This window comes from Chiloscyllium punctatum, chromosome 50, assembly GCF_047496795.1.
Source record: "Chiloscyllium punctatum isolate Juve2018m chromosome 50, sChiPun1.3, whole genome shotgun sequence".
Taxonomy (NCBI): Eukaryota; Metazoa; Chordata; class Chondrichthyes; order Orectolobiformes; family Hemiscylliidae; genus Chiloscyllium; species Chiloscyllium punctatum.
This window is the reverse complement of record NC_092788.1, coordinates 4,652,208-4,724,296: the sequence shown is the minus strand read 5'-3', so window position 1 is coordinate 4,724,296 and position 72,089 is coordinate 4,652,208.

Below are 72,089 nucleotides of genomic sequence, written 5' to 3'. Positions count from 1 at the left end.
AGGTCAGTGTGGAGGGAGTGCAACGTTGTCAGAAAATCAGCATGGAGGGAGTGCAGCATTGTCAGAGGGTCAGTTTGGAGGGTGTGCAGCATTGTCAGAGGGTCAGTGTGGAGGGAGTGCAGCATTGTCAGAGGGTCAGTGTGGAGGGAGTGCAGCATTGTCAGAGGGTCAGTATGGAGGGAGTACAGCATTGTCTGAGGATAGTGTGGAGAGAGTGCAGCATTGTCAGAGGGTCAGTGTGGAGGGAGTGCTGCATTGTCAGAGGATCAGTGTGGAGGGAGTGCAGCATTGTCAGAGGATCAGTGTAGAGGGAGTGCAGCATTGTCAGAGGATCAGTGAGGAGGGAGTCTAGCATTGTCAGAGGGTCAGTATGGAGGGAGTACAGCATTGTCAGAGGATAGTGTGGAGAGAGTGCAGCATTGTCAGAGGGTCAGTTTGGAGGGAGTGCAGCATTGTCAGAGGATAGTGTGGAGAGAGTGCAGCATTGTCAGAGGGTCAGTGTGGAGGGAGTGCTGCATTGTCAGAGGATCAGTGTGGAGGGAGTGCAGCATTGTCAGAGGATCAGTGTAGAGGGAGTGCAGCTTTGTCAGAGGGTCAGTGTGGAGGGAGTGCAGCATTGTCAGAGGATCAGTGTGGAGGGAGTGCAGCATTGTCAGAGGGTCAGTTTGGAGGGACTTCAGCATTGTCAGAGGGTCAGTTTGGATGGAGTGCAGCATAGTCAGAGGATCAGTGTGGAGGTATTGCAGCATTGTCAAAAGATCAGTATGGAGGGAGTGCAGCATTGTCAGAGGGTCAGTGTGGAGAGAGTGCAGCATTGTCAGAGGATCAGTGTGGAGGGAGTGTAGCATTGTCAGAGGATCAGTGTGGAGGGAGTGCAGCATTGTCAGAGGATCACTGTGGAGGGAGTGCAGCATTGTCAGAGGATCAGTGTGGAGGGAGTGCTGCATTGTCAGAGGATAGTGTGGAGAGAGTGCAGCATTGTCAGTGGGTCAGTGTGGAGGGAGTGCAGCATTGTCAGAGGGTCTGCATGGAGGGAGTGCAGCATTTTCAGAGGATCAGTGTGGAGTTAGTGCAGCATTGTCAGAGGATCAGTGTTGTTGGAATGCAGCACTGTCAGAGGATCAGTATGGAGGGAGTGCAGCATTGTCAGAGAATCAGTATGGAGGGAGTGCAGCATTGTCAGAGGGTCTGTGTGGAGGGAGTGCAGCATTGTCAGAGGATCAGTATGGATGGAGTGCCGCATTGTCAGAGGATCAGTGTGGAGACAGTGCAGCATTGTCAGAGGATCAGTGAGGAGAGAGTGCAGCATTGTCAGAGGATCAGTGTGGAGAGAGTGCAGCATTGTCAGAGGATCAGTGTGGAGCTATTGCAGCATTATCAGAGGGTCAGTGTGGAGGGAGTGCAGAATTGTCAGAGAGTCAGTGTGGACGGAGTGCAGCATTGTCAGAGGATCAGTGTGGAGGGAGTGCAGCACTGTCAGAGGATCACTGTGGAGGAAGTGCAGCATTGTCAGAGGATCAGTGTGGAGGTATTGCAGCATTGTCAGAGGATCAGTGTGGACGGAGTGCAGCATTGTAAGAGGATCACTGTGGAGGGAGTGCAGCATTGTCAGAGGATCAGTGTGGAGGGAGTGCAGCATTGTCAGAGGGTCAGAATGGAGTGGGTGCAGCATGGTCAGAGGATCAGTGTGGAGGGAGTGCAGCATTGTCACAGGATCAGTATCGGGGGAGTGCAGCATTGTCAGAGAGTCAGTGTGGAGGGGGTGCAGCATTGTCAGAGGGTCAGTGTGGAGTCGTGCAGCCTTTTCAGAGGATCAGTGTTGAGAGAGTGCAGCATTGTCAGAGGGTCAGTGTCGAGAGAGTGCAGCATTGTCAGAGGGTCATTGTGGAGGGAGTGCAGAATTGTCAGTGATTCAGTGTGGAGGTGGGGGCAGCATTGTCAGAGGATCAGTGTGGAGGGAGTGCAGCATTGTCAGAATGTCAGTGTGGAGGGAGAGCAGCATTATCAGAGGATCAGTGAGGAGGGTGTGCAGAATTGTCAGAGGGTCCGTGTCGAGAGAGTGCAGCATTGTCAGAGGGTCAGTGTGGAGGGAGTGCAGCATTGTCAGAGGATCAGTGTGGAGGGAGTGCAGAATTGTCAGAGGATCAGTACGGAGGGAGTGCAGAATTGTCAGAGGGTCACTGTGGAGAGAGTGCAGCATTGTCAGAGGGTCAGTATGGAGGGAGTGTAGTATTGTCAGAGGATCAGTGTGGAGGGAGAGCAGCATTTTCAGAGGATCAGTATGGTGGGAATGCAGAATTGTCAGAGGATCTGTATGGAGGGAGTGCAGCATTGTCAGAGGATCAGTGTAGAGGGAGTGCTGCATTGTCAGAGGATAGTGTGGAGGGAGTGCAACATTTTCAGAGGGTCAGTGTGGAGGGAGTGCAGCATTGTCAGAGGGTCAGTTTGGAGGGAGTGCAGCATTGTCAGAGGATAGTGTGGAGAGAGTGCAGCATTGTCAGAGGGTCAGTGTGGAGGGAGTGCAGCATTGTCAGAGGATCAGTATGGAGGGAGTGCAGCATTGTCAGAGGGTCAGTGTGGAGGGAGTGCAGCATTGTCAGAGGATCAGTGTTGTTGGAATGCAGCACTGTCAGAGGATCAGTATGGAGGGAGTGCAGCATTGTCAGAGAATCAGTATGGAGGGAGTGCAGCATTGTCAGAGGGTCTGTGTGGAGGGAGTGCAGCATTGTCAGAGGATCAGTATGGAGGGAGTGCAGCATTGTCAGAGGATCAGTGTGGAGAGAGTGCAGCATTGTCAGAGGATCAGTGTGGAGAGAGTGCAGCATTGTCAGAGGATCAATGTGGAGAGAGTGCAGCATTGTCAGATGATCAGTGTGGAGCTATTGCAGCATTATCAGAGGGTCAGTGTGGAGGGAGTGCAGAATTGTCAGAGGTTCACTGTGGAGGGAGTGCAGCACTGTCAGAGGATCACTGTGGAGGAAGTGCAGCATTGTCAGAGGATCAGTGTGGAGGTATTGCAGCATTGTCAGAGGATCAGTGTGGACGGAGTGCAGCATTGTAAGAGGATCACTGTGGAGGGAGTGCAGCATTGTCAGAGGATCAGTGTGGAGGGAGTGCAGCATTGTCAGAGGGTCAGTGTGGAGGTAGTGCAGCATTGTCTGAGGGTCATTGTGGAGGGAGTGCAGAATTGTCAGTGATTCAGTGTGGAGGTGGGGGCAGCATTGTCAGAGGATCAGTGTGGAGGGAGTGCAGCATTGTCAGAATGTCAGTGTGGAGGGAGAGCAGCATTATCAGAGGATCAGTGAGGAGGGTGTGCATAATTGTCAGAGGGTCCGTGTCGAGAGAGTGCAGCATTGTCAGAGGGTCAGTGTGGAGGGAGTGCAGCATTGTCAGAGGATCAGTGTGGAGGGAGTGCAGAATTGTCACAGGATCAGTATCGGGGGAGTGCAGCATTGTCAGAGAGTCAGTGTGGAGGGGGTGCAGCATTGTCAGAGGGTCAGTGTGGAGGGAGTGCAGCCTTTTCAGAGGATAGTGTGGAGAGAGTGCAGCATTGTCAGAGGGTCAGTGTGGAGGTCGTGCAGCATTGTCAGAGGGTCATTGTGGAGGGAGTGCAGAATTGTCAGTGATTCAGTGTGGACGTGGGGGCAGCATTGTCAGAGGATCAGTGTGGAGGGAGTGCAGCATTGTCAGAGGATCAGTGAGGAGGGTGTGCAGAATTGTCAGAGGTTCAGTGTCGAGAGAGTGCAGCATTGTCAGAGGATCAGTGTGGAGGGAGTGCAGAATTGTCAGAGGATCAGTATGGAGGGAGTGCAGAATTGTCAGAGGGTCAGTGTGGAGAGAGTGCAGCATTGTCAGAGGGTCAGTATGGAGGGAGTGCAGAATTGTCAGAGGGTCAGTGTGGAGAGAGTGCAGCATTTTCAGAGGATCAGTGTGGAGGGAGTGCAGCATTGTCCGAGGGTCAGTGTCGAGGAAGTGCTGCATTGTCAGAGGATCAGTATGGAGGGAATGCAGAATTGTCAGAGGATCAGTATGGAGGGAGTGCAGCATTGTCAGAGGGTCAGTGTGGAGAGAGTGCAGCATTGTCAGAGGATCAGTGTGGAGGTATTGCAGCATTGTCAGAGGATCAGTGTGGACGGAGTGCAGCATTGTCAGAGGATCACTGTGGAGGGAGTGCAGCATTGTCAGAGGATCAGTGTGGAGGGAGTGCAGTATTGTCAGAGGATCAGTGTGGAGGTATTGCAGCATTGTCAGAGGATCAGTGTGGACGGAGTGCAGCATTGTCAGAGGATCACTGTCGAGGGAGTGCAGCATTGTCAGAGGATCACTGTGGAGAAATTGCAGCATTGTCAGAGGATCAGTGTGGAGGGAGTGCAGAATTGTCAGAGGATCAGTGTGGAGGGAGTGCAGCATTGTCAGAGGATAGTGTGGAGAGAGTGCAGCATTGTCAGAGAATCAGTGTGGAGGGAGTGCAGAATTGTCAGAGGGTCAGTGTGGAGGGAGTTCAACATTGTCAGAGGGTCAGTGTGGAGGGAGTGCAGCATTGTCAGAGGGTCAGTTTGGAGGGAGTGCAGCATTGTCAGAGGATCAGTTTGGAGGGAGTGCAGCATGGTCAGAGGGTCATTTTGGTTGGAGTGCAGCAATGTCAGAGGATCAGTGTGGAGGGGGTGCAGTATTGTCAGAGGATCAGTGTGGAGGTATTGCAGCATTGTCAGAGGATCAGTGTGGAGGGAGTCCAGCATTGTCAGACGATCACTGTGGAGGGAGTGCAGCATTGTCAGAGGGTCAGTGTGGAGGGGGTGCAGCATTGTCAGAGGGTCAGTTTGGAGGGAGTGCAGCATTGTCAGAGGATCAGTGTAGAGGGAGTGCAGCATTGTCAGAGTATCAGTGTGGAGGGAGAGCAGAATTGTCAGAAGGTCAGTGTGGAGGGAGTGCAACGTTGTCAGAAAATCAGCATGGAGGGAGTGCAGCATTGTCAGAGGGTCAGTTTGGAGGGTGTGCAGCATTGTCAGAGGGTCAGTGTGGAGGGAGTGCAGCATTGTCAGAGGGTCAGTGTGGAGGGAGTGCAGCATTGTCAGAGGGTCAGTATGGAGGGAGTACAGCATTGTCTGAGGATAGTGTGGAGAGAGTGCAGCATTGTCAGAGGGTCAGTGTGGAGGGAGTGCTGCATTGTCAGAGGATCAGTGTGGAGGGAGTGCAGCATTGTCAGAGGATCAGTGTAGAGGGAGTGCAGCATTGTCAGAGGATCAGTGAGGAGGGAGTCTAGCATTGTCAGAGGGTCAGTATGGAGGGAGTACAGCATTGTCAGAGGATAGTGTGGAGAGAGTGCAGCATTGTCAGAGGGTCAGTTTGGAGGGAGTGCAGCATTGTCAGAGGATAGTGTGGAGAGAGTGCAGCATTGTCAGAGGGTCAGTGTGGAGGGAGTGCTGCATTGTCAGAGGATCAGTGTGGAGGGAATGCAGCATTGTCAGAGGATCAGTGTAGAGGGAGTGCAGCTTTGTCAGAGGGTCAGTGTGGAGGGAGTGCAGCATTGTCAGAGGATCAGTGTGGAGGGAGTGCAGCATTGTCAGAGGGTCAGTTTGGAGGGACTTCAGCATTGTCAGAGGGTCAGTTTGGTTGGAGTGCAGCATAGTCAGAGGATCAGTGTGGAGGTATTGCAGCATTGTCAGAAGATCAGTATGGAGGGAGTGCAGCATTGTCAGAGGGTCAGTGTGGAGAGAGTGCAGCATTGTCAGAGAATCAGTGTGGAGGGAGTGCAGAATTGTCAGAGGGTCAGTGTGGAGGGAGTTCAACATTGTCAGAGGGTCAGTGTGGAGGGAGTGCAGCATTGTCAGAGGGTCAGTTTGGAGGGAGTGCAGCATTGTCAGAGGATCAGTTTGGAGGGAGTGCAGCATGGTCAGAGGGTCATTTTGGTTGGAGTGCAGCAATGTCAGAGGATCAGTGTGGAGGGGGTGCAGTATTGTCAGAGGATCAGTGTGGAGGTATTGCAGCATTGTCAGAGGATCAGTGTGGAGGGAGTCCAGCATTGTCAGACGATCACTGTGGAGGGAGTGCAGCATTGTCAGAGGGTCAGTGTGGAGGGGGTGCAGCATTGTCAGAGGGTCAGTTTGGAGGGAGTGCAGCATTGTCAGAGGATCAGTGTAGAGGGAGTGCAGCATTGTCAGAGGATCAGTGTGGAGGGAGTGTAGCATTGTCAGAGGATCAGTGTGGAGGGAGTGCAGCATTGTCAGAGGATCACTGTGGAGGGAGTGCAGCATTGTCAGAGGATCAGTGTGGAGGGAGTGCTGCATTGTCAGAGGATAGTGTGGAGAGAGTGCAGCATTGTCAGTGGGTCAGTGTGGAGGGAGTGCAGCATTGTCAGAGGGTCTGCATGGCGGGAGTGCAGCATTTTCAGAGGATCAGTGTGGAGTTAGTGCAGCATTGTCAGAGGATCAGTGTTGTTGGAATGCAGCACTGTCAGAGGATCAGTATGGAGGGAGTGCAGCATTGTCAGAGAATCAGTATGGAGGGAGTGCAGCATTGTCAGAGGGTCTGTTTGGAGGGAGTGCAGCATTGTCAGAGGATCAGTATGGATGGAGTGCCGCATTGTCAGAGGATCAGTGTGGAGACAGTGCAGCATTGTCAGAGGATCAGTGTGGAGAGAGTGCAGCATTGTCAGAGGATCAGTGTGGAGCTATTGCAGCATTATCAGAGGGTCAGTGTGGAGGGAGTGCAGAATTGTCAGAGAGTCATTGTGGACGGAGTGCAGCATTGTCAGAGGATCAGTGTGGAGGGAGTGCAGCACTGTCAGAGGATCACTGTGGAGGAAGTGCAGCATTGTCAGAGGATCAGTGTGGAGGTATTGCAGCATTGTCAGAGGATCAGTGTGGACGGAGTGCAGCATTGTAAGAGGATCACTGTGGAGGGAGTGCAGCATTGTCAGAGGATCAGTGTGGAGGGAGTGCAGCATTGTCAGAGGGTCAGAATGGAGTGGGTGCAGCATGGTCAGAGGATCAGTGTGGAGGGAGTGCAGCATTGTCACAGGATCAGTATCGGGGGAGTGCAGCATTGTCAGAGAGTCAGTGTGGAGGGGGTGCAGCATTGTCAGAGGGTCAGTGTGGAGTCGTGCAGCCTTTTCAGAGGATCAGTGTTGAGAGAGTGCAGCATTGTCAGAGGGTCAGTGTCGAGAGAGTGCAGCATTGTCAGAGGGTCATTGTGGAGGGAGTGCAGAATTGTCAGTGATTCAGTGTGGAGGTGGGGGCAGCATTATCAGAGGATCAGTGAGGAGGGTGTGCAGAATTGTCAGAGGGTCCGTGTCGAGAGAGTGCAGCATTGTTAGAGGGTCAGTGTGGAGGGAGTGCAGCATTGTCAGAGGATCAGTGTGGAGGGAGTGCAGAATTGTCAGAGGATCAGTACGGAGGGAGTGCAGAATTGTCAGAGGGTCACTGTGGAGAGAGTGCAGCATTGTCAGAGGGTCAGTATGGAGGGAGTGTAGAATTGTCAGAGGATCAGTGTGGAGGGAGAGCAGCATTTTCAGAGGATCAGTATGGTGGGAATGCAGAATTGTCAGAGGATCTGTATGGAAGGAGTGCAGCATTGTCAGAGGATCAGTGTAGAGGGAGTGCTGCATTGTCAGAGGATAGTGTGGAGGGAGTGCAACATTTACAGAGGGTCAGTGTGGAGGGAGTGCCGCATTGTCAGAGGGTCAGTTTGGAGGGAGTGCAGCATTGTCAGAGGATAGTGTGGAGAGAGTGCAGCATTGTCAGAGGGTCAGTGTGGAGGGAGTGCAGCATTGTCAGAGGATCAGTATGGAGGGAGTGCAGCATTGTCAGAGGGTCAGTGTGGAGGGAGTGCAGCATTGTCAGAGGATCAGTGTTGTTGGAATGCAGCACTGTCAGAGGATCAGTATGGAGGGAGTGCAGCATTGTCAGAGAATCAGTATGGAGGGAGTGCAGCATTGTCAGAGGGTCTGTGTGGAGGGAGTGCAGCATTGTCAGAGGATCAGTATGGAGGGAGTGCAGCATTGTCAGAGGATCAGTGTGGAGAGAGTGCAGCATTGTCAGAGGATCAGTGTGGAGAGAGTGCAGCATTGTCAGAGGATCAATGTGGAGAGAGTGCAGCATTGTCAGAGGATCAGTGTGGAGCTATTGCAGCATTATCAGAGGGTCAGTGTGGAGGGAGTGCAGAATTGTCAGAGGTTCACTGTGGAGGGAGTGCAGCACTGTCAGAGGATCACTGTGGAGGAAGTGCAGCATTGTCAGAGGATCAGTGTGGAGGTATTGCAGCATTGTCAGAGGATCAGTGTGGACGGAGTGCAGCATTGTAAGAGGATCACTGTGGAGGGAGTGCAGCATTGTCATAGGATTAGTGTGGAGGGAGTGCAGCATTGTCAGAGGGTCAGTGTGGAGGTAGTGCAGCATTGTCTGAGGGTCATTGTGGAGGGAGTGCAGAATTGTCAGTGATTCAGTGTGGAGGTGGGGGCAGCATTGTCAGAGGATCAGTGTGGAGGGAGTGCAGCATTGTCTGAGGATCAGTGAGGAGGGTGTGCATAATTGTCAGAGGGTCCGTGTCGAGAGAGTGCAGCATTGTCAGAGGGTCAGTGTGGAGGGAGTGCAGCATTGTCAGATGATCAGTGTGGAGGGAGTGCAGAATTGTCAGAGGATCAGTACGGAGGGAGTGCAGAATTGTCAGAGGGTCACTGTGGAGAGAGTGCAGCATTGTCAGAGGGTCAGTATGGAGGGAGTGTAGAATTGTCAGAGGATCAGTGTGGAGGGAGAGAAGCATTTTCAGAGGATCAGTATGGTGGGAATGCAGAATTGTCAGAGGATCAGTATGGAGGGAGTGCAGCATTGTCAGAGGATCAGTGTAGAGGGAGTGCTGCATTGTCAGAGGATAGTGTGGAGGGAGTGCAACATTTTCAGTGGGTCAGTGTGGAGGGAGTGCAGCATTGTCAGAGGGTCAGTTTGGAGGGAGTGCAGCATTGTCAGAGGATAGTGTGGAGAGAGTGCAGCATTGTCAGAGGGTCAGTGTGGAGGGAGTGCAGCATTGTCAGAGGATCAGTATGGAGGGAGTGCAGCATTGTCAGAGGGTCAGTGTGGAGAGAGTGCAGCATTGTGAGAGGGTCAGTGTGGTGGGAATGAACCACTGTCAGAAGATCAGTGTGGAGGGAGTGCAGCTTTATCAGAGGGTCAGTGTGGAGGGAGTGCAGCATTGTCAGAGAATCAGTGTGGAGGGAGTGCTGCATTGTCAGAGGATAGCGTGGAGAGAGTGCAGCATTGTCAGAGGATCAGTGTGGAGATGATGCAGAATTGTCAGAGGGTCAGTGTGGAGGGAGTGCAGCATTGTCAGAGGGTCAGTGTGGAAGGAGTGCAACATTGTCAGAGGGTCAGTGTGTAGGGAGTGCAGCATTGTCAGTGGGTCAGTTTGGAGGGAGTGCAGCATTGTCAGAGGATAGTGTGGAGAGAGTGCAGCATTGTCAGAGGGTCAGTGTGGAGGGAGTGCAGCATGGTCAGTGGGTCAGTATGGAGGGAGTGCAGCATTGTCAGAGGATCAGTGTGGAGGGGGTGCAGCATTGTCAGAGGATCAGTGTGGAGGGAGTGCAGCATTTTCAGAGGGTCAGTGTGGAGGGAGTGCAGCGTTGTCAGAGTGTCAGTTTGGAGGGAGTGCAGCATAGTCAGAAGATCTGTGTGGAGAGAGTGCAGCATTGTCCTTCCGCCATCCTTCACACCCTCTACTTGCCCTTTCCTTCCCTCTCCTTCCCCCATCTCCTTACCACCCCATCTCCTTGCCCTATCTCCTTCCCCCTTCTTTACCCCCCTCTCCTTCCCCCCATCTCCTTCCTCCTTCCTTTTTCCCTTCCGCCATCTCCTTCCCCGTTACTCCCCCCATCCCCTTCCTTCCCACCCCTCTCCTTCCCCCCTCTCCTTCCCCACCCTCTCCTTCCCCATCTCCTTCCCCCATCTCCTTCCCACCTCTCCTTCAACACCCTCTCCTTCCTCCTATCTCCTTGCCCCTTCCTCCCCCCCTCCGACCCACCCTCTCCTTCCCCCCATCTCCTTCCCCACCCTCTACTACCCCCACCTCCTTCCCCCCTCTCCTTCTCCCCCTCTCTCTCCCACCTCTCCTTCACCCCCTCTCCTTACCCCCCTCTACTTCCCCCCTCTCTTGCCTCCCTCTCCTGCCCCCAATCTCCTCCCCCCTCCTCCCCATCTCCTTCCCCCCTCTCCTGCCCCCCCTCCCCATCTCCTTCCCCCCCTCTCCTACCCCCTTCTCCATCCCCCTCATCTCCTTTCCCCTTCCTTCCCCCTCTCCTTCCCCTCTATCTCCTTCCCCCTTCCTTCCCCCCACTCTCCTTCACCCCTCTCCCTACCCCCCTCGCCTTCCCCCCATCTCCTTCCCCCTATCTCCTTCCCCCCTCTCGTTCCCCCTTCCATTCCCCCCTTCCCCCATCTCCTCCCCCACCTCTCCTTCCCCCTCTCCTTCCTCCTCTCCTTCCCCCTTTCCTTCCCTCCATCTCCTTCCCCCTTCCTTCACCCCTCTCCTTCCCCCCATCTCCTCCCCCACCTCTCCTTCCCCCTCTCCTTCCCCCTCTCCTTCCCCCCTTTCCTTCTCCCCCATCTCCTTCCCCCTTCCTTCACCCCTCTCCTTCCCCTCTATATCCTTCCCCCTTCCTTGCCCCCACTCTCCTTCCACCCAATCTCCTTCTCCCCCTTGCCTTACCCAACGTCTCTTTCCCGCCACTTCTTTCACCCATCTCTTCCCCCTCTCCTTTCGCCCATATCTCCTTCCGCCCCATCTCCTTACCCATCTCCTTCCCCCCTCTTCTTCCTCCTTCCTACACCCCTCTCCTTCCACCCTTCCTTCCCCCCTTCCCCAGCTCCTTCCCCCCTCTCCTTCACCCCCTCTCTTTCCCCCCTCTCTTTCCCCCCTCTCCTTCAACCCCTCTCCTTACCCCCTCTCCTTCCCCCCTCTCCTTCCCCCCTCTCCTGCCCCTTAATCTCCTTCCACCCCCCCTTCCCCCATCTCCTTCCCCCCTCTCCTTCCCCTATCCTTCCCCCAATCTCAATTTCCCCTTCCTTCCCCCCTCCCCTTCCCCTCTATCTCCTTCTCCCTTCCTCCCCCCTCTCTCCTTCCCGCTCTCTTTCCCCCTCTCCTTCTCCCCATCTCCTTCTCCCCATCTCCTTCCCCCCATCTCCTTCTCCCCATCTCCTTCCCCCCATCTCCTTCCCCCCCTCCTTCCCCCTTCCATCCACCCCCTCTCCTTCCCCCATCTCCTTCTCCCCATCTCCTTCCCCCATTTCCTTCCCCCCCTCCTTCCCCCTTCCATCCCCGCCTTCCCCATCTCCTCCCCCTCCTCTCCTTCCCCCTCTCCTTCCCCCATCTCCCACCCCTTCCTTCACCCCATCTCCTTCCCCCTTCCTTCCCTCCGCTCCTTCCCCCTATCTCCTTCCACCCCCTCTCCTTCCACCCCCTCTCCTTCCCCACCCTCTCCTTCCCCACCCTCTCCTTCCCCTCTATCCCCTTCCCACCTCTCCTTCCCCCATCTCCTTGCCCCTTTCATCCCCCTCCTTCCCCTATCTCCTTCCCCCTTTCTTGCCCCTTCTCCTTTTCGCCATCTCCTTCCTTCCCCCTTCCTCCCCACTCCTAACCCATCCTTCCCACCACTTACCCACACTCTCCTTTGCCACAACTCCTTCCCCCCTTTCCTTCCCCACCTTTTCTCCCCACCTCCCCTAATCTCCTTCCACCATCTCCTTCCCCCATCTCCTTCCCCCATCTCCTTCCCCCCTCTCCTTCCCCCCCCTCCTTCCCCCCCTCCCCTTCCCCCCCTCTCCTTCCACCCCTCTCCTTCCCCCCTCTCCTTCCCCCCCTCTCCTCCCCCCCTCTCCTTCCCCCCCTCTCCTCCCCCCCTCTCCTTCCCACCCTCTCCTTCCCACCCTCTCCTTCCCCCATCTCCTTCCCCCTGCCTTCCCCCCTCACCTTCCCCCTCTCTCTCCTTCCCGTCTCTCCTTCCTCCTCTCTCCTTACCCCAATCTCCTTCCCCCATCTCCTTCCCCCATCTTCCCCCATCTCCTTGCCCCCCCTCTCCTTCCCCTATCTCCTCCCCCCATTTCTCTTTCCCACTACTCCTTCCCCCCTATTTCCTTCCCCCTTCCTTCCCCCCCTCTCCTTCCACCCCTCTCCTTCCCCCCTCTCCTTCCCCCCCTCTCCTTCCCCCCCTCTCCTCCCCCCCTCTCCTTCCCACCCTCTCCTTCCCACCCTCTCCTTCCCCCATCTCCTTCCCCCTGCCTTCCCCCCTCACCTTCCCCCTCTCTCTCCTTCCCCTCTCTCCTTCCTCCTCTCTCCTTACCCCAATCTCCTTCCCCCATCTCCTTCCCCCCATCTTCCCCCATCTCCTTGCCCCCCTCTCCTTCCCCATCTCCTCCCCCCATTTCTCTTTCCCACTACTCCTTCCCCCCTATTTCCTTCCCCCTTCCTTCCCCCATCTCCTTCACCCCCTCTCCTTCCCCACCCTCTCCTTCCCCATCTCCTTCCCTCTATTTCCGTCCCCCTCTCCTTCCCCCATCTCCTTGCCCCTCTTTCCCCCCTCTCGTTCACCCCCTCTCCTTATGCCCCCCTCTCCTTCTCCCCCTCTCCAGTCCCCCTCTCCTGCCCCTATCTCCTTCACCCTCTCCTTCCCCATCTCCTTCCCCCATCTCTTTCCCCCTTCCTTCACCCCTCTCCTTCCCCTCTCTCTCCTTCCCCCTTCCTTGCTCCCACTCTCCTTCCACCCGATCTCATTCTCCCCCTCTCCTTACCCCACATCTCTTTCCCCCCACCTCCTTCCCCCTCTCCTCCCGCTCTCCTTTCCCCCATATCTCCTTCCGCCCCATCTCCTTCCCCCCTCTCCTTCCACCCCTCCTTCCCCCCATCTCCTTGCCCCCCCTCCTTCCCACCGGCTGCTTCCCCCCTCTCCTCCCCCTCCTGCTCCCCCCTATTTCCCTCCCATCTCCTTACCCCCCATCTCCTTCCCCCAATCTCCTTCCGCCCTGCTCCTTCCCCCCTCTTTGCCCTCCTCCTTCACCCCCTCCTTCCCCCTTCTTTCTGCCGCTCTCCTTCCCCCCCTCCTTCCCCCTCCTTCCCCCCTCCTTCCCGCTTCCTTCCCCCCTCTCCTTCCCCCATCTCCATCCTTCCCCTTTCCTTCCCCCCTTCCCAATCCTCCTTCACCATCTCCTTCCTTCCACCTTCATTCCCCCTTCCCCTCCATCTCCTCCTTCCACCTCCTTTCCCCCTCTCCTCCCCCTCTCCTTCCCCATCTCCTTCCTTCCTCTTTCCTTTCCCCCTCTCCGCCCCCATCTCCTTCCTCCCCCTTCTTTCCCCCTCTCCTTCCACCCCTCTCCTTCCCCCATCTCCTTCCTTCTCCAACTCCTTCCTTCCCCCCTCCTCCCTCCTCTCCTTCCTACCCATCTCCTTCCTTCCCCCATCTCCTTCCCTCCATCTCTTTCCCCCATCTCCTTCCTTCCCCCCTCCTTCCCCCACTCTCCATCCCCCACTCTCCTTCCCCCCTCTCCTTCCCCCCTCTCCTTCATTCCCCTTTCCTTCCCCCCTCCTTTCCCCTTTCCTTCCCCCGTCCTTCCTTCCCCCCTCTCCTTCCTTCCCCCTCCTTCCCCCCTCTCCTTCCTTCCCCCTTCCTTCCCCCCTCTCCTTCCCCCCTCTCCTTCACCCCATCTCCTTCCTTCCCCCTCCTTCCCCACTCTCCTTCCCCCAGTCTGCTTCCCCCTCTCCTTCCTTCCCACTTCCTTCCACCCTTTCCTTCCCCATCCTTCCTTCCCCCCTCCTTCCCACCTCTCCTTCCCGCGTCTCCTTCCTTCCTCCTTCCTTCCTCCTCCCTTCCCCCTTCCCCATCTCCTTCCTCCCCCCTCTCCCTCCCCCTCTCCTTTCTTCCCTCCCTCCTTCCTCCCCCCTTCTTCCCCCTCTCCTTCCCCCCTCTCCTTCCTTTCCCCCCCTCCTTCCTACCCTCCCCTCTCCTTCACCCCCTCTCCTTCCGTCCCTCTCCTTCCCCCTCTCATTCCTTCCCCCGACTCTCCTTCCTTCCCCTCTCCTTCCTTACCCCTCTCCTTCCTTCCCCCTCTCCTTCCTTCCCCATCTCCTTCCTTCTCCCCATTTCCTTCCTTCCCCATCTCCTTCCTTCCCCCTTCCTTCCCCCCTCTCCTTCCTTCCCCCATCTCCTTCCTTCCCACCACTCTCCTTCCTTCCCCCTTTATTCCCCCCTCCTTCCCCCCTCTCTTTCCCCCCATCTCCTGCCTTCGCCCCCCTCTCCTTCCCACCATCTCCTTCCTTCCCCCATCTCCTTCCTCCCCCCTCCTTCACCCCCATCTCCTTCCTTCTCCCCATCTCCTTCCTTCCCACCTCTTTCTCCCATCTCCTATCTTCCCCCTTCCTTCCCCCTCCATCCTTCCCCCTTCCTTCCCCTCTCCTTCCTCCCATCTCCTGCCTTCACCCCCCTCTCCTTCCCCCCTCCTTCCTTACCCCCCATCCTTCACCCCCTCTCCTTCCACCCCTCTCCTTCTCCCCTCTCCTTTCTTCCCCCCACACTCCTTCCTTCCATCCCTCTCCTTCCTACCCCCCTCTCCTTCCTTACCCTCCTCCTTCCTTCCCCCTCTCCTTCCTTCCCCCATCTCCTTCTTTCCTCACATTTCCTTCCTTCCCCCATCTCCTTCCTTCCCCCTTCCTTCCCCCCTCTCCTTCCCCATCTCCTTCCTTCCCCCTTCATTCCCCCCTCTCCTTCCCCCCTCTCCTTCCTTCCCCCCACTCTCCTTCCTTCCCCCTCTCCTTTCTTCCCCCCTCCTAACTTCTCCCCTCCTTTCTTCCCCCTTCCTTCCCCTCTCCTTCCTCCCCTCGCCTTCCCCCCATCTCCTGACTTCACCCCCCTCTCCTTCCCCATCTCCTTTCTTCCCCATCTCCTTTCTTCCCCCTTCCTTCCCCCTCTCCTTCCACCATCTCCTTCCATCCCCCTCACATTCCTTCTCCCTTCCTTCTCCCCTCCATGTCCCCTCTCCTTCTGCCCATCTCCTGCCTTACCCCCTTCACCCCGATCTCCTTCCTTCCCCCATCTCCTTCCTCCCCCCTCCTTCAACCCCCTCTCCTTCCTTCTCCCCATCTCCTTCCTTCCCCCATCTCCTTCCTTCCCCCTTCCTTCCCCCTCTACGTCTTTCCCCCTTCCTTCCCCCCTCCTTCCCCTCTCTCCTTCACCCCATCTCCTTCCTTCCCCCACTCTCCTTCCCCCACTCTCCTTCCACCACTCTCCTTCCCCCCCTCTCCTTCCCCCCTCTCCTTCATTCCCCCTTCCTTCCCCCCTCCCTCCCCCCTCCTTCCCTCCCATCTCCTTCCCCCCACTTCCTTCCCCGTCCTTCCTTCCCCCTTCCTTCCCCCTTCCTTCCCCCTTCCTTCCCCCCTCTCCTTCCCCCCTCTCCTTCACCCCATCTCCTTCCTTCCCCCCTCCTTCCCCCACTCTCCTTCCCCCAGTCTGCTTCCCCACTCTCTCCTTCCCCCCTCTCCTTCCTTCCCACTTCCTTCCCCCCTCCTTCCCACTCCTTCCCTCCTCCTTCCTTCCCCCTCCCTTCCCCCATCCTTCCCCCTCTCCCCAACACCTTCTTCCCCCCTCTCCTTCACCCCTCTCCTTTCTTCCCTCCCTCCTACCTCCACCCTTCTTCCCCCTCTCCTTCCCCCTCTCCTTCCTTTCCCCCCTCCTTCCTTCCCTCCCCTCTCCTTCACCCCCTCACCTTCCGCCCCTCTCCTCCCCCCTTCCTTCCCCCCACTATCCTTCCTTCCCCCCTCCTTCATTCCCCCATCTCCTTCCTTCCCCCTTCCTTCCCCCTCTCCTTCCTTCCCCATCTCCTTCCTTCCCCCATTTCCTTCCTTCCCCCATCTCCTTCCTTCCCCATCTCCTTCCTTCCCCCTTCCTTCCCCCCTCTCCTTCCTTCCCCCTTCCTTCCCCCCTTCCTTCCCCCCTCTCCTTCCCCCCTCTTCTTCCCCCCTCTCCTTCCTTCCCCCTCTCCTTTCTTCCCCCTCCTACCTTCCCCACTCCTTTCTTCCCCCTTCCTTCCCCCTCTCCTTCCTTCCCCCTTTATTCCCCCCTCCTTCCCCCCTCTCTTCCCCCCATCTCCTGCCTTCGCCCCCCTCTCCTTCCCCCATCTCCTTCCTTCCCCCATCTCCTTCCTCCCCCCTCCTTCACCCCCATCTCCTTCCTCCTCCCCATCTACTTCCTTCCCCCCTCCTTCCCCCATCTCCTTTCTTCCCCCTTCCTTCCCCCTCCATCCTTCCCCTTCCCTTCCCCTCTCCTTCCTCCCCTCTCCTTCCCCATCTCCTGCCTTCACCCCCTCTCCTTCCCCCATCTCCTTCCTTCCCCCTTTCCTTCCCCCCTCTCCTTCCTTTCCCCCCTCCTTCCTTCCCTCCCTTCTCCTTCACCCCCTCTCCTTCCGCCCCTCTCCTTCCCTCTCCTTCCTTCCCCCCACTCTCCTTCCTTCCCCCCTCCTTCCTTCCCCCTCTCCTTCCTACCCCCCACTCTCCTTCCTTCCCCCTCTCCTTTCTTCCCCCCTCCTACCTTCCCCCCTCCTTTATTCCCCCTTCCTTCCCCTCTCCTTCCTCCCCTCGCCTTCCCCCATCTCCTGCCTTCACCCCCTCCTTCACCCCCTCTCATTCCTTCCACCCCTCCTTTCCTCCCACCCTCTCCTTCTTCCCCCCTCTCCTTCCTTCCGCCCCCCCTCCTTCCTTCCCCCCTACTTCCCCCTCCTTCCCCCATCTCCTTCATTCCCCCTCTCTCCTTCCCCCCTTCCCCCCTCCTTGCCCCCTCTCCTTCCTTCCCCCATCTCCTTGCCCCCCCACCTCTCTCCTTCCCCATTCCTTACTCCCCCTCTCCTTCCCCCATCTCCTTCCTTCCCCCTCACATTCCTTCCCCCTTCCTTCCCCCCTCAATCCCCCTCTCCTTCTGCCCATCTCCTGCCTTCCCCCCTTCACCCCGATCTCCTTCCTTCTCCCCATCTCCTTCCTTCCGCCATCTCCTTCCTTCCCCCCTCCTTCCCCCCTCTCCTTCCCCATCTTCTTCCTTCCCCCTCCTTCCCTGCCCCCTCCTTCCTCCCCCCATTCTTCCTTCCCCCCTCCTTCCTTCCCCCCTCCTACACCCCATCTCCTTCCTCCCCATCTCCTTCCTCGCCCCCCCTTACAACCCCCTCTCCTTCCTTCTCCCCCTCTCTCCTTCCCCCCTCCCCTTCTCCCCCATCGCCTTCATTCCACCCCTGCCCCCCTCCTTCCCCCATCACCTTCCTTCCCCATCTCCTTCCTTCCCCCCTCTCCTCACCGCTTCCTTCCCCCTTCCTTCCCCCCTCTCATTTCTCCATCTCTCCTTCCCCCTCTCTTTCCTCCCTCTCTCCTTCCCCCCCGCTCCTTCACCCCCGCTCCTTCACCCCCGCTCCTTCCCCTTCCTTCCCCCCTCCTTCTCGCCATCTCGTTCCTTCCCCCTTCCTTCCCCCTCTCCTTCCGTCCTCCTTCCTCCCCCCTCCTTCCCCCCTCTCCTTCCCCATCTCCTGTCTTCGCCCCCCTCTCCTTCCCCACCATCTCCTTCCTTCCCCCATCTCCTTCCTCCCCCCTCCTTCACCCCCTCTCCTTCCATCGCCCCCCCTTCACCCCATCTCCTTCCTCCCCCCTTCCTTCCCCCCTCCTTCCCTGCCCCCCTCCTTCCTCCCCCGTTCTTCCTTCCCCCCTCCTTCCTTCCCCTCCTCCTTCACCCCATCTCCTTCCTTCCCCCCACCTCCTTCCTCCCCCTCCTTCACTCCCCTCTCCTTCCTTCTCCCCCTCTCTCCTTCTCCCCCATCTCCTTCCTTCCCCCTTCCCTACCCCCTCTCCTTCCCCCTCTCTCCTTCCCCCTTCCTTGCCCCCTCTCCTTCCCCCTTCCTTCCCCCCCTCCTTCCCCCTCTCTCTTCGCCCCTCTCTCCTTCCCCCTTCCCTACCCCCTCTCCTTCCCCCTCTCTACTTCCCCCTTCCTTCCCCCCTCTCCTTTCCCCTCTCTCTTCCCCCCTCTCTCCTTCCCCCTTCCCTACCCCCCTCCTTCCCCATCTCCTCCCCCAATCTCCTTCCGCCCCATCTCCTTCACCCTTCCTTCCCCCTCTCCTTCCCCCTATTTCCTTCCCACCTCTCCTTCCCCCTATTTCCTTCCCACCTCTCCTTCCCCCTTATCTCCTGCCCCGCTTCTCCTTTCCCCTTATCTCCTTCCTCCCCTCTCCTTCCCCCATCTCCTTCCCCCTTCCTCACCCCATCTCCTTCCACCTTCCTTCCCCCTATCTCTTTCCCCCATGTACTTCCCCTTCCTTCCCCCCTCCTTCCCCCTATCTCCTTCCCCTTCCTTCCCCCATCTCCTTCCCCCATCTCCTCCCCCCTTCCTTCCCACCCTCTCCTTCCCCCCTCTCCTTCTTTCCCCCCCACTCTCCTTCCTTCCCCCTCTTCTTTCTTCCTCCCTCCTACCTTCCCCCCTCCTTTCTTGCCCCTTCCTTCCTCCTCTCCTTCCTTCCCCCTTTATTCCCCCTCCTTCACCCCCATCTCCTTCCTTCTCCCCATCTCCTTCCTTTCCCCCTCATTCCCCATCTCCTTTCTTCCCCCTTCCTTCCCCCCTCCATCCTTCCCTCTTCCTTCCCCCTCCTTCCCCCCATCTCCTTCATTCCCCCTCTCTCTTTCCCCCCTCCTTCCCCCCTCCTTGCACCCTCTCCTTCCTTCCCCCATCTCCTTCCTTCCTTCCTTCCTTCCTTCCTCCCCATCTCCTTCCTTCCCGCCCATCTCCTTGCCCCCCTCCTTCCCCCCTCCTTCCCCCCATCTGCTTCCTTCCCCTTATCCTTTCCCCCTCTCTCCTTCCCCACTCCAACCCCTCCTCTCCTTCCCCCATCTCCTGCCTTCCCCCCCTCCTTCCCCGCCATCATCTTGCTCCCCCATCTCCTTCCTCCCCCACTACTTCACTTCCCTCTCCTTCCTTTCCCCATCTCCTTTCTTCACCCTCATCTCCTTCCTTCCCCCTTCCTTACCCCCTCTCCTTCCCCCTCTCTCCTTACCCCTTCCTTCCCCCTCTCCTTCTCCCCTCTCTCCTTCCCCCTTCCTTCCCCCTCTCCTTCCCCCTCTCTCCTTCCCCTCTCCTTCACCCCTCTCCGTTCCCCTTCCTGCCCCCTCTCCTTTCCCCATCTCCTTTCCCCCACACTCCTTCCACCTTCCATCTTCCCATCCCCTTCCCCCTCTCTCTTTCCCCCTTCCTTCCCCTCTTCCCCCTTCCTTCCCACTCCTCTTTCCCCCTTACTTTCCCCCTCCTTTCCTCCCCATCTCCTTCCCCCCTTCCTTCCCCCTCCTTCCCCCATCTCCTTCCCCCATCTCATTTCCCCCCATCTCTTTCCCCCCATCTCCTTCCCCCCTCTCGTTCCCCTTATCTCATTTCCCCCCTCTCCTCCCTTATCTCCTTTTCCCCCTCTCCTTCCCCCTTCCTTCCTTCCCACCCTTCCCCCCCATCTCCTTCCATCCCACTCCGTCCCCCCATCTCCTTCCCCCTTCCTTCCCCCCTCTCCTTCCCCCATCTCCTTTCCGCTTCCTTTCCCCCATCTTCTTTCCCCTTCCTTCCCCCCTCCTTCCCCCATCTCCTTCCCCCTTCCTTCCCCCCTCTCCTTCCCCCATCTCCTTTCCGCTTCCTTTCCCCCATCTCCTTCCCCCTCCTTCTCCCCTCCTTCCCCCATCTCCTTCCCCCCCATCTCCTTCCCCCTTCCTCCCCCCATCTCCTTCCCCTTTCCTCCCCCATCTCCTTCCATCTTCCTTCCCCCATCTCCTTCCCCTCTCCTTCCCCCATCTCCTTCCCACTATCTCCTTCACCCTATCTCCTTCCCCCTTCCTTCCCCCTTCCTTCCCCCATCTCCTTCCCCTTCCTTCCCCCATCTCCTTCCCCTTCCTCCCCCCATCTCCTTCCATCTTCCTTCCCCCATCTCCTTCCCCTCTCCTTCCCCCCGTCTCCTTCCCCCATCTCCTTCCCACTATCTCCTTCCCCCTTTCTTCCCCCCTCTCCTTCCCCCTATCTCCTTCCCCCATCTCCTTCCCCCTTCCTCCCCCCCTTCCCCCCATCTCCTTCCCCCTTCCTCCCCCATCTCCTTCCCCCTTCCTCCCCCCCCTCCTTTCCCGTATCTCCTTCCCCCTTCCTTCTTCCCTCTCTCCTCCCCTCTCTCCTTCTCCCTTCCTTACCCCCTCTCCTTCACCCCTCTCTCCTTTCCCTTTCCTCCCCCCATCTCCTTCCCCCTTCCTTCCACCCTCCTTTCCCCTATCTCCTACCCCCTTCCTTCCCCCTCTCTCCTTCCCCCCCTCTCCTTCCCCTTCCTTACCCCCTCTCCCTCACCCCTCTCTCCTCCCACTTCCTTCCCCGCTCTCCTTCTGGCCTCTCTTCTGCCCCCTGCCTTCCGTCCCCTCTATCCTTCCCCCCTCTCTCCTCCCCCTTCCTTTCACACTCTCCTTCTCCCCCCTTTCCCCCTTTCGTTCTCTACTCTCTCATTCCCCCTTCCTTCCCCTCTCTCCTTCTCCCCTGTCTCCTTTCCCCTTCCTTTACCCCCCCGTCCTTCTCCCCTCTCTCGTTGCCCCTCTCCTTCCCCCGTCTCCTTCGCCCCTCTCTCCTTCTCCCCTCTCTCCTTCCCCGGTTCTTCCCCTTTGTCCTCTCTTTCTCTCTCCTTCCCACCTCTCTCTTTCTCCACCTCTCCCTCCCACTTCCTTCCCCTCTCTCCTACCCCCTTCATTTACCCCCCTCCTTCTCCCCTCTCTCATTGCCCTTCTCCTTCCCCTCTCTTATTCTCCCCTCTCTCTCCTTCCCCCCTTTCTTTCTCCCCTCTTTCCTTCTCCCCTCTCTCCTTCTGCCTCCCCTTCCCCTCCCTCCCCATCTCCCCCACTCCTTCCCCCTTCCTTCCTCCCTCTCCTTCTCTCCTCTCTCCTTCCCCCTTCCTTCCTCCCTCTCCTTCTCTCCTCTCTCCTTCCCCCTTCCTTCCCCTCTCTCCTTCTCCCCTTCTCCTTCCCCCTCTCCTTTTTCTCTCTCTCCTCCCCCTTTCATTCCCCTCTCTCCTTCTCCCCTCCCTCCTTCCCCCTTCCTTCCTCTCTCTGCTTACCTCCTCTTTCCTTCCCCCCTCCTTCTCCCCTCTCTCCTTCCCCTTTCCTTCCTCTCTCTGCTTCCCTCCTCTTTCCTTCCCCCCTCTCTCCTTCTCCCCATCTCCTTCTCCCTTCCTTGCCCTCTCTCCTTCCCCCTTCCTTCCCCTCTCTCCTTTACTGCCTCTCTCCTTCCACCCTCGCTCCTTCCCCATTCCTTCCCCTCTCTCTCCTCCCCCTCTCTCCTTCCCCCCCTCCTTCCCTCTTCGTTCTCCCTCTCTCTTTCCCCATTCCTTATCCTCTCTCCTTCCCCCCCTCTCCTTCCCCCTCTCCTTCCCTCTCCTTCCCTCTCTCCTTCTCCCCTCTCTCCTTCCCCCTTCCTTCCCTCTCTCCTTCCCCCTCCTCTCATTCGCCCCCATCTCCTTCCCCCCCTTGCTCCTTCCACCCCTCTGTCCTTCCCCACTCTCTACTTGCTGCCTCTCTCCTTCCCCCTCTCCTTCCCTCTTTCTTCTCCCTCTCTCTTTCCCCATTCCTTATCCTCTCTCCTTCCCCCCCTCCTTTCCCCTCTCCTTCCCCACGTCTCCTTCTCCCCTCTCTCCTTCCCCCTTCCTTCCCTCTCTCCTTCTCTCCTCTCTCCTTCCCCCTTCCTTTCCTCTCTCCTTCCCCTCTCCCCTTGCTTCCCCTCTCTTTTTCCCCCTCTCCTTCCCCCCTTGCTCCTTCCACCCCTCTGTCCTTCCCCACTCTCTCCTTTCCCCTCTCTAATTCCCCCTTCATTCCGGTCTCTCCTTCTCCCCTCTCTCCTTCTCCCCTCTCTCCTTCCCCCTTCTCTCCTTCCCCCTTCTCTCCTTCCCCCTTCTCTCCTTCCCCTCTCCCCTTCCCTCCCCTCTCTTTTGCACCCTCTATTTCCCCCCTCGCTCCTTCCCCTCGCTCCTTCCTCCCCTCTGTCCTTCCCCACTCTCTACGTCCCCCCTCTCTCCTTCCACCCTCTCCTTCCCCACATCTACGTTCGCCCTCTCCTTCGTCCCCTTCACTCTATCTCCTTCTGACAACCCTCCTCCCCCTCTCTTTCACTCCCTGTCCATCGCCCTTCCCCCTTCTCCTTCCACCCTTCCCCTCTCTCCTTACCACACTCTTTCCCTCACTCTTTCCCCCTCTCTCCTTCCCCCCCTCAACATCCCCTCCCTCCCTTCCCACTCCATTCCCCTCTCTCCTTCCCCCAACTCCTTCTGACATCTCTCCTCTCCACTCTCTGCCTCCGTCTCCTTGCCCCTCTCCTTCCCCCTCCTTCTCTCTCTACTTCCCCCCTTTCCCCTACTCACCTTCACCCCATTCCCCCTCTTCTTCCCCCTCTCCTTCCCCGCTCTCCTTCCCCTGACTCTCAAACCCCTCTCTCTCCTTCCCCCCTTCCAATATTTTCTTCCCCCTCTCCTTACCCCATCTCTACTTTCACCCTCTCTCTGTCCGCCCCCTTCCCCCACCCTCCTTCCCCCCTTTCCTTCTCCCCATTCCCTCCCTCTCCTTCCACCCTCTGCTTCCCCCTCACCTTACTCCATCTCTACTTTCATCCCATCTCCTTCCCCTTTCCTTCCCCCTCTCCTCACCCCCTCTCTCCTTCCCCCCCTCCTTCCCCACCTCTCCTTACCCCCTCTCCTTCCCCACCTCGCAAATCACCCCTTCCCTCCTCCTTTCCACCCTCTCTCTTCCCCCTCCTTCCCCCCTCCCTCCCCCTCTCCTTCCCTGCTACTTCCCCCTCTCCTTCCCTGCTACTTCCCCCACCTCCATCTTATCCCTCTATCCCTCCCTCCTTCCCACACTCTCTCTCTCTGTGGACCTTGTGTTCTTTTACCCCTTTGTCTCAAACACAATCACCTTGTGCTGCAAAATATTTCCATCTCCCCCACTTCAAATACCCACGAGTCACATTGCTGTGTGTGGGTCGGTTTTATTTGTTTAAAATATCAACAAAAGAAGCTGGAGAGGGTGTGAGAGAGGGGACAGAGAGAGAGAGAGAGAGACATACGGACAGACAGAGAGCTCCCCTCCCAGATACTCAGAGAATTGAATTGAACCGGCCAACCTGTCTCTTATTTATGTGATTATCACATTTGATCACCCAGGCCTGGACACATCCCACATTACTCTGACATTAGAACAAGTCTTTGGGGAGAGTTTCTCATTTAAGGTTTTAATTCCCTTCTTGGGGAGTCTGGTCTGTCAGACATTTTCTGGGGATTCATATATTTGTATTAAATCGCAAGTCCCCAGTTACTTTAACGCCAGACTTCAAATCTGTTTTAAAAATGACAGGGCCGCAATCCGACAGGAACCAGTTACCCAGAGGCCCCTAAAACCCAGGGTCCCCCAGAGGAGATTAAACCTCGGGGTAAATAAACACACAACTCACTGTGGGCCCCCACAGGGTGCAGCCTGTCGACCAGGCCTCAGGCCTCAGGCCCGTGCTCCCTCTCTGGATGTTGTTCTTTCCTGGCCTTGAACATTTTGGATCTTCATGTTGCAGATTTCCAAACAAAGGTTCCTCGGGATAAAAGAGAGAAAAGATCATGTGAAAGGGGTAGCGAGAGCATTTTGAAGGCAAGCTTAAAATCCCAGGTTTAAAATCACGCCCGTCCATCCCCAATGTATCAAAATATCTAACACAGTCAACAGTGGAACATGGTGTGGGAGCAGATCTTCCCAGGGATTGGAGGAGGATAGTGAGGGAAAGGCATCAGATTCTTACACTTTGCAGTGACCTGGGATCAATTGCCTTTTAATGAAAACAGTTCCCAACTTGTATGTGCCTGTAGCTCCCTCCAGTCTGAAACCCTCATTACCCTCTATCCTGTCTCCTCTCTCTGAGCCAATGGCATATTCATTCTGTTACTGACCCTTCAGTCCCTTCAGACCCAGCAAGATCCCACAGGTAGTAGTGTGACCACAGACAGATTGTGTGTTTCACTGATGCTGGTTAAGGGTTCAATCCTGGCTTCAGGATGACAAAGATCCTGCTGTTTGACAAATTCAAACCAGTTCCCACTTTGTTTCTTCTCTACGCACTCACTTGCTCTCTCTCTCTCTCTCCACCCTCCCCTTCTCCATCTCTCATCTTTTCCCCTTTCTCTGATTTAACCTTGTACATGGTCATCTTTATCTTACCTTTTAACAGATTGCAACATTTATATTTGACAATATTCCCTTTGATAAACAGTTTCCCAGGAGTCTCTGTGCCAGCAATGCTGTAGGCCATTGACGCACAGGGAGATCCCACAGGGTACTTCCTGCTCCTGAATGTGCTCCAATCCCACTTTCTGTCCAACAAGAGACTGTGGATATCTTTGAGACTCCTGTTTTGTTTTAAAAAAACCCTCCATCCCAGGATTTAATTTTGTGGATGGCACTTTCTAGAAGGAAGTGGTTGGAGCTGGGCGATGATGGGATATTGGAGAGTCCCGTTCTCTCCCAACTCCCCCAGATCCTGTCTCCCTTTCACAGCCCAGCTACAAAGACACATCTTATCCCTCTATCGCTCCCTCCTTCCCACACACATTCCCTGTCTTTGTCTGCATCTTGTCTTATTTTACCCCTCTGTGTCAAAAACAATCACCTTGTGCTGCAAAATATTTCCTTTTCCGCCACTTCAAATACCCACGAGTCACATTGCTGTCTGTGGGATGGTTTTATTTGTTTGAAAAACCAACAAAAGAAGCTGGAGAGGGTGTGAGAGAGGGGACAGAGAGAGAGAGAGAGAGAGAGAGAGAGAGAGAGATCCCCTCCCAGATACTCAGGGATTGGGCCAACCTGGGTCTTATTTATGTGATTATCATATTTGGTCACCCTTCCTGCAATGTAGGCCACTCTGTAGGTGGTTTGAGACACAGCAAGATCCCACAAGTAGTATTACTCTACTATTAGAACAAGTCTTTGGGTAGAGTTTCTCATTTAAGGTTTTAATTCCCTCTTTGGGGGAGTCCTGTCTGTCAGACACTCACTGGGGATTGATGTGTTGGTGTCAAATCCCAGACCCTGGTCATTTTAACTCCAGGCTTCAAACCTGTTTTAAAACCAACAGGGCCACAATCCGACAGGAGCCAATTAACCAGAGGCCCCTAAAACCCAGGGTCCCCAAAAGAAGATTAATCCTTGAGGTAAATAAACACAGAATCCCGCCCACACAGTGCAGCTTATCGACCAGGCCTCAGGCCTCAGGACCGTGTCCCCTCTGGAGAAAGCTGTTGTTCAAAGGTCTCCTGATCCTAAAGTTTCTCCCTTTGAATCTTCAAGTGGCCCGTGGGAGGATAGAGACAGCATCAGTTGAAAGGAGGAAAATCATTACAGAATGATTGCACAGCAAGATCCCAGGTTTTCCTCTCTCATTGACACAGACAATCTCTCAGCAACATCCAAACACAAATATTTCGGGCAATGAGCTGCATTTTTATGCTAAAGCCTTGGAAAAAACTTTGAAATGATGGGTGAGCTGATTAAAACACTCACTGCCTGCAATGGTAGCATTGGGGGAGCTGGTGCACAGCAAGATCCCATATGCACCAATGCAGCAACAGCTAATGACTCTGACCATTTCCCCCCTCTGTGACGCTGCTTCAGTTTAATTATTTCCTGTCACCCCAGAATCAAACATTGCAGCGACTTCACAATCTCAAAATGCCTCTCCCTCTCTCTCCCCTTCTGTTTCCCCAGCTCTTTCAATTTTTTAAACGGTTCTCTCTCTCTCTTTCTCTCACTGTTGAATTTTCTCATCCTGCCCTCTCGATAACCCACATCACTCTGACTTTATGAGAAGTCTTTAGAGAGGGTCACAGCATTTGGGTTTTAATTCCCCCTCAGGGAGTCCTGCCTCTCACATCCTGGGGATTGACATACTTCAACCCCAGGCTTCAAACCTGTTTTAAAAATGACAGGGCCACAATCCGACAGGAGCCAGTTACCCAGAGGCCCCTAAAACCCAGGGTCCCCCAGAGGAGATTAAACCTCAGGGTAAATAAACACACAACTCACTGTGGGCCCCCACGGGGTGGAGCCTGTCGACCAGGCCTCAGGCCTCAGGCCCCTGCTCCCCCTCTGGAGGTTGTTCTTTTTTGGCCTCGAACATTTTGGATCTTCACGTTGCAGATTTCCAAACAAAAGTTCCTCGGGATAAAAGAGAGAAAAGATGAGTTGAAAGAGGGAGCAAGAGCATTCTGAAGGCAAGTTACACAGCAAGATCCCAAGTTTAAAAGCTCCTCTGCCCATTGCCAATGTATTAATGTATCTAACACAGTCAGCAGTTAGGATGGAACATGGTGTGGGAGCAGATCTTCCCAGGGATTGGAGGAGGATAGTGAGGGAAAGGCATCAGATTCTTACACTCTGCAGTGACCTGGGATCAATTGCCTTTTACTGAAAACAGTTCCCAACTTGTATGTGCCTGTAGCTCCCTCCAGTCTGAAACCCTCATTCCCCTCTATCCTGTCTCCTGTCTCTGAGCCAATGATGTATTCATTCTGTTACTGACCCTTCAGTCCCACGGGCACCAATTTTCCTCACAATTCCAATTGGAGACCTTCTCTCATCCATGTGAAGGAATTGGACCCTGACAATTCCATTTACACTGTCTCCCATCAATCTTCATAGGATCCATATCACAGAGGTTAGACAGTGTTCCCAGCAAACACACCCAGGGCAGAGGGAGCACAGGGTTCCATACAAAATAAAGCTCCCATTAAACTGTCCCCATTTAAATCCCCAGGGCAGGTAGAGAATGGGGTCAGATACAGAGTAAATCTCCCTCTACACTGCAGCTTTTCAAATTCCCAGGCCATTTTGAGCTCGGTGTTAGGTACCGATTAAATCTCCCACTTCACCCATCCTGTTCACATCAAACTCAATCAGGATAGCTCCATCACTGGGTTAGATACAGAGGATGTGTATGTTTGGATTTCAGCCCCAATCCAGTTGGTGATGATCACGGCCTTGTTAAGTGTGTTTGGGAATGGGGAGGGAGCTGGGAGCAGGGTGATGGTGGGATAGTGGGGAGTATAGCTGCCTTCCAAGCAGTTGACCCGGGTTTGATTCCAGGCCCTTGCAGTGTTATGGTTTGTAAACAGCCTTTTAAAGGTAAGGCACTAGGATAAATCTTTCATTCTGTGGTAAACCGGATCTGTCAGATTGTTCCTTGCTTTTCCTGCTGATGGTTTCTGTGAATTGCAGTGTGGAACCGGGCAGCATTGCTCAGCATCTCGGAAGCTTTCCCCTCTGCTGCTTCCCATTTCTTATTGAAATATTGGGTACAGCACAAGGATGGGTTTGTTTTGTTCGAAAAGTGAGAGACTGCTCCCGTCAGGAACCTGAAATAATTACAGAAGCTGCTGGAAACACTGAACAGTTCCAACAGCTTCTGTAGTGGTGGGGAGGGAGGATTAATGTGTCAAATCTACACAAGGATAAAATAAACTCCAGCCTCAAAACAGTCAGAGTTCCTAAGTGTTACAAACATCTGGATAACATTTTTCTGAGCCATCAATTCCCCTTAAACCCTTCCAATGTGGAATATCATCTTTCTGACTCTCACTTTGAGAGATGTCCCTCAGTGAGCTCCTCCACCATCCTTTCCATTTCACTGGGGACCCACTATCCACAGTCTCCAATCAAATGACCTGAACTCAGACACACAGAGATCTTAAAGAGTGACACAATGCAGATAGGAAGTTGATTTCATTTCTGTTTCTGAGTCCAATCTTCACTCAGTGAAACAGAGTCCGGTATTCAAGGCTCCAACAAGAGCTGGATTCTGCTTCTGGTGATTGTCTTCATTCAGTGAGAAGGAGGGCCGTGGGCCAGAAGGAGCTCATCATTGTCCTTCGGGTTGTCTGCTCAGTCTGCAGCATTGCAGGCCGTGGGAGCAGGGCAGTGGGAAAGGTACCTCGTGTGGACTGCAATAGGACTTTCCACACATTGTTCCAGGCCAGTTACAGAGCTCCAGGAATTATGAATGAGGATCGGAATAATGGATTGATTGAAGGAGGAGGATCAGGAAAACAGGATAAAGCTGATGAGATCAGCAGGATTTCTCGGTCGAACTCTGTACCATACTTATTTTCTGCTTCATAAATCTACAATCCGGAGCTCAACCCACTCAGAGCAATATAAGCTCAGAAACAAATCATTCAGTCCAACACATCCATGCTGAACTGATATCCGATGACAATCTCATCCTATTTGTCAGAATTTGGCCCATGTTCCTCTGAACCCTTTTTAATTCCTACACCCACCCAGATACCTTTTAAATTTTGTAATTGTACCAGCCTCCACTACTTCCTCTGGCAGCTCATGCACACAGTGCCCTCTGTCTGAAAAATGTTCCCCTTCAGTCCCTTTTATGTTTCCCCTCTCAACTTTAACACATGCCATCTGCTTCTAGACTCCCCCACCACAGGGAAATCACCTTGCCTTTTTACCCTATTGAGGGTCCTTCATGATTTTGTGAACCTCTATAATGTTCCCCCTCAGCCACTGACGCTCCAGGGATAATAGCCTCAACTGATACAGTCTTAACCTCCAGCACACACCCTCCAACCTTGGCAACATCCTTGTAAATCTTTTCTGAACCCTTTAAAGTTTCACAACACCCTTCTTATAGGAGGGAGTCCAGAATTGCACATTATGTAGCAAAAGGGGCTGAACCAATACTGCATCATGACCTCCCAACTCCTTTACACAATTAACTGAGCAATAAAGACAAAAATTCCAAACCCTTTCTTCACTATCCTATCGAAATGTTAGTCCACCTTCAACGATCTATGAAGCTGCACTCCAGGTCTATTTGTTTACCAACATCCCTAGTACCATGTCCATTCAGTGTAAATGTCCTGCTCTCTTTTGCCTTTCCAAAATGCAGCACCTCACATTTATCTAAATTAATCTCCATCTGCCACTCCTCAGCCCATTGGCCCATCTGATTAAGATCCCATTGTACTCTGAGGTAACCATCTTCACTGTCCTCCACACCTCCAAATTTACTGTCATCTGCAAACTTACTAACCATTCGTCCTATGTTCACATCCAAACCTTTTTTATAAATGACAAAACAACAGTGGACCCAGCACCGATCCTTGGGGCACACCGCTGGTCACAGGCCTCCAGTCTGAAAAGCAACCCTCCCCCACCACCCTCTGTCTTCTACCTTCGAGCCAGTTCTCTACCAAAAGGGTAATTCTACTGTCCCAACATACAAGTTTGATAATATGACACCAGTCTCAAAAGTACAACAAGAATCTATTCCTGATGCCAACAGGCGGGTCAGTTTCCCCCCGGTGCTGTTTACACTTGGAATATACCTGGAGCAGAATAACACAAATCCAACTGGAGAGGGTGGCTCTGTATAAGGAGAGTCAGTGTGGAGTTAAAATTCAACAAATGTGATGAAATAAAATCAAAGATTAATGAAGGTAAAGCCGTCCAGTCTGTTTGACAACTTATTACAAAAGAGGCTGGATAAAAACTGATGCTATTGTAATAAATGGCTCAAGCTCACCATGGAGAATTAATGCGCTCGGAGAGAAAAATGCAGAAAGATCATAAATTACTGCAACTTGCAAACAGCAGAATTAAAATCCAACTTGCTTTGTACTGTAAGGATGAATATTTAAATCATGTTGTTCTCGAGATATGAATTATACAGATGGTCATTTATTATCGAGAAAGAAAAGACAATCAATATTTTCTTTGTCATCTAACTTGGATTTGGAGATGATACTGACGATGATACCAGCCAACAGGATTGTTTGTACAGACAGGTGAATAATAATGTCTCCAGGAAATAGCAGAAGGTTGTGGAGGGAAATGAACAGACTGAAGCCCGCTGTGATGGAGTTTGGTATAAAAGGCTAATGAGAGACAAACTCGACCGAACTACAGAGTGTGAAATGTGAACATGGATAGAGTTACCTTGGTGTTCATGTGCACAGGTCTTTTACTGTAACAAGATCTGCTGAAGGGGGAAATAGAAAACATGTGGGATCTTAAGCATCACAAATGACCCATTGAGTAAGGAGAAAGAAAATACATAAAGGGAAACCCCGTGCTGTTCCTGGGGATCTGAAATCTAACCTCAGCAGGTCAGGCAGCATCTGTGAGAAGGGAACCAGAACCCATTTCTCCCACAACACTCTCCAAGGCACCAAGGGAGCTCCCTGATCTGATTGGCTCTGTGCTAATTAACACTGCACACAGATATTAATCCAGTGGGTCTTCTTAGTTAAACAGTGAGTTCCTGAGAGTGACGAGGCAGACCCTTGTATGTTGTTCACACCGACATTGTCAGTAAAATGGTATCATGCCTGTCCCATTGTAAACCCAGCTTCAGCTCTGACCATATTTCCTGAAACCCAGCATGGGGAGGAAACACTGCCTCCTGGTCTTAGGGTCTTTGCTGTAGGAAAAGGTGTAGCTTCCTGTGATCTCCCTCTGATAACTCCATTGCTTTTAGTTTCTCTCACATAATCAGCTTTCTATCCCTTCTGGTTTCATGGTCTAGTCACACTTACCAAAGCTGAGGCTCCTGCTAAATGGTAGAATCGGGCTCGGGCATCAGTCAATGGAAGGATTAGAACAGGGGTATGAGTAAATGGGAGAATTAGTACAGGGGTATGAGTAAATGGGAGATTTGGTGGGAATCAATAAATGGGAGATTCAGTGCACAGCGCCATTACATTAGAAAATTGTTGGGAATGCTAATATATGAGAGAAATGGAGCAGAGTATGTCTTAATAGGAGAATAGGGGCCAGGGTGTCAATAAAAAGAAGAAATGTTGCATGCATCAGTTAATTGGAGATTCAGTTCAGTGCATCACTACATGAAAAAAATGCAGATCGTCAATAATTGGAGAATTCATTCAGGTGCCAGTAAATTCGAAGTGGGAGAACGGGGACAGGATAACACTCAATGGGAGAGTTGGTGCAGTTCCAGGATTTGTGTAGGATTGGAAAATGGGAGAAATAGCCATAAATCGAGTCACACAATCATAGAGATTGATAACACAGAAACAGATCCTTCGGTCTAACTTGTCCATGCCTCAAAGAATTCTGGCAGCGCTCCACTAAATTGGAGAACCATTGCAAGGAACTACTTACCAGGAGACTTGCGGAAGGGCTTATCGAAATGTGAGAATTGTAACGCTGCATCAGGTAATGGGAGAATTGGTGCAGTGTAACACTAAATGGGAGAATTGGGGCAGGAAAACACTGTGAGTGATTTAGAGTAGTGCACCGCTAAATTGTTCGAGGACATCAGTCAGTATGGGGATTGGGGGAAGACAACACTGTGAGGAGAACTGGGTCAGGACTTCAGTAATTGGGGGAAATGGTGCTCAGCAACACTGAATTGGAGAATTGGTTTGAAGCATCACTAAATTGAAAGACCTGGTGCAGGGTGCTGATAACTTCGAGAATTGGAGCAAATGGGAGAACACGGGCAGTGAATCAGGAAATAGGACAAATGTTGCAAAGTGTTAGTGGTCCAGATTCAATACAGTGTACCACGAAATGGGGGAGTTGATGCAGTTCACCACAAAATGGAGAATATGTGTCGCACTGGGAATTTAGAGATTTGATGCAGTGATCGCCAAGATGAATAAATGGGAGAGAAATACTGAATGGAAGACCTGGTGCACAGTGGGGCTAAATTCGAGAGTATGTCCATGGCAACAGGAAATGGGAGAATTAGAGTAGCGCACCCTTAAATGGTAGGATCGGGCTTGGGCATCAGTAAGTGGGAGAATTAGTACAGGGATATGAGTAAATGGGAGATTTAGTGGAATCAATAAATGGGAGATTGGTGCACAGTGCTGTTACATTAGAAAATTGGGGGGAGTGTCAATATATTGGAAAATTGGAGCAGAGCATGTCTAAATTGGGGAATAGGGGCCAGGGAATCAATAAAAAGAAATGTTGGAAGCATCTGTAAATTCAGTGAGATCGGGAGATTCAATTCAGGGTATCACCAAATGAAAAAAAGTTCAGGAGGGCACCCGTACGTGAAAGACGTGTATCAGGGAACGACTGGAAGGAATTAATGTCGGGCAACAATAATTGGAGAATTCATGCAGGGGTGCGATTACATTCTAAGGGGAAGGACTGGGGCAGGAGAACCTCAATGGGTGAGTTGGTGAAATTCCCGAATTAGTGCAGGATTGGGAAATGGGATATTTCGTGCAGGGAAGGGGAGCACTAATTAGAGCCTTAGAGACGTACAGCACGGAAACAGACCCTTCGTGTCCAACTTGTCCACGCCTAAATTTAAGAATGCTGGCAGCTCTCCACTAAATTGGAGAATCATTGCAAGAACTTACTAAATGGAAAACTTGGGAAAGGGCTTATCGAAATGTGAGAATTTGCAACAGGGCATCAGATAATTGGTGACTTAATGCAGTTCAGCACGAAGTGGGTGAGTTATGCTGCGTTGCACTAAATGGGAGAATTGGGGCAGGACAATACCTTGTGAGAGATTTCGATTATAGCACCCCTAAATTTGGCGAGGGCATCAGTCAGTATAAGGATTAGTGTAAGGCACCACTGAGTGGAGAACTTGTTCAGAACATCAGGAATTGGGGGAAAAGGTGCAGGGTACTGATAAGTTCGAGAATTGGAGCAAATGGGAGAACACGGGCAGTGAAACACTAAATAGGACAAATGTTGCAAAGGATTAGTGGTGGAGATTCAATACAGTGTAACACGAAATGGGGGAGTTGGTGCTGTTCACCACTGAAGGGAAGGTATTTGTAGGATCGGTAATTTGGAGATATGATGCAGGGATCGCAAGATGAGAGAAGTCTGGCAGCGGACTATGAAATGGGAAAATTGTTACAGGGAAATACTGAACAGAAGACCTGGTGCACAGTGGAGCTAAATTAGAGATTGTGCACATGGCACCATTAAATGGGACAATTAGAGTAGGGCTCCACTTCCCTGCACCAATTCTCCCATTGACCAATCCTGCACTAATTCGGGAATTTCACCAACTCACCCATTGAGGTTACCCTGCCCCACTCCTGCACTGTAATAGTGCACCAGATCTCCCATTTACTGCTTTCACCAAATCTCCCATTTACTCATAAACCCTGTAATAATTCTCCCATTTACTGATGCCCGAGCCCGATTCTACCAGTTAAGGGTGCGCTGCTCTAATTCTCCCATTTACTGTTGCCATGCACCAATTCGCTGATTTAGCTCCACTGTGCACCAGGTCTCTCATTGACTGATGTCCCGCATCAATTCTCCAATCCAGTGTTGCTGAGCACCAATTCCCCAAATTCAGGACTTCCTCAACAAGTCCTCCATTCAGTTTTACCTCACACCAATCTTCATATTGACTGATGCCCTCACCCAATTTAGTGGTGCCCTACTCCTACTGTTGAATTCTTCCATTTAGTATTTCCTTGGAATGATTCTCCAATTTCATGGAGCGCTGCCAGAATTCTAAAATTGAGTTATAGGCAAGTTGGACTGAAGTGTCTGTTTCCATGTTGTACATCTCTATGATTGTATGACTCTGTTTATGGCTCCGCTGCTCTGCACCATTTCTCCCATTTACCAATCCTGCACAAATCCTGAAACTACACCAACTCTTCCATTGAGTATTGTCCTGCACAATTTAATGGCACCTGCATGAATTCTCCAATTATTGTTGCCCTGAAATCAATTCCTTCCATTTAATTGTTTCCCTGCAACAATTCTCCCATTTCATAGTCCGCTGCCAGAATTCTCTAATCTTGCGATCCCTGCATCATATCTCCAAATTAGCGATCCTACACTATCTTCCTTTTAGTGGTGAACTGCACCAACTCCCCCATTTCGTGGTGCACTGTATTGAATCTCTCCCACTAATCCTTTTCAACATTTGTCCTATTTCCTGATTCACTGCCCGTGATCTCCCATTTGCTCCAATTCTCGAAGTTATCAGCACCATGTACCAGGTCTCTCATTTACTGATACCCCACACCAATTCTCAAATTCAGTGTTGTGAGGCAACCTTTACCCCAATTACTGATGCCCTGAACAAGTTCTCCACAGTGTTGCCTTCCACCAATCCTCATACTGACTGGTGCCCTCTTCCAATTTAGGGGTGCTCTAACTCTCAATCTCCTAAAATGTCTCACCCTGCCCCAAATCCCCCATTTAGTGCAACGCAGCATAACTCACCCATTTCGTGCTGAACTGCACTAATTCACCCAGTATCTGATGTCCTGTTGCAAACTCGCATATTTCGAGAAGCAGTTTCCCAATTTTTCCATTTAGTAGTTCGTTGCAAAGATTCTCCAATTTCGTCGAGAGCTGCCAGAATTCTTAACTTTAGGCACGGATAAGTTGGACTGAAGGGTCTGTTTCCGTGCTGTACATCTCTGAGGCTGTAATTAGTGCTCCGTTTCCCTGCACCAATTCTCCCACTTACCACTCCTACACAAATTCGGGAATTTCACCAACTCACCCATTGTGGTTATCCTGCCCCAGTCCTCCCACTTAGAATTTAATGGCATCTGCATGAATTCTCCAATTATTGTTGCCCTGCATCATTTAGTTGTTCCCTGATACACATCTTCCACGTACGGATGACCTGCTGGGTTTTCTTTTCATTTCGTAATGCACTGAACTGAATCTCCAATTTCCCGATGCTTGCAACATTTCTTCTTTTTATTGATTCCATGGCCCCTATTCCCCAATTTAGAGAGGCTCTGCAACACTTTTCTCGTATATTGGCACTCACCCCAGTTTTCCAATCTCTAACTTACTGATGCCCGGACCCCGATTCGACCATTTAAGGGTGCGCTACTCTAATTGTCCCATTTAATGGTGCATGCACCCATTCTGTAATTGAGCTCCACTGTGCACCGTTCTTCCATTCAGTATTTCCCTGCAACAATTCTCCCATTTAGTAGACCGCTGACAGAATTCTGTAATCTTGCCAATCCCTGCATCAAATCTCCAAATTACTGATCCTACACATATCTCCCATTTAGTGGTGAACTGCACCAACTCCCCCATTTCGTGGTGCACTGTATTGAATCTTGAACACTAATCCTTTGCAACATTTGTCCTATTTAGTGTTTCACTGCCCGTGTTCTCCCATTTGCTCCACTCGAAGTTATCAGCACCCTGCACCAGGTCTCTCATTTACAGATGCCCCACACCAATTCTCCAATTCAGTGTTACTAAGCACAATTTCCACCAATTACTGATACCCTGAACAAGTTCTCCACTCAGTGTTGCCTTACACCAATCCTCAGACTGACTGATGCTCTCGCCCAATTTAGGGGTGCCCTACTCTAAATCTCCCTGCCCCAATTCTCCCATTTAGTGCAACACAGCATAACTCACCCATTTAGTGCTGAACTGCACTAATTCACCCATTATCTGATGCCCTGTTGCAAATTCTCACATTTCAATCAGCCTTTTCCCAATTTTTCCATTTAGTAGTTTCTTGCAATGATTCTCCAATTTATTAATTGGACAGAATTCTTAAATTTCGGCGTGGACAAGTCGGACTGAAGGGCTAATTCGGGAATTTCACCAACTCACCCATTGTGGTTATCCTGCCCCAGTCCTCCCACTTAGAATTTAATGGCACCTGCATGAATTCGCCAATTATTGTTGCCCTGCATCAATTCCTTACATTTATTTGTTCCCCGATACCCATCTTCCACGATCGGATGTCTTGCTGATTTTTTTCCCTTTTAGTGATGCACTGAACTGAATCTCCAATTTCCCAATTCTGGCAACATTTCTTCTTTTCATTGATTCCCTGGCCCCTATTCCCCAATTTAGACATGGTCTGCTCCAATTTTCCAACATATTGACACTCACACCAATATTCTAATGTAACGGCACTGTGCAGCAGATTTCCCACTTTTTTTTCCACTTTTACTCATATCCCCGTACTAATTACATTTATGATGCCTTAATCCGATTCTACTATTAAGGGTGCGCTATACTAATTCTCCCATTTCCTGTTGTCCTGCACCAATTCTCTAATTTAGCTTCACTGTGCACCAGGTCTTTAATTTACTGATACCCCACACCAATTCTCCAATTTAGTGTTGCTAAGCACCATTTCACCCAATTACTGACGTCCTGAACAAGTTCTCCACTCAGTTTTGTCTTACAGCAATCCTCATACTGACTGATGCCCTCGCCCAATTTAGCGGTGCCCTAAACTCAGTCTCCCAAAAGGTATTGTCGTGCCTCAATTCTCCCATTTAGTGCAACACAGCATAACGCACCCATTTCGTGCTGAACTGCAGTAATTCTCCCATTTTCTGATGCCCTGTTGCAAACTCTTACATTTCGATAAGCTCTTTCCCGATTGTTTCCATTTAGTCGTTCCTTCCAATAATTCTCCAATTTCGGGGCGAGCTGCCAGAATTCTTAAATTTAGGCATAGACAAGTCGGACTGAAGGGTCTGTTTCCGTGCTGTACATCTCTGAGGCTGTAATTACTGCTCCGCTTCCCTGCACCAATTCTCCCATTTCCCAATCCTGCTCTAATTCGGGAATTTCACCAACTCACCCATTGAGGTTATCCTGCCCCAGTCCTCCCACTTAGAATTTAATGGCACCTACATGAATTCTCAAATTATTCCTTACATTTAAATGTTCCCTGAAACACTTTTGCCACGTACGAATGCCCTGCTGAAGTGTTTTCATTTAATGATGCATTCAACTGAATCTCCAATTTCCCGATGCTTGCAACATTTCTTCTTTTTATTGATTCCCTGGCCCCTATTCCCCAATTTAGACATGGTCTGCTCCAATTTTCCAATACATTGGCACTCCCATCAATTTTCTAAAGAAATGCCAATGTTCACCAGATCTCCCATTTATTGTTTCATACCAAATCTCCCATTTACTCACATCCCTGTACCAATCCTTCCATTTACTAATGCCCTAGCTCATTCTACCATTTAAGGGTGCGCTACTCTAATTCTCCCATTTACTGTTGCCACGCACTAAAACTCTAATTTAGCTCCACTGTGCACCAGGTCTCTCATTTACTGATGGCCCACATCAATTCTCCAATTCAGTGTTGCTTAGCACCTTTTCCCCAATTATTGACGTCCTGAACAAGTCCTCCATTCAGTTGTGCCTTACACCAATCGTTATGTTGACTCTTGCCCTCGCCCAATTTAGGGGTGCCCTACTCTCATTCCCGTATCAAGTCTTGTCCTGCCCCAAGTTTCCCATTTGGTGCTAACTGCATCAATTCTCCAGTTATCACATGCCCTTTTCCAAATTCTAGAAATTCGATAAGCCCTTGCCCAATTCTTCCATTTAGTAGTTCCTTGGAATGATTCTCCAATCTCGTGGAGCGCTGCCAGAATTCTAAAATTGAGTTATAGACAAGTTGGACTGAAGTGTCTGTTTCCATGGTGTACATCTCTGTGATTGTATGACTCTATTTATGGCTCCGCTGCTCTGCACCATTTCTCCCATTTACCAATCCTGCACAAATCCTGAAACTGCACCAACTCTTCCATTGAGTATTATCCTGCACAATGTAAAGGCACCTGCATGAATTCTCCAATTATTGTTGTCCTGCATCAATTCCTTCCATTTAATTGTTCCCTGAAACACTTCTTCCACGTACGGGTGCCCTGCTGAATTCTTTTCATTGAGTGATGCACTGAACTGAATCTCCAACTTACAAATACTTGCAATATTTTTCTTTTTATTGATTCCCTGGCCCCATTCCCCAATTTCGGTGCACAGTGCCATTACATTGGAAAACTGGTGTGAGTGTCAAGATATTAGAAAATTCAAGCAAAGCATTTCGAATGTCCCATTTATTGATTCCCACCAAATCTCTCAGTTACACATATCCCTGTACTAATTCTTCCATTTACTGATGCCCGACCCCGATTCTACCATTTAAGGGTTCGCTACTCTAATTCTCCCATTTACTGTTGCCATGCATCCACTCTCTAATTTCGCTCCACTGTGCACCAGGTCTTCCATTTAGTATTTCTCTGCAACAATTCTCTCATTTAGAAACCAGCTGCCAGAATTCTCTAATCTTGGAGATCCCTGCATCAAATCTCCAAATTACCGATCCTACACATATCTTCCCTTTCGTGGTGAACAGCACCAACTCCCCCATGTCGTGGTACATTTATTGAAACTCGACCACTAATCCTTTGCAGCGTTTGTCCTATTTACTGATTCACTGCCCGTGTTCTCCCAGTTGCTCCAATTCTCGAAGTTATCAGCACCCTGCACCAGGTCTTTCATTTACTGATACCCCACACCAATTCTTCAATTCAGTGTTGCTAAGCACCACTTTCCCCAATTAGTGAAGTCCTGAACCAGTTCTCGTCACAGTGTTGCCTTACACCAATCTTCATATTGACTGAGGCCCTTGAATGTTTTTTGGGTGCCCTACTCTAAATCTCCCATCAAGTATTGTCCTGCCCGAATTCTCCCATCTTGTGTTACACTGCCCCAATTCTCCCATTATCTGATGCCCTGTTACATTTCTCACATTTCGATAAGCCCTTGCCAATTTCTCCCATGAAGTAGTTCCATGATTCTGCAATATACTGGAGCGCTGCCAGAATTCTAAAATTGAGGCATGGACAAGTTGGACCGAAGGATCTGTTTGTGTGTTGTAAATCTCTATGATTGTATGACTCCATTTATGGCTATTTCTCCCATTTTCCAAACATGCACAAATCCTGGAACTGCACCAACTCTCCCATTGAGTGTTTTCCACCCCGCCCCAACCCCCGTTCTCCCACTTCGAATTTAATGGCACCTGAATGAATTCTCCAATTATTGGCGACCTGCATTTTTTTTTCATTTGACGGTGCACTGAACTGAATCTCCAATTAACTGATGCTTGCAACAACAATTCTTCTTATTGATTTCCTGCCCCTATTCCCCAATTTAGACATGCTCTGCTCCAATTCTCTCATATATTGGCATTCCCAACAATTTTCTAATGTAATCGCGCTGTGCACTGAATCTCCCATTTATTGTTTCCCACCAAATCTCCCATTTAATCATACCCCTGTACTAATTCTCCCATTTACTCATAACACTGTACTAATTCTCCCATTTACTCATACCCCTGTACTAATTCTCCCATTTACCCATACCCCTGTACTAATTCTCCCATTTACTCATACCCCTGTACTAATTCTCCCATTTACTCATACCCCTGTACTAATTCTCCCATTTACCCATACCCCTGTACTAATTCTCCCATTTACTCATACCCCTGTACTAATTCTCCCATTTACTCATACCCCTGTACTCATTCTCCCATTTACCCATACCCCTGTACTAATTCTCCCATTTCCTCATACCCCTGTACTAATTCTCCCATTTACTGATGCCCCTGTACTAATTCTCCCATTTCCTCATACCCCTGTACTAATTTTCCCATTTACTGATGCCCCTGTACTAATTCTCCCATTTACCCATACCCCTGTACTAATTCTCCCATTTACCCATACCCCTGTACTAATTCTCCCATTTCCTCATACCCCTGTACTAATTCTCCCATTTCCTCATACCCCTGTACTAATTCTCCCATTTACCCATACCCCTGTACTAATTCTCCCATTTACTGATGCCCCTGTACTAATTCTCCCATTTCCTCATACCCCTGTACTAATTCTCCCATTTACCCATACCCCTGTACTAATTCTCCCATTTACTGATGCCCCTGTACTAATTCTCCCATTTACTCATACCCCTGTACTAATTCTCCCACTTACTGATGCCCTAGCCAGATTCTATCATTAAGCAGGAGCCTCAGCTTTGGGAAGTGTGACTAGACCACGAAACCAGAAGGGATAGAAAGCTAATCAAGTGAGAGAAACTAAAAGCATTGGAGTAGTCAGAGGGAGATCACAGGAAGTGAACCCTTTTCCTACAGCGAAGAACCTAAGACCAGGAGGCAGTGTTTCCTCCCCTTTGCTGGGTTTCAGGAAATATGGTCAGAGCTGAAGCTGGGTTTACAATGGGACAGGCATGATACCATTTCACTGACCATGTCGGTGTGAACAACATACAAGGGTCTGCCTCGTCACTCTCAGGAACTCACTGTTTAACTAAGAAGCTGACCCACTGGATTAATATCTGTGTGCAGTGTTAATTAGCACAGAGCCAATCAGATCAGGGAGCTCCCTTGGTGCCTTGCAGACTGCTGTGGGAGAAATGGGTTCTGGTTCCCTTCTCACAGATGCTGCCTGACCTGCTGAGGTTAGATTTCAGATCCCCAGGAACAGCACGGGGTTTCCCTTTATGTATTTTCTTTCTCCTTACTCAATGGGTCATTTGTGATGCTTAAGATCCCACATGTTTTCTATTTCCCCCTTCAGCAGATCTTGTCACAGTAAAAGACCTGTGCACATGAACACCAAGGTGACTCTATCCATGTTCACATTTCACACTCTGTAGTTCGGTCGAGTTTGTCTCTCTTTAGCCTTTTATACCAAACTCCATCACAGCGGGCTTCAGTCTGTTCATTTCCCTCCACAACCTTCTGCTATTTCCTGGAGACATTATTATTCGCCTGTCTGTACAAAGAATCCTGTTGGCTGGTATCATCCACAGTATCTTCTCCAAATCCAAGTTAGATGTCAAAGAAAATATTGATTGTCTTTTCTGTCTCGATAATAAATGACCGTCTGTATCATTCATATATAGAGAACAACATGATTAAAATATTCATCCTTACAGTAAAAAAACAAGTTGGATTTTAATTCTGCTGTTTGCAACTTGCAGCAATTTATGATGACTCAGCATTTTTCAGTCCGAGCACATTAATTCTCCATGGTGAGCTTGAACCATTTATTACAATAGCTTCAGTTTTTATCCAGCCCCTTATGTAATAAGTTGTGAACCAGTTTGGACGGCCTTACCTTCATTGATCTTTGATTTTATTCCATCACATTTGTTGAATTTTAACTCCACCCTGACTCTCCTTATACAGAGCCACCCTCTCCAGTTGGGTTTGTGTTGTTCTGCTCCAGGTATATTCCAAGTGTAAACATCACCGGTGGCAAACTGACCCGCCTGTTGGCATCAGGAATAGATTCTTGTTGGAGTTTTGAGACTGGTGTCATTATTTCAAACTTGTATGTTGGGGCAGTAGAATTAGCCTTTGGGTAGAGAACTGGCTCGAAGGTAGAAGACAGAGGGTGGTGGGGGAGAGTCAGAAAGATGCTATTTCACATTGGAAGGGTTTAAGTGGAATTGATGGCTCAGATTAATGTTATACAGATGTTTGTAAAACTTAGGAACTCTGACTGTTTTGAGGCTGGAGTTTATTTTATCCTTGTGTAGATTTGACATATTAACCCTCCCTCCCCACCACGACAGAAGCTGTTGGAACTGTTCAGTGTTTCCAGCGGCTTCTGTAATTATTTCACGTTCCGAACAGGAGCGGTCTCTCACTTTTCGAACAAAACAAACCCATCCTTGTGCTGCAACCAATATTTCAATAAGAAATGGGAAGCAGCAGAGGGGAAAGCTTCTGAGATGCCGAGCAATGCTGCCCGGTTCCACACTGCAATTCACAGGAACCATCGCCAGGAAAAGCAAGGAACAATCTGACAGATCCGGTTATATTCTGGGACAGTGTAAATCTCTTGGTTACATATATTTAACCAGCCAGCACAGAGTCAGTGCCGGAAACTGACGATAGTTTAAATCTGCTGGTTACATATATTTAACCAGCCTTCACAGAGTCAGTGCCCGAAACTGAGGACAGTGTAAATCTTCTGTTTATATATATTTATCCAGCCAGCACAGAGTCAGAGTCCTAAAGTGAGGAGAGCGTAAATCTCCTGGTTAAAAATATTTAAACAGCCAGCACAGTGTCAGTGCCCGAAACTGAGGAGAGCGTTAATCTGCTGGTTATATATATTTAACCAGCCAGCACAGAGTCAGTTCCCGAAACTGAGGACAGTGTAAATCTCCAGTTTATATATATTTATCCAGCCAGCACAGTGTCAGAGTCCTAAACTGAGGAGAGCGTAAATCTCCAGGTTAAAAATATTTAAACAGCCAGCACAGAGTCAGTGCCCGAAACTGAGGAGAGCGTAAATCTCCTGGTAATATATATTGAAGCAGCCAACACAGAGTCAGTGCCCTAAACTGACGGGAGTGTAAATCTCCTGGTTATATATATTTATCCAGCCAGCACAGAGTCAGTGCCCTCAACTGAGAAGAGTGTAAATCTCCTGGTTATATAAATTTAGCCAGCCAGCACAGAGTCATTGCCTTAAACTGAGGAGAGTGTAATCTCCTGGTGAAATAAATTTAGCCAGCCAGCACAGAGTCATTGCCTTAAACTGAGGAGAGTTTAATCTCCTGGTTATATATATTTAACCAGCGAACACAGAGTCAATGCCCAAAACTGAGGAGAGCGTAAATCACCTGAATATATATATTTAACCAGCCAGCGCAGAGTCAGTGCCCTAAACTGAGGAGATTGCAAATCGCCTGGTTATATATATTTAACTAGCCAGCACAGAGTCAGTGCCCAAAACAGAGGAGAGTGTCAATCACCTGGCTATATATATTCAACCAGCCAGCACGGACTCAGTGCCCTAAACGCAAGAGAGTGTAAATCTCCTGGTTATATAAATTTAAACAGCCAGCACAGATCATGTTCCTAAACTGAGGAGAGGGTAAATCTCCTGGTTATATATATTTAACCAGCCAGGACAGAGACAGTGCCCAAAACTAAGGACAGTGTAAATCTCTAATTTATATATATTTAACGAGCCAGTATAGGGTCGGTGCCCGAGACTGAGGAGAGTGTAATTCTCCTGGCTTGATATATTCAACCAGCCAGCACAGATTCAGTGCACTAAACTGGGGAGAGGGAAAATCCCCTGGTTATATATATTTAACCAGCCAACACGGAGTCAGTGCCCTAAACTGAGGAGAGTGTAAATCTCCAGGCTACATATGTTCAACCAGGCAGAACAGACTCAGTGCCCTAAACTGAGGAGAGTGTAAATCTCCTGGTTATCTATATTAAACCAGCCAGCACAGATTCAGTGCCCTAAACTGAGGAAAGGTTAAATCCCCTGCTGATATATATTCAACCAGCCAGCATGGACTCAGTGCCCTAAACTGAGGAGAGTGTATATCCCCATGCTGTATATATTTAACCAGCCAGCGCAGAATCTGTGCCGTAAACTGAGGAGAGGGTAAATCTCCTGGTTATATATATTTAACCAGTCAGCGCAGAGTCAGTGCCCTAAACTGAGGAGAGTGTAAATCTCCAGGGTATATATATAACCTGCCAGCACAGAGTCATTGCCCTAAACTGAAGAGGGGGTAAATCTCCAAGTTTTATATATATATATATATATAACCAGCCAGCACAGAGACATTGTCCTAACGTGAGGAGAGTGTAAATCTCCTGTTTATGTATATTTAAACAGCCAGCTCACAGCCAGTGCCCTAAACGGCAGAGAGAATAAAATATCCTCGTCATATAAATTTAACCAGCCAGCACAGAGTCATTGCCTTAAACTGAGGAGAGTGTAATCTCCTGGTTATATATATTTAACCAGCGAAAACAGAGTCAGTGGCCAAAACTGAGGAGAGTGTCAATCTCCTGGTGAAATATATTTAACCAGCCAGCGCAGAGTGAGTGCCCTAAACTGAGGAGATTGCAAATCACCTGGTTATATATATTTAACCAGCCAGCACAGACTCAGTGCCCGAAACTGAGGAAAGTGTAAATCTACTGGTTATATATATTTAACCAGCAGGGACAGAGACAGTGCCCAAAACTAAGGAAAGTGTAAATTTCCTATTTATATATATTTAACGAGCCAGTATAGAGTCAGTGCCCTAAACTGAGTAGAGCGTAAATCTCCGGGTTATCTATATTAAACCAGCCAGCACAGAGCCAGTGCCCTAAACTGAGGAGAGGATAAATATCCTCGTTATATATAGTTAACCAGACAGCACAGACTCAGTGCCCTAAACTGAGGAGAGGGTAAATCTCCTGGTTATATATATTTAACCAGCCAGCACAGCGACAGTGCCCTAAACTGAGGAGAGTGTAAACCTCCTGGTTATATATATTTATACAGACAGAGCAGGGTCAGTGCCCTAAATTGAGGAGAGTGTAAACCTCCTGGTTATATATATTTATACAGACAGAGCAGGGTCAGTGCCCTAAATTGAGGAGAGTGTAAATCTCCTGGTTATATATATTAACCAGCGAGCACAGAGTCAGTGTCCTAAACTGAGGAGAATGTAAATCTCCTGGTTATATAGATTTAACCAGCCAGCACGGACTCAGTGCCCTAAATTGAGGAGAGTATAAATCGCCTGGTTTTATAAATTCAACCAGCCAGCACTGAGTCAGTGCCCTAAACTGATGCAAGGTTAAATCTCCCGGTTATATACATGTTTAACCAGCCAGCACGGAGTAAGTGTCCAAAACTGAGCAGAGTTTAAATCTCCTGGCTATAAATATTTAACCAGCCTGCACATAGTCATTGCCCTAAACTGAGGAGAGTGTAAATCTCCTGGTTATATATAATTAAACAGCCAGCACAGAGTCAGTGCCCTAAACAGAGAAGAGTGCAAATATCCTTGTTATAAATATTTAACAAGCCAGTAAAGAGTCAGTGCCCTAAACTGAGGAGAGTGTAAATATCCTGGCTAGGTATATTCAACCAGCCAGCACAGACTCAGTGCCCTAAACTGAGGAGAGTGTTAATCTCCTGGTTGTAAAAATTTAACCAGCCAGCACAGATTCACTGCCCTAAACTGAGGAGAGGGAAAATCCCCAGGTTATAGATACTTAACCAGCCAGCATAGAGTCAGTGCCCGAACTGAGGAGAGTGTCAATCTCCGGGTTATATATATTTAACCAGCCTGACATAGTCAGTGCCCTAAACTGAGAAAAGTGAAGATGTCCTGGTTATATATATTGAAACAGGGAGCGCAATGTCAGTGCGCGAAACTGAGGAGAGTGTACATCTCCTGGTTATATATATTCAACCAGCCAGCACAGTTCCAGTGCCCTCAACGGAGGAGAGAGTAAATCTACTGGTTCTATATATTCAACCAGAAAGCACAGATTCAGTGTCCTAAACTGAGGAGAGGTGAAATCTCCTGGATTTATATATTTAAGCAGCAAGCATAGGGTCAGTGCCCTCAACTGAGGAGAGTGTACATCTCCTTGTTATATATATTTAACCAACCAGCACAGAGTTAGTGCCCAAAACTGAGGAGAGCATAAATCTCCTGGTTAAAAATATTTAAACATCCAGCACAGAGTCAGTGCCCTAAACTGAGGAAAGTGTAAGTCTCCTGGGTATATATATTTAACCATTGTGACATAGTCAGCTCGCTAAACTGAGGAGAGTGTAAATCTCCTGGTTATGTATATTTAACCAGCCAGCACAGGGTCAGTGCCCTAAAATGAGGACAGTGTAAATCTCCTCGTTATTTATATTAAAGCAGCCAGCACAGAGTTAGTGCAATAAACTAAGGACAGTGTACATCTGCTATTTATATATATTTAACCAGCCAGCAAAGAGTCAGTTCCCTAAACTGAAGAGAGTATAAATCTCCTGGTTATGTATTTATATAAACAGCAAGTTCAGTGTCATTGCCTTAAGCTGAGGAGAGTGTAAATCTCCTGGTTGTATATATTTAACCAGCCAGCGCAGAATTAGTGCCCTAAACTGAGTAGAATGCAAATCTGTTGGTTATATATGTTCAACCAGCCAGCACAGAGTCAGTGCCCTAAACTGAGGAGAGTGTAAATCTCCTGGTTATATATATTTAACCAGCCAGCACGGAGTCAGTGCCCAAAACTGAGGAGAGTGTAAATCTCCGGGTTATATATATTTAACCAGCCATCACAGAGACAGTGTCCAAAACTGAGGAGAGTGTAAATCTCCGGGTTATAAATATTTCCCCAGCCAGTACAGGCTCAGTGCCCTAAACTGGGGAGAGTGTAAATCTCCTGATTATATATATTTAACCAGCCAGCACAGAGTCAGTGCCCTAAACGGAGGAGAGTGATAATCTCCTGGTTATATATATTTAACTAGCCCCCACAGATCCAATGCCCTAAACTGAGGAGAAGGAAAATCCCCAGGTTATATATATTTAACCAGCGAGGACAGAGACAATGCCCTCAAATAACGACAGTGTAAATCTCCTGGTTATATATATTTAACCAGCCAGTAAAGAGTCGGTGCCCTAAACTGAGGAGAGTGTAAATTTCCTGGCTTGATATATTCAATCAGCCAGCACAGACTCAGTGCCCTAAACTGATAAGAGGGAAAATCTTCTGGTTATATATATTTGACCAGCCAGCACAGAGTCATTGCCCTAAACTGAGGAGAGTGTAATTCTCCTGGTTATATATATTTAAGCAGCCAGCTCAGAGTCAGTGCCCTAAATTGAGGAGAGTGCACATCTCCTGTTTATATATATTTAACCAGCCAGCACAGTGTCAGAACCCTAAACTGAAGAGAGTATAAATCTCCTGGTTATATATATTTAACCAGCCAGCACAGAGTCATTGCCTTAAACTGAGGAGCGGGTAAATGTCATGGTTGTATATATTTAACCAGCCAGCGCAGAGTCTGTGCCCAAAACTGAGGCGAGTGTAAACCTCCTGGTTATATATGTATTTAACCAGCAAGCGCAGAATCAATGCCCTAAACAGAGAAGAGTGCAAATCTCCTGGTTATATATATTTACCCAGACAGCACAGAGTAAGTGCTCGAAACTGAGAAGAGTGCAAATCTCCTGGTTATATATATTTAACCAGGCAGCACACAGTCAGTGCCCTAAACTGAGGAAAGTGTAAATCTCCTGGTTATATATCTTTAACCTGCCAGCAGTCAGTGCCCTAAACTGAGGACAGTGTAAATATTCTGTTTATATATATTTATACAGTCAGCGCAGAGTCAGTACCCAAAACAGAGGAGAGGGTAAATCTACAGGCAACATATATTCAACCAGCCAGTATTGATTCAGTGCCGTAAACTGAGGAGAGGGCAAATCTCCTGGTTATAAATATTTAACCAGCCAGCGCAGAATCAGTGCCCTAAACTGAATCGAGTGCATATCGTTTGGTTAGATATATTCAACCATCCAGCACAGAGTCAGTCCCCTAAACTGAGGAAAGTGTCAATCTCCTGGTTGTATATCTTTAACCAGCCAGCACAGAGTCAGTGCCCGAAACTGAGGAGAGGGTAAGTCTCCTGATTATATATATTTAACCAGCCTGGACAAAGTCAGTGCCCTAACTTAAGGACAGTGTAAATCCACTGATTATATATATTTAACCAGCCAGCACGGAAACAGTGTCCAAAACTGAGGAGAGTGTCAGTCTCCTGGTAATAAATATTTACCCAGCCTGCAGATAGTCAGTGCCCAAAACTGAGGAGAGTGTAAATTTCCTGGTTATATATACTCAACCAGCCAAAACAGATTCAGTGCCCTAAACAGAAGAGAGGGTCAAATCACGTGGTTAAATATATGTAACCAGCCAGAAAAGAGTCAGTGCCCGAAACTGAGGACAGTGTAAATCTCCTGGTTATATATATTTAACCAGCCAGCACAGATTCAATGCCCTAAACTGAGGAGAGTGTAAATCTCCTGGCAGTATAGAATTAACCAGCCAGGACAGAGACAGTGCCCTAAGCTAAGGACAGTGTAAATCTCCTGGTTATATATATTTAGCCAGCCAGCACAGAGTCAGTGCCCTGAACTGAGGAGAGTGTAAATCTCCTGATTATATATTTTTAAACAGCCAAGATAGAGTCAGTGCCCTAAACTGAGGAGATTGTAAATCTACTGGCTCGATATATTCAACCAGCCAGAGCAGATTCAGTGCCCTAAACTGAGGAAAGGGTAAATCTCCTGGTTATATATATTTAACCAGCCAACACAGAGTCAGTGCCCTAAGCTGAGGAGCGTCTAAATTTCCTTGTTATATATAATTAACCATCCAGCACAGAGTCAGTGCCCTAAACTGAGGAGAGGTTAAATTTCCTGGATATATATATTTAACCAGCCAAGACAGAGTCAGTGCCCTACCCTGTTGAGAGTGTAAATCTCCTGGTTATATATATTTAACCAGCTAACACAGAGTCAGTGCCCTAAACTGAGGAGAGTGGAAATCTCCTGGTTATATATATTTGATCGGCCAGTACAGACTCAGTGCCCGAAACTGAGGAGAGGTTAAATTTCCTGGATATTTATATTTAACCAGCCAAGACAGAGTCATTGTCCTAAACTGTTGAGAGTGTAAATCTCCTGGTTATATATATTTATCCAGCCAGCATAGACTCAGTGCCCTTAACAAAGGAGAGGTTAAATCTCCTGGTTATATATCTTTAAACAGCCAGCACGGAGTCATTGCCCTAAAGTGGTAGAGGGGAAATCTTCTCGTTATATATTTTTAAACAGCCAGCACATAGAAACTGCCCGAAACAGAGGAGAGTGGTAATCTCCTGGTTATATATATTTAACCAACCAGTGCAGAGTCAGTGCCCTAAACTGAGGAGTGTGTAAATCTGCTGGTAAAAAATTTTTAATCAGCCAGCACAGATTCTGTGGCCGAAACTGAGTGGAGGGTAAATCTGCTGGTTATATATATATTGAACAGAGTCAGTGCCCGAAAATGTGCAGAGCGTAAATCTCCTGGTTAAAAATATTTAAACAGCCAGCATAGAATCAGTGCCGTAAAGTTGGAGAGAGGAAATCTTCTCGTTATATTTATTTAAACTGGCATCACAGAGTCAGTGCCTTAAACTGAGGAGCTGGTAAATGTCCTGGTTATATATATTTAACCAGCCAGGACAGAGACAGTGCCCTAAACTAAGGACAGTTTAAATCTCCTGGTTATATATTTTTAACCAGACAGCATATACTCAGTGCCCTAAACTGAGGAGAGGTTAAATCTCCTGGTTATATATATTTAACCGGCCAGCACAGAGTCAGTGCCTTAAACTGAGGAGCGGGTAAATGTCATGGTTGTATATATTTAACCAGCCAGCGCAGAGTCTGTGCCCTAAACTGGGGAGAGGGTAAATCTGCTGGTTATCTATATATTTAACCGGCCAGTACAGAGTCAGTGCCCTAAACTGAGGATAGTGTAAATCTCCTGGTTATATATAATTAACCAGCCATCACAGAATCAGTGGCCAAAACTGAGGAGAGTGTAAATCCCCTGGTTATAGATATTCAACCAGCAAGCACAGATTCAGTGCTCGAAACGAAGGAGAGTGTAAATCTCCAGGTTATATAGAATTAACCAGCCAGCACGGAGTCAGTGCCCTAAACTAAGGACAGCGTAAATCTCCTTGTTATATATTTTTAACCAGCCAAGACAGAGTGAGTGCCCTAAACTGAGGAGATTGTAAATCTCCTGGTTATATATATTTAAATAGCCAGAACACTTTCAGTGCCCTAAACTGAGGAGAGTTTAAATCTCCTGGCTGTATATATTTAAACAGCCAGCACAGACTCAGTGCCCTAAACTGTGGATGGCGTAAATCTCCTGGTTATATATTTTTAAGCAGCCAGCACAGCGTAAGTGCACTGAACTGAGGAGAGAGTAAATCTCTGGTTATATATATTTAAACAGCCAGCACAGAGTCAGTGCCCGAAACAGGAGTGTGTAAATCTCCTGGTTATATATATTCAACCAGAAAGCACAGAGTCAGTGTCCTAAACTGTGGAGAGGGGAAATCTCCTGGATATATATATTCAACCAGCCAGCACAGTCAGTGCCCTAAACTGAGGACAGTGTAAATCTCCAGGTGATATATAATTAACCAGCCAGCGCAGAATCAGTGCCCTAAATCGAGAAAACTGTAAAATTTTGGTGATATATATATTTAACCATCCAGCACAGAGTCAGTCCCCTAAACTGAGGAAAGTGTCAATCTCCTGGTTGTATATCTTTAACCAGCCAGCACAGAGTCAGTGCCCGAAACTGAGGAGAGGGTAAGTCTCCTGATTATATATATTTAACCAGCCTGGACAAAGTCAGTGCCCTAACTTAAGGACAGTGTAAATCCCCTGATTATATATATTTAACAGCCAGCACAGAAAAAGTGTCCAAAACTGAGGAGAGTGTCAGTCTCCTGGTAATAAATATTTACCCAGCCTGCAGATAGTCAGTGCCCAAAACTGAGGAGAGTGTAAATTTCGTGGTTATATATACTCAACCAGCCAGAACAGATTCAGTGCCCTAAACAGAAGAGAGGGTTAAATCACGTGGTTAAATATATGTAACCAGCCAGAAAAGAGTCAGTGCCCGAAACTGAGGAGAGTGTAAATCTCCTGGCTATAAATATTGAACCAGCCAGCGCAGAATCAGTGCCCGAAACTGAGGAGAGAGTAAATCCCCTGGTTATATATATTTAACCAGCCAGCACAGAGTCATTGCCCCCAACTGAGGAGAGTGTAAATCTCCTGGTTATATATATTCAACCAGCGAGCAGAGATTCAGTGCCCGAAACTGAGGAGAGTGTAAATCTCCTGGTTATATATTTTTATCCAGCCAAGACAGAGTCAGTGCCCTAAACTGAGGAGATTATAAATCTCCTTGCTCGATATATTCAACCAGCAAGCACAGATTCAGTGTCCTAAACTGAGAAGAGTGTAAATCTCCTGGTTATATATATTTAGCCAGCCAGCACAGTGACAGTGCCCTAAACTGAGGAGAGGGAAAGTCTCCTGGTTATATATATTAAACCAGCCAGCACAGAGTCAGTGCCCTAACGTAAGGACAGTGTAAATCTCCTGGTTATATATAATTAACCAGCCAGTACGGAGTCATTGTCCAAAACTGAGGAGAGTGTACATCTCCTGGCTCGATATATTCAACCAGCGAGCACAGATTCAGTGCCCTAAACTGAGGAGAGTGTAAATCACATGGTTATATATATTTAACCAGCCAGCACAGATTCAATGCCCTAAACTGAGGAGAGTGTAAATCTCCTGGCAGTATAGAATTAATCAGCCAGGAGAGAGACAGTGCCCTAAGCTAAGGACAGTGTAAATCTCCTGGTTATATATATTTAACCAGCCAGCATAGAGTCAGTGCCCTGAACTGAGGAGAGTGTAAATCTCCTGGTTATATATTTTTAACCAGCCAAGACAGAGTCAGTGCCCTAAACTGAGGAGATTGTAAATCTACTGGTTATATATATTTAACCAGCCAACTCAGAGTCAGTGCCCTAAACTGAGGAGAGTGGAAGTCTCCTGGTTATATATATTCAACCAGCCAGAGCAGGTTCAGTGCCCTAAACTGAGGAAAGGGTAAATCTCCTGGTTATATATATTTAACCAGCCAACACAGAGTCAGTGCCCTAAGCTGAGGAGCGTCTAAATCTACTTTTTATATATAATTAACCATCCAGCACAGAGTCAGTGCCCTAAACTGAGGAGAGGTTAAATTTCCTGGATATATATATTTAACCAGCCTAGACAGAGTCAGTGCCCTACCCTGTTGAGAGTGTAAATCTCCTGGTTATATATATTTAACCAGCCAACACAGAGTCAGTGCCCTAAACTGAGGAGAGTGGAAGTCTCCTGGTTATATATATTTGACCAGCCAGTACAGACTCAGTGCCCGAAACTGAGGAGAGGTTAAATTTCCTGGATATTTATATTTAACCAGCCAAGACAGAGTCATTGTCCTAAACTGTTGAGAGTGTAAATCTCCTGGTTATATATATTTATCCAGCCAGCATAGACTCAGTGCCCTTAACAAAGGAGAGGTTAAATCTCCTGGTTATATATCTTTAAACAGCCAGCACGGAGTCAGTGCCCTAAAGTGGTAGAGGGGAAATCTTCTCGTTATATATTTTTAAACAGCCAGCACATAGAAACTGCCCGAAACAGAGGAGAGTGGTAATCTCCTGGTTATATATATTCAACATGCAAGCACAGAGTTAGTGCCCTAAACTGAGGAGAGTGAAAATCTCCTGGTTATATATATTTAACCAACCAGTGCAGAGTCAGTGCCCGAAACTAAGGAGTGTGTAAAACTGCTGGTAAAAAAATTTTAATCAGCCAGCACAGATTCTGTGGCCTAAACTGAGTGGAGGGTAAATCTGCTGGTTGTATATATATTGAACAGAGTCAGTGCCCGAAAATGTGCAGAGCGTAAATCTCCTGGTTAAAAATATTTAAACAGCCAGCACAGAATCAGTGCCGTAAAGTTGGAGAGAGGAAATCTTCTCGTTATATATATTTAAACTGCCATCACAGAGTCAGTGCCTTAAACTGAGGAGAGGTTAAATCTCCTGGTTATATATATTTAACCAGCCAGCACAGAGTCAGTGCCTTAAACTGAGGAGCGGGTAAATGTCATGGTTGTATATATTTAACCAGCCAGCGCAGAGTCTGTGCCCTAAACTGGGGAGAGGGTAAATCTGCTGGTTATCTACATATTTAACCGGCCAGCACAGAGTCAGTGCCCTAAACTGAGGATAGTGTAAATCTCCTGGTTATATATAATTAACCAGCCATCACAGAGTCAGTGGCCAAAACTGAGGAGAGTGTAAATCCCCTGGTTATATAGAATTAACCAGCCAGCACGGTGTCAGTGCCCTAAACTAAGGACAGCGTAAATCTCCTTGTTATATATTTTTAACCAGCCAAGACAGAGTGAGTGCCCCAAACTGAGGAGATTGTAAATCTCCTGGTTATATATATTTAAATGGCCAGAACACTTTCAGTGCCCTAAACTGAGGAGAGTTTAAATCTTCTGGCTGTATATATTTAAACAGCCAGCACAGACTCAGTGCCCTAAACTGTGGATGGCGTAAATCTCCTGGTTATATATTTTTAAGCAGCCAGCACAGCGTAAGTGCACTGAACTGAGGAGAGAGTAAATCTCCTGGTTATATATATTTAACCAGCCAGCACAGAGTCATTGCCCCAATTTGAGGAGAGTGTAAATCTCCTGGTTATATATATTTAAACAGCCAGCACAGAGTCAGTGCCCAAAACTGAGGAGTGGGTAAGTCTCCTGATTATATATATTTAACCAGCCTGGACAAATTCAGTGCCCTAACTTAAGGACAGTGTAAATCCCCTGATTATATATATTTAACCAGCCAGCACGGAAACAGTGTCCAAAACTGAGGAGAGTGTCAGTCTCCTGGTAATAAATATTTACCCAGCCTGCAGATAGTCAGTGCCCAAAACTGAGGAGAGTGTAAATTTCCTGGTTATATATACTCAACCAGCCAGAACAGATTCAGTGCCCTAAACAGAAGAGAGGGTTAAATCACGTGGTTAAATATAGGTAACCAGCCAGAAAAGAGTCAGTGCCCGAAACTGAGGAGAGTGTAAATCTCGTGGTTATCTATATTTAACCAGCCAGCACAGAGTCAGTGCCGAAACTGAGGAGAGCGTAAATCCCCTGGTTAAAAATATTTAAACAGCCAGCACAGAGTCTGTACCCTAAAATGAGGAGAGGGTACATCTTCTGGTTTTATATATTTAACCAGCCAGCACATAGTCAGTGCCCTAACATGAGGAGAGGGTAAATCCCCTGGTTATATATATTTAACCAGCCAGCACAGAGTCATTGCCCCCAACTGAGGAGAGTGTAAATCTCCTGGTTATATATATTCAACCAGCGAGCAGAGATTCAGTGCCCGAAACTGAGGAGAGTGTAAATCTCCTGGTTATATATTTTTATCCAGCCAAGACAGAGTCAGTGCCCTAAACTGAGGGGATTGTAAATCTCCTTGCTCGATATATTCAACCAGCAAGCACAGATTCAGCGTCCTAAACTGAGAAGAGTGTAAATCTCCTGGTTATATATATTTAGCCAGCCAGCACAGTGACAGTGCCCTAAACTGAGGAGAGGGAAAGTCTCCTGGTTATATATATTAAACCAGCCAGCACAGAGTCAGTGCCCTAACGTAAGGACAGTGTAAATCTCCTGGTTATATATAATTAACCAGCCAGTACGGAGTCATTGTCCAAAACTGAGGAGAGTGTACATCTCCTGGCTCGATATATTCAACCAGCGAGCACAGATTCAGTGCCCTAAACTGAGGAGAGTGTAAATCACCTGGTTATATATATTTAACCAGCCAGCACAGATTCAATGCCCTAAACTGAGGAGAATGTAAATCTCCTGACAGTATAGAATTAACCAGCCAGGACAGAGACAGTGCCCTAAGCTAAGGACAATGTAAATCTCCTGGTTATATATATTTAACCAGCCAGCACAGAGTCAGGGCCCTGAACTGAGGAGATTTAAATCTACTGGCTCGATATATTCAACCAGCCAGAGCAGATTCAGTGCCCTAAACTGAGGAAAGGGTAAATCTCCTGGTTATATATATTTAACCAGCCAACACAGAGTCAGTGCCCTAAGCTGAGGAGCGTCTAAATCTCCTTGTTATATATAATTAACCATCCAGCACAGAGTCAGTGCCCTAAACTGAGGAGAGGTTAAATTTCCTGGATATATATATTTAACCAGCCAGGACAGAGACAGTGCCCTAAACTAAGGACAGTGTAAATCTCCTGGTTATATATTTTTAACCAGACAGCATATACTCAGTGCCCTAAACTGAGGAGAGGTTAAATCTCCTGGTTATATATATTTAACCAGCCAGCACAGAGTCAGTGCCTTAAACTGAGGAGCGGGTAAATGTCATGGTTGTATATATTTAACCAGCCAGCGCAGAGTCTGTGCCCTAAACTGGGGAGAGGGTAAATCTGCTGGTTATCTACATATTTAACCGGCCAGTACAGAGTCAGTGCCCTGAACTGAGGATAGTGTAAATCTCCTGGTTATATATAATTAACCAGTCATCACAGAATCAGTGGCCAAAACTGAGGAGAGTGTAAATCCCCTGGTTATAGATATTCAACCAGCAAGCACAGATTCAGTGCTCGAAACGAAGGAGAGTGTAAATCTCCAGGTTATATAGAATTAACCAGCCAGCACGGAGTCAGTGCCCTAAACTAAGGACAGCGTAAATCTCCTTGTTATATATTTTTAACCAGCCAAGACAGAGTGAGTGCCCTAAACTGAGGAGATTGTAAATCTCCTGGTTATATATATTTAAATAGCCAGAACACTTTCAGTGCCCTAAACTGAGGAGAGTTTAAATCTCCTGGCTGTATATATTTAAACAGCCAGCACAGACTCAGTGCCCTAAACTGTGGATGGCGTAAATCTCCTGGTTATATATTTTTAAGCAGCCAGCACAGCGTAAGTGCACTGAACTGAGGAGAGAGTAAATCTCTGGTTATATATATTTAAACAGCCAGCACAGAGTCAGTGCCCGAAACAGGAGTGTGTAAATCTCCTGGTTATATATATTCAACCAGAAAGCACAGAGTCAGTGTCCTAAACTGTGGAGAGGGGAAATCTCCTGGATATATATATTCAACCAGCCAGCACAGTCAGTGCCCTAAACTGAGGACAGTGTAAATCTCCAGGTGATATATAATTAACCAGCCAGCGCAGAATCAGTGCCCTAAATCGAGAAAACTGTAAAATTTTGGTGATATATATATTTAACCATCCAGCACAGAGTCAGTCCCCTAAACTGAGGAAAGTGTCAATCTCCTGGTTGTATATCTTTAACCAGCCAGCACAGAGTCAGTGCCCGAAACTGAGGAGAGGGTAAGTCTCCTGATTATATATATTTAACCAGCCTGGACAAAGTCAGTGCCCTAACTTAAGGACAGTGTAAATCCCCTGATTATATATATTTAACAGCCAGCACAGAAAAAGTGTCCAAAACTGAGGAGAGTGTCAGTCTCCTGGTAATAAATATTTACCCAGCCTGCAGATAGTCAGTGCCCAAAACTGAGGAGAGTGTAAATTTCGTGGTTATATATACTCAACCAGCCAGAACAGATTCAGTGCCCTAAACAGAAGAGAGGGTTAAATCACGTGGTTAAATATATGTAACCAGCCAGAAAAGAGTCAGTGCCCGAAACTGAGGAGAGTGTAAATCTCCTGGCTATAAATATTGAACCAGCCAGCGCAGAATCAGTGCCCGAAACTGAGGAGAGAGTAAATCCCCTGGTTATATATATTTAACCAGCCAGCACAGAGTCATTGCCCCCAACTGAGGAGAGTGTAAATCTCCTGGTTATATATATTCAACCAGCGAGCAGAGATTCAGTGCCCGAAACTGAGGAGAGTGTAAATCTCCTGGTTATATATTTTTATCCAGCCAAGACAGAGTCAGTGCCCTAAACTGAGGAGATTATAAATCTCCTTGCTCGATATATTCAACCAGCAAGCACAGATTCAGTGTCCTAAACTGAGAAGAGTGTAAATCTCCTGGTTATATATATTTAGCCAGCCAGCACAGTGACAGTGCCCTAAACTGAGGAGAGGGAAAGTCTCCTGGTTATATATATTAAACCAGCCAGCACAGAGTCAGTGCCCTAACGTAAGGACAGTGTAAATCTCCTGGTTATATATAATTAACCAGCCAGTACGGAGTCATTGTCCAAAACTGAGGAGAGTGTACATCTCCTGGCTCGATATATTCAACCAGCGAGCACAGATTCAGTGCCCTAAACTGAGGAGAGTGTAAATCACATGGTTATATATATTTAACCAGCCAGCACAGATTCAATGCCCAAAACTGAGGAGAGTGTAAATCTCCTGGCAGTATAGAATTAATCAGCCAGGAGAGAGACAGTGCCCTAAGCTAAGGACAGTGTAAATCTCCTGGTTATATATATTTAACCAGCCAGCATAGAGTCAGTGCCCTGAACTGAGGAGAGTGTAAATCTCCTGGTTATATATTTTTAACCAGCCAAGACAGAGTCAGTGCCCTAAACTGAGGAGATTGTAAATCTACTGGTTATATATATTTAACCAGCCAACTCAGAGTCAGTGCCCTAAACTGAGGAGAGTGGAAGTCTCCTGGTTATATATATTCAACCAGCCAGAGCAGATTCAGTGCCCTAAACTGAGGAAAGGGTAAATCTCCTGGTTATATATATTTAACCAGCCAACACAGAGTCAGTGCCCTAAGCTGAGGAGCGTCTAAATCTACTTTTTATATATAATTAACCATCCAGCACAGAGTCAGTGCCCTAAACTGAGGAGAGGTTAAATTTCCTGGATATATATATTTAACCAGCCTAGACAGAGTCAGTGCCCTACCCTGTTGAGAGTGTAAATCTCCTGGTTATATATATTTAACCAGCCAACACAGAGTCAGTGCCCTAAACTGAGGAGAGTGGAAGTCTCCTGGTTATATATATTTGACCAGCCAGTACAGACTCAGTGCCCGAAACTGAGGAGAGGTTAAATTTCCTGGATATTTATATTTAACCAGCCAAGACAGAGTCATTGTCCTAAACTGTTGAGAGTGTAAATCTCCTGGTTATATATATTTATCCAGCCAGCATAGACTCAGTGCCCTTAACAAAGGAGAGGTTAAATCTCCTGGTTATATATCTTTAAACAGCCAGCACGGAGTCAGTGCCCTAAAGTGGTAGAGGGGAAATCTTCTCGTTATATATTTTTAAACAGCCAGCACATAGAAACTGCCCGAAACAGAGGAGAGTGGTAATCTCCTGGTTATATATATTCAACATGCAAGCACAGAGTTAGTGCCCTCAACTGAGGAGAGTGAAAATCTCCTGGTTATATATATTTAACCAACCAGTGCAGAGTCAGTGCCCGAAACTAAGGAGTGTGTAAAACTGCTGGTAAAAAAATTTTAATCAGCCAGCACAGATTCTGTGGCCTAAACTGAGTGGAGGGTAAATCTGCTGGTTGTATATATATTGAACAGAGTCAGTGCCCGAAAATGTGCAGAGCGTAAATCTCCTGGTTAAAAATATTTAAACAGCCAGCACAGAATCAGTGCCGTAAAGTTGGAGAGAGGAAATCTTCTCGTTATATATATTTAAACTGCCATCACAGAGTCAGTGCCTTAAACTGAGGAGAGGTTAAATCTCCTGGTTATATATATTTAACCAGCCAGCACAGAGTCAGTGCCTTAAACTGAGGAGCGGGTAAATGTCATGGTTGTATATATTTAACCAGCCAGCGCAGAGTCTGTGCCCTAAACTGGGGAGAGGGTAAATCTGCTGGTTATCTACATATTTAACCGGCCAGCACAGAGTCAGTGCCCTAAACTGAGGATAGTGTAAATCTCCTGGTTATATATAATTAACCAGCCATCACAGAGTCAGTGGCCAAAACTGAGGAGAGTGTAAATCCCCTGGTTATAGATATTCAACCAGCAAGCACAGATTCAGTGCTCGAAACGAAGGAGAGTGTAAATCTCCAGGTTATATAGAATTAACCAGCCAGCACGGTGTCAGTGCCCTAAACTAAGGACAGCGTAAATCTCCTTGTTATATATTTTTAACCAGCCAAGACAGAGTGAGTGCCCCAAACTGAGGAGATTGTAAATCTCCTGGTTATATATATTTAAATAGCCAGAACACTTTCAGTGCCCTAAACTGAGGAGAGTTTAAATCTTCTGGCTGTATATATTTAAACAGCCAGCACAGACTCAGTGCCCTAAACTGTGGATGGCGTAAATCTCCTGGTTATATATTTTTAAGCAGCCAGCACAGCGTAAGTGCACTGAACTGAGGAGAGAGTAAATCTCCTGGTTATATATATTTAACCAGCCAGCACAGAGTCATTGCCCCAATTTGAGGAGAGTGTAAATCTCCTGGTTATATATATTTAAACAGCCAGCACAGAGTCAGTGCCCAAAACTGAGGAGTGGGTAAGTCTCCTGATTATATATATTTAACCAGCCTGGACAAATTCAGTGCCCTAACTTAAGGACAGTGTAAATCCCCTGATTATATATATTTAACCAGCCAGCACGGAAACAGTGTCCAAAACTGAGGAGAGTGTCAGTCTCCTGGTAATAAATATTTACCCAGCCTGCAGATAGTCAGTGCCCAAAACTGAGGAGAGTGTAAATTTCCTGGTTATATATACTCAACCAGCCAGAACAGATTCAGTGCCCTAAACAGAAGAGAGGGTTAAATCACGTGGTTAAATATAGGTAACCAGCCAGAAAAGAGTCAGTGCCCGAAACTGAGGAGAGTGTAAATCTCGTGGTTATCTATATTTAACCAGCCAGCACAGAGTCAGTGCCGAAACTGAGGAGAGCGTAAATCCCCTGGTTAAAAATATTTAAACAGCCAGCACAGAGTCTGTACCCTAAAATGAGGAGAGGGTACATCTTCTGGTTTTATATATTTAACCAGCCAGCACATAGTCAGTGCCCTAACATGAGGAGAGGGTAAATCCCCTGGTTATATATATTTAACCAGCCAGCACAGAGTCATTGCCCCCAACTGAGGAGAGTGTAAATCTCCTGGTTATATATATTCAACCAGCGAGCAGAGATTCAGTGCCCGAAACTGAGGAGAGTGTAAATCTCCTGGTTATATATTTTTATCCAGCCAAGACAGAGTCAGTGCCCTAAACTGAGGGGATTGTAAATCTCCTTGCTCGATATATTCAACCAGCAAGCACAGATTCAGTGTCCTAAACTGAGAAGAGTGTAAATCTCCTGGTTATATATATTTAGCCAGCCAGCACAGTGACAGTGCCCTAAACTGAGGAGAGGGAAAGTCTCCTGGTTATATATATTAAACCAGCCAGCACAGAGTCAGTGCCCTAACGTAAGGACAGTGTAAATCTCCTGGTTATATATAATTAACCAGCCAGTACGGAGTCATTGTCCAAAACTGAGGAGAGTGTACATCTCCTGGCTCGATATATTCAACCAGCGAGCACAGATTCAGTGCCCTAAACTGAGGAGAGTGTAAATCACCTGGTTATATATATTTAACCAGCCAGCACAGATTCAATGCCCTAAACTGAGGAGAATGTAAATCTCCTGACAGTATAGAATTAACCAGCCAGGACAGAGACAGTGCCCTAAGCTAAGGACAATGTAAATCTCCTGGTTATATATATTTAACCAGCCAGCACAGAGTCAGGGCCCTGAACTGAGGAGATTTAAATCTACTGGCTCGATATATTCAACCAGCCAGAGCAGATTCAGTGCCCTAAACTGAGGAAAGGGTAAATCTCCTGGTTATATATATTTAACCAGCCAACACAGAGTCAGTGCCCTAAGCTGAGGAGCGTCTAAATCTCCTTGTTATATATAATTAACCATCCAGCACAGAGTCAGTGCCCTAAACTGAGGAGAGGTTAAATTTCCTGGATATATATATTTAACCAGCCAGGACAGAGACAGTGCCCTAAACTAAGGACAGTGTAAATCTCCTGGTTATATATTTTTAACCAGACAGCATATACTCAGTGCCCTAAACTGAGGAGAGGTTAAATCTCCTGGTTATATATATTTAACCGGCCAGCACAGAGTCAGTGCCTTAAACTGAGGAGCGGGTAAATGTCATGGTTGTATATATTTAACCAGCCAGCGCAGAGTCTGTGCCCTAAACTGGGGAGAGGGTAAATCTGCTGGTTATCTACATATTTAACCGGCCAGTACAGAGTCAGTGCCCTGAACTGAGGATAGTGTAAATCTCCTGGTTATATATAATTAACCAGTCATCACAGAATCAGTGGCCAAAACTGAGGAGAGTGTAAATCCCCTGGTTATAGATATTCAACCAGCAAGCACAGATTCAGTGCTCGAAACGAAGGAGAGTGTAAATCTCCAGGTTATATAGAATTAACCAGCCAGCACGGAGTCAGTGCCCTAAACTAAGGACAGCGTAAATCTCCTTGTTATATATTTTTAACCAGCCAAGACAGAGTGAGTGCCCTAAACTGAGGAGATTGTAAATCTCCTGGTTATATATATTTAAATAGCCAGAACACTTTCAGTGCCCTAAACTGAGGAGAGTTTAAATCTCCTGGCTGTATATATTTAAACAGCCAGCACAGACTCAGTGCCCTAAACTGTGGATGGCGTAAATCTCCTGGTTATATATTTTTAAGCAGCCAGCACAGCGTAAGTGCACTGAACTGAGGAGAGAGTAAATCTCTGGTTATATATATTTAAACAGCCAGCACAGAGTCAGTGCCCGAAACAGGAGTGTGTAAATCTCCTGGTTATATATATTCAACCAGAAAGCACAGAGTCAGTGTCCTAAACTGTGGAGAGGGGAAATCTCCTGGATATATATATTCAACCAGCCAGCACAGTCAGTGCCCTAAACTGAGGACAGTGTAAATCTCCAGGTGATATATAATTAACCAGCCAGCGCAGAATCAGTGCCCTAAATCGAGAAAACTGTAAAATTTTGGTGATATATATATTTAACCATCCAGCACAGAGTCAGTCCCCTAAACTGAGGAAAGTGTCAATCTCCTGGTTGTATATCTTTAACCAGCCAGCACAGAGTCAGTGCCCGAAACTGAGGAGAGGGTAAGTCTCCTGATTATATATATTTAACCAGCCTGGACAAAGTCAGTGCCCTAACTTAAGGACAGTGTAAATCCCCTGATTATATATATTTAACAGCCAGCACAGAAAAAGTGTCCAAAACTGAGGAGAGTGTCAGTCTCCTGGTAATAAATATTTACCCAGCCTGCAGATAGTCAGTGCCCAAAACTGAGGAGAGTGTAAATTTCGTGGTTATATATACTCAACCAGCCAGAACAGATTCAGTGCCCTAAACAGAAGAGAGGGTTAAATCACGTGGTTAAATATATGTAACCAGCCAGAAAAGAGTCAGTGCCCGAAACTGAGGAGAGTGTAAATCTCCTGGCTATAAATATTGAACCAGCCAGCGCAGAATCAGTGCCCGAAACTGAGGAGAGAGTAAATCCCCTGGTTATATATATTTAACCAGCCAGCACAGAGTCATTGCCCCCAACTGAGGAGAGTGTAAATCTCCTGGTTATATATATTCAACCAGCGAGCAGAGATTCAGTGCCCGAAACTGAGGAGAGTGTAAATCTCCTGGTTATATATTTTTATCCAGCCAAGACAGAGTCAGTGCCCTAAACTGAGGAGATTATAAATCTCCTTGCTCGATATATTCAACCAGCAAGCACAGATTCAGTGTCCTAAACTGAGAAGAGTGTAAATCTCCTGGTTATATATATTTAGCCAGCCAGCACAGTGACAGTGCCCTAAACTGAGGAGAGGGAAAGTCTCCTGGTTATATATATTAAACCAGCCAGCACAGAGTCAGTGCCCTAACGTAAGGACAGTGTAAATCTCCTGGTTATATATAATTAACCAGCCAGTACGGAGTCATTGTCCAAAACTGAGGAGAGTGTACATCTCCTGGCTCGATATATTCAACCAGCGAGCACAGATTCAGTGCCCTAAACTGAGGAGAGTGTAAATCACATGGTTATATATATTTAACCAGCCAGCACAGATTCAATGCCCTAAACTGAGGAGAGTGTAAATCTCCTGGCAGTATAGAATTAATCAGCCAGGAGAGAGACAGTGCCCTAAGCTAAGGACAGTGTAAATCTCCTGGTTATATATATTTAACCAGCCAGCATAGAGTCAGTGCCCTGAACTGAGGAGAGTGTAAATCTCCTGGTTATATATTTTTAACCAGCCAAGACAGAGTCAGTGCCCTAAACTGAGGAGATTGTAAATCTACTGGTTATATATATTTAACCAGCCAACTCAGAGTCAGTGCCCTAAACTGAGGAGAGTGGAAGTCTCCTGGTTATATATATTCAACCAGCCAGAGCAGATTCAGTGCCCTAAACTGAGGAAAGGGTAAATCTCCTGGTTATATATATTTAACCAGCCAACACAGAGTCAGTGCCCTAAGCTGAGGAGCGTCTAAATCTACTTTTTATATATAATTAACCATCCAGCACAGAGTCAGTGCCCTAAACTGAGGAGAGGTTAAATTTCCTGGATATATATATTTAACCAGCCTAGACAGAGTCAGTGCCCTACCCTGTTGAGAGTGTAAATCTCCTGGTTATATATATTTAACCAGCCAACACAGAGTCAGTGCCCTAAACTGAGGAGAGTGGAAGTCTCCTGGTTATATATATTTGACCAGCCAGTACAGACTCAGTGCCCGAAACTGAGGAGAGGTTAAATTTCCTGGATATTTATATTTAACCAGCCAAGACAGAGTCATTGTCCTAAACTGTTGAGAGTGTAAATCTCCTGGTTATATATATTTATCCAGCCAGCATAGACTCAGTGCCCTTAACAAAGGAGAGGTTAAATCTCCTGGTTATATATCTTTAAACAGCCAGCACGGAGTCAGTGCCCTAAAGTGGTAGAGGGGAAATCTTCTCGTTATATATTTTTAAACAGCCAGCACATAGAAACTGCCCGAAACAGAGGAGAGTGGTAATCTCCTGGTTATATATATTCAACATGCAAGCACAGAGTTAGTGCCCTAAACTGAGGAGAGTGAAAATCTCCTGGTTATATATATTTAACCAACCAGTGCAGAGTCAGTGCCCGAAACTAAGGAGTGTGTAAAACTGCTGGTAAAAAAATTTTAATCAGCCAGCACAGATTCTGTGGCCTAAACTGAGTGGAGGGTAAATCTGCTGGTTGTATATATATTGAACAGAGTCAGTGCCCGAAAATGTGCAGAGCGTAAATCTCCTGGTTAAAAATATTTAAACAGCCAGCACAGAATCAGTGCCGTAAAGTTGGAGAGAGGAAATCTTCTCGTTATATATATTTAAACTGCCATCACAGAGTCAGTGCCTTAAACTGAGGAGAGGTTAAATCTCCTGGTTATATATATTTAACCAGCCAGCACAGAGTCAGTGCCTTAAACTGAGGAGCGGGTAAATGTCATGGTTGTATATATTTAACCAGCCAGCGCAGAGTCTGTGCCCTAAACTGGGGAGAGGGTAAATCTGCTGGTTATCTACATATTTAACCGGCCAGCACAGAGTCAGTGCCCTAAACTGAGGATAGTGTAAATCTCCTGGTTATATATAATTAACCAGCCATCACAGAGTCAGTGGCCAAAACTGAGGAGAGTGTAAATTCCCTGGTTATAGATATTCAACCAGCAAGCACAGATTCAGTGCTCGAAACGAAGGAGAGTGTAAATCTCCAGGTTATATAGAATTAACCAGCCAGCACGGTGTCAGTGCCCTAAACTAAGGACAGCGTAAATCTCCTTGTTATATATTTTTAACCAGCCAAGACAGAGTGAGTGCCCCAAACTGAGGAGATTGTAAATCTCCTGGTTATATATATTTAAATAGCCAGAACACTTTCAGTGCCCTAAACTGAGGAGAGTTTAAATCTTCTGGCTGTATATATTTAAACAGCCAGCACAGACTCAGTGCCCTAAACTGTGGATGGCGTAAATCTCCTGGTTATATATTTTTAAGCAGCCAGCACAGCGTAAGTGCACTGAACTGAGGAGAGAGTAAATCTCCTGGTTATATATATTTAACCAGCCAGCACAGAGTCATTGCCCCAATTTGAGGAGAGTGTAAATCTCCTGGTTATATATATTTAAACAGCCAGCACAGAGTCAGTGCCCAAAACTGAGGAGTGGGTAAGTCTCCTGATTATATATATTTAACCAGCCTGGACAAATTCAGTGCCCTAACTTAAGGACAGTGTAAATCCCCTGATTATATATATTTAACCAGCCAGCACGGAAACAGTGTCCAAAACTGAGGAGAGTGTCAGTCTCCTGGTAATAAATATTTACCCAGCCTGCAGATAGTCAGTGCCCAAAACTGAGGAGATTGTAAATTTCCTGGTTATATATACTCAACCAGCCAGAACAGATTCAGTGCCCTAAACAGAAGAGAGGGTTAAATCACGTGGTTAAATATAGGTAACCAGCCAGAAAAGAGTCAGTGCCCGAAACTGAGGAGAGTGTAAATCTCGTGGTTATCTATATTTAACCAGCCAGCACAGAGTCAGTGCCGAAACTGAGGAGAGCGTAAATCCCCTGGTTAAAAATATTTAAACAGCCAGCACAGAGTCTGTACCCTAAAATGAGGAGAGGGTACATCTTCTGGTTTTATATATTTAACCAGCCAGCACATAGTCAGTGCCCTAACATGAGGAGAGGGTAAATCCCCTGGTTATATATATTTAACCAGCCAGCACAGAGTCATTGCCCCCAACTGAGGAGAGTGTAAATCTCCTGGTTATATATATTCAACCAGCGAGCAGAGATTCAGTGCCCGAAACTGAGGAGAGTGTAAATCTCCTGGTTATATATTTTTATCCAGCCAAGACAGAGTCAGTGCCCTAAACTGAGGGGATTGTAAATCTCCTTGCTCGATATATTCAACCAGCAAGCACAGATTCAGTGTCCTAAACTGAGAAGAGTGTAAATCTCCTGGTTATATATATTTAGCCAGCCAGCACAGTGACAGTGCCCTAAACTGAGGAGAGGGAAAGTCTCCTGGTTATATATATTAAACCAGCCAGCACAGAGTCAGTGCCCTAACGTAAGGACAGTGTAAATCTCCTGGTTATATATAATTAACCAGCCAGTACGGAGTCATTGTCCAAAACTGAGGAGAGTGTACATCTCCTGGCTCGATATATTCAACCAGCGAGCACAGATTCAGTGCCCTAAACTGAGGAGAGTGTAAATCACCTGGTTATATATATTTAACCAGCCAGCACAGATTCAATGCCCTAAACTGAGGAGAATGTAAATCTCCTGACAGTATAGAATTAACCAGCCAGGACAGAGACAGTGCCCTAAGCTAAGGACAATGTAAATCTCCTGGTTATATATATTTAACCAGCCAGCACAGAGTCAGGGCCCTGAACTGAGGAGATTTAAATCTACTGGCTCGATATATTCAACCAGCCAGAGCAGATTCAGTGCCCTAAACTGAGGAAAGGGTAAATCTCCTGGTTATATATATTTAACCAGCCAACACAGAGTCAGTGCCCTAAGCTGAGGAGCGTCTAAATCTCCTTGTTATATATAATTAACCATCCAGCACAGAGTCAGTGCCCTAAACTGAGGAGAGGTTAAATTTCCTGGATATATATATTTAACCAGCCAAGACAGAGTCAGTGCCCTACCCTGTTGAGAGTGGAAATCTCCTGGTTATATATATTTGACCAGCCAGTACAGACTCAGTGCCCGAAACTGAGGAGAGTTTGAATTTCCTGGATATTTATATTTAACCAGCCAAGACAGAGTCATTGTCCTAAACTGTTGAGAGTGTAAATCTCCTGGTTATATATATTTATCCAGCCAGCATAGACTCAGTGCCCTTAACAAAGGAGAGGTTAAATCTCCTGGTTATATATCTTTAAACAGCCAGCACGGAGTCAGTGCCCTAATGTGGTAGAGGGGAAATCTTCTCGTTATATATTTTTAAACAGCCAGCACATAGAAACTGCCCGAAACAGAGGAGAGGGGTAATCTGCTAGTTATATATATTCAACCAGCAAGCACAGAGTCAGTGCCCTAAACTGAGGAGAGTGAAAATCTCCTGGTTATATATATTTAACCAACCAGTGCAGAGTCAGTGCCCTCAACTGAGGAGTGTGTAAATCTGCTGGTAAAATTTTTTTAATCAGCCAGCACAGATACTGTGGCCTAAACTGAGTGGAGGGTAAATCTGCTGGTTATATATGTATTGAACAGAGTCAGTGCCCGAAAATGTGCAGAGCGTAAATCTCCTGGTTAAAAATATTTAAACAGCCAGCACAGAATCAGTGCCGTAAAGTTGGAGAGAGGAAATCTTCTCGTTATATATATTTAAACTGCCATCACAGAGTCAGTGCCTTAAACTGAGGAGCTGGTAAATGTCCTGGTTATATATATTTAACCAGCCAGGACAGAGACAGTGCCCTAAACTAAGGACAGTGTAAATCTCCTGGTTATATATTTTTAACCAGACAGCATAGACTCAGTGCCCTAAACTGAGGAGAGGTTAAATCTCCTGGTAATATATATTTAACCAGCCAGCACAGAGTCAGTGCCTTAAACTGAGGAGCGGGTAAATGTCATGGTTGTATATATTTAACCAGCCAGCGCAGAGTCTGTGCCCTCAACTGGGGAGAGTGTAAATCTCCTGGTTATATATAATTAGCCAGCCATCACAGAGTCGGTGGCCAATACTGAGGAGAGTGTAAATCCCCTGGTTATAGATATTCAACCAGCAAGCACAGATTCAGTGCTCGAAACGGAGGAGAGTGTAAATCTCCTGGTGATGTATCTTTAAACAGCCAGTACAGATTCAGTGCTATAAACTGATGAAAGGTGAAATCTCCTGGTTATATATATTTAACCAGACAGCACAGATTCAGTGCCCTAAACTGAGGAGAGGGTAAATCTCCTGGTTACGTATATTATGAACAGCCAGCTCAGAGGCATTGCCCTAAACTGAGGAGAGTGTAAATCTCCTGGTTATATATATTCAACCAGCCAGCACAGAGTCAGTGCCCTAAACTGAGGAGAGCGTAAATCTCCTTGTTAAAAATATTTAAACAGCCAGCAGAGTCAGTGCCCTAATGTGGTAGTGGGGTAATCGTCTCATTATATATTTTTAAACAGCCAGCACAGAGTCAGTGCCCGAAACTGAGGAGAGTGTAAATCCCCTGGTTATGTATATTCAACCAGCAAGCACAGAGTCAGTGCTCTAAACGAAGGAGAGTGTAAATCTCCAGGTTATATATAATTAACCAGCCAGCACGGAGTCAGTGCCCTAATCTATGGACAGTGTAAATCTCCTGGTTATATATTTTTATAAAGCCAAGACAGAGTGAGTGCCCTAAACTGAGGAGATTGTAAATCTCCTGGCTCGATATATTCAACCAGCCAGCTCAGACTCAGTGCCCTAAACTGAGGAGAGTGTAAATTCCCATGTCATATATATTTAACCAGCAAGCACAGGTTCAGTGACCTAAACTGAGGAGAGTGTAAATTTCCTGTTTATATATATTTTACCAGCCAGCATAGACTCAGTGCCCTAAACTGAAGAGAGGTTAAATCTTCTGGTTATGTATATTTAACCAGCCAGCACTGAGTCAGTGCCTTAAACTGAGGAGTGGGATAATGTCCTGGTTGTATATATTTAACCAGCCAGCGCAGAGTCAGTGCCCTAAACTGAGGAGCGGGAAAATCTGCTGGTTATATATATATTTAACCAGCCAGCACAGAGTCAGTGCCCTTAACTGTGGACAGGGAAAATCTTCTGGTAAAAAATATTGAACCAGTCAGCACAGAGTCATTGCCCGTAACTGTGCATACCGTAAATCTCCTGGTTAAAAATATTTAAACAGTCAGCACAGAGTCAGTGCCCTAAACTGAGGAGAGGGGTAATCTTCTGGTTATATATATATTTAACCAGCCAGCACAGATTCAGTGCACTAAACTGAGGAGAGAGTAAACCATCTGGTTATATAAATTTAACCAGCCAGCACAGAGTCACTGCCCGAAACTGAGGAGAGTGCAAATCTCCTGGTTATGTATATTTAACCAGCAGGCGCAGAGTCAGTGACCAAAACTGAGGCGAGTGTAAATACCCAGGTTAAATATATTTAACCAGCCAGCACAGAGTCATTGCCCTAAACTTAGGAGAGTGCAAATCTCCTGGTTATATATATTTAAACAGCTAGCACAGACTCAATGGCCTAAACTAAGGAGAGCGTAAATCTCCTGATTATATATAGTTAACCAGCCAGCATAGATTCAGTGCCCAAAACTGAGGAGAGGGTAAGTCTCCTGGTAATATATATTTAACCGGCCAGGACAGAGACAGTGCCCTAAAGTAAGTACAGTGTAAATCTCCTGGTTATATATTTTTAACCAGCTAAGACAGAGTCAGTGCCATAAACCGAGGAGGTTGTAAATCTCCTGGTTATATATATTTAACCAGCCAGCACAGAGACAGTGCCCGAAACTGAGGAGAGCGTAAATCACCTGGTTAAAAATATTTAAACAGCCAGCACCCAGTCAGTGCCCTAAACTGAGGAGAGGGGAAATCTCCTGGTAATATATATTTATACAACCATCACTATGTCAGTGTCCCAATATAAAGATAGTGGAAATCTCCTGGGCATATACAATTAACCATCCAGCACAGAATCATTGACTGAAAATGAGGCGAGTGTAAATCTCCTGGTGATATATATTCAACCAGCAAGCACAGAGTCACTGCCCAAAACTGAGGAGTGTGTAAATCTGCTGGGAATAAATATTTAATCAGCCAGCACGGATTCTGTGCTCTAAACTGAGGGGAGGGTAAATCTGCTGGTTATATATATATTTAACAGAGTCAGTGCCCGAAAATGTGCAGAGCGTAAATCTCCTGGTTAAAAATATTTAAATAGCCAGCACAGAATCAGTGCCATAAAGTTGGAGAGGCGAAATCTTCTCGTTAGATATATTTAAACAGCCAGCACAGAGTCAGTGCCCTAAACTGAGGAGAGGGGAAATCTCCTGGTTATATATATTAAACCAGCCATTACAGAGTCAGTGCCTTAAACTGAGGAGCGGGTAAATGTCCTGATTATATATATTTAACAAGCCAGGACAGAGACAGTGCACTAAACTAAGGACAGTGTAAATCTCTTGGTGAGATATATTTAAACAGCCAGCACAGAGTCAGTGCCCGAAACTGAGGAGTGTGTAAATCTCCTGGTTATATATATTCAACCAGCCAGCACAGAGTCAGTGCCCTAAACTGAGGAGAACGTAAATCTCCTGGTTATATATATTCAACCAGCCAGCACAGAGTCAGTGCCCTAAACTGAGGAGAGCGTAAATCACCTGGTTAAAAATATTTAAACAGCCAGCACAGAGTCAGTGCTCTGAACTGAGAATAATGTCAGTCTCCTGGCTAGATATATTCAAACAGCTGGCACAGAGTCAGTGTCCTAAACTGAGGAGAGTGTAAATCTCCTGGAGAGATATATTTAACCAGCAGGTGCAGAGTCAGTGCTCTAAACTGAGGAGAGTGTAAATCTCCTGGTTATATATGTTTAACCAGCCAGCACAGAGTCAGTGCCCGAAACTGAGGAGAGTGTAAATCTCCTGGTTATATATATTTAAACAGCCAGCACCAAGTCACTGTCCAAAATTGAGGAGAGTGTAAATCTCCTGGTTATATATCTTTAAATAGCCAGCATAGTTTCAGTTCCCTAAACTGAGGAGAGGTTAAATCTCCAGGTTATATATATTTCAACAGCCAGCACAGAGTCAGTTCCCGAAACTGAAGAGAGAGTAAAACTCCTGGTTATATATATTTAAACAGCCAGCACAGCGTAAACGCCCTAAACTGAGGAGAGTGTAAGTTTCCTGGTTACATATATTTAAACAGCCAGCATAGAGTCATTGCCCTAAACTGAGGAGTGTGTAAATCTTCTGGTGATATATATTTAACCAGACAACACAGAGTCAGTGCCCTTAACTGAGGAGAGAGTAAATCTCCTGTTTATATATATTTAAACAGCCAGCACAGAGTCAGTGCCCTAAACTGAGGAGAGTGTAAATCTCCTGGTTATATATATTTAACCAGCCAGCACAGACTCAGTGCCCGAAACTGCGGAAAGTGTAAATCTACTGGTTATATATATTTAACCAGCAGGGACAGAGTCAGTGCCCTAAACTGAGGAGTGTAAATCTCCTAGTTACATATATTTAACCAGCCAGTACAAAGTCAGTGCCCTAAACTGAGGAGAGGGTAAATCTCCTGGTTATATATATTTCACTAGACCACACAGAGTCAGTGCACTAAACTGAGGAGAGTGTAAATCTCCTGTTTATATATATTTAAACAGCCAGCACAGCGTAAATGCACGAAACTGAGGAGAGTGTACGTTTCCTGGTTACAAATATTTAAACAGCCAGCATAGAGTCATTGCCCAAACTGAGGAGTGTGTAAATCTTCTGGTGATATATATTTAACCAGACAACACAGAGTCAGTGCCCTAAACTGAGGAGAGTGTAAATCACCTGTTTATATATATTTAAACAGCCAGCACAGCGTAAATTCCCGAAACTGAGGAGAGTGTAAATCTCCACGTTATATATAAATTACACCAGCCAGCACAGAATCAGTGCCCTAAACTGAGGAGAGTGTAAATCAGACTCAGTGCCCTAAACTGAGGAAAGTGTAAATCTCCTGGTTTTATATATTTAACCAGCCAGCACAGAGTCATTGCCCTAAACTGTGTCGAGTGCAAATCTACCGGTTGTATATATTTTACTAGCAGGCGCAGAGTCAGTGCCTGAAACTTAGGAGAGTGTATATCTCGTGTTTAGAAACATTTAACCACATAGCACGGACGCAATGCCCTAAACTGAAGAGAGTGTAAATCTCCTGATTATATATATTTAACCAGCCAGCACAGAATCATTGCTCTAAACTGAGGAGAATGCAAACCTCCTGGTTTTATATATTTAAACAGCCAGCACAGAGTCACAGCCCGAAACTGAGGAGGGTGTAAAACTCGTGGTTATATATATTTTAACAGCCAGCGCAGAGTCAGAGCCCAAAAGTTAGGAAAGTGTAAATCTCCTGGTTATATACATTTAACCAGCCAGAACAGAGTCAGTGCCCTCAACTGAAGAGAGTGTAAATCTCCTGGTTATGTATATTTAAACAGCCAGCAAAGCGTTAATGCCCGAAACTGAGGAGATTGTAAATCCCCTGGTTATATATATTACACTAGCCAGCACAGAGTCAGTGCCCTAAACTGAGGAGTGAGTTAATCCACTGGTTATATATATTTAACCAGCCAGCACAGCGTAAATGCCATAAACTGAGGAGTGTGCAAATCTCCTGGTTATATACATTTTAACCGCCAGCACAGAGTCAGTGCCCTAAACTTTGGAGAGTGTAAATCTCCTGGTTATATATATATTTAACCAGCCAGCTTAGAGTCAGTGCCCTAAACTGTTGATAGTGTAAGTCTCCTGGCAAGATATATTCAACCAGCAAGCGTAGAGTAAGTGCCCTAAACTGAGGAGAGTGTAAACATAGAACATAGAACATAGAAGAATACAGCGCAGTCCAGGCCCTTCGGCCCTCGATGTTGCGCCGATCAAAGCCCACCTAACCT